At 45.6% G+C, this 69740-nt stretch overlaps 5 protein-coding genes across 15 annotated transcripts in view; 1 reads left to right on the forward strand and 4 right to left on the reverse strand.

The window, feature by feature from the left end:
- The window catches only part of LOC121329826 (protein salvador homolog 1-like), a 15216-nt gene extending 14264 nt beyond the window's left edge, over positions 1-952 (reverse strand). The window contains exons 1-2 of one of the 3 annotated variants that reach the window (XM_041275708.1): positions 739-952; positions 486-583 (exon numbers count right to left, since the gene is read on the reverse strand). In XM_041275708.1, the coding sequence (XP_041131642.1) occupies positions 486-582 (97 nt within the window). In that variant the 5' untranslated portion in view covers position 583; positions 739-952. Of the gene's footprint in view, positions 143-485 lie in introns of those variants that run through there. The other 2 variants (XM_041275707.1, XM_041275706.1) reach the window with 2 other exon arrangements.
- Positions 953-3820: 2868 nt separating this feature from the next.
- Positions 3821-37724, reverse strand: LOC121329818 (ninein-like). Of its 4 annotated transcripts, none has more exons than XM_041275690.1 (30): positions 37157-37723; positions 31732-31936; positions 29951-30044; positions 29311-29477; positions 25533-25578; positions 24819-24994; positions 24405-24551; positions 24102-24269; positions 23644-23780; positions 23104-23244; positions 22754-22928; positions 21024-21134; positions 20760-20849; positions 20457-20598; positions 19786-19907; positions 18731-19308; positions 16131-17915; positions 15357-15482; positions 15178-15247; positions 14488-14709; positions 13896-14012; positions 13537-13650; positions 13225-13338; positions 12971-13117; positions 12553-12732; positions 11794-11943; positions 11498-11590; positions 10937-11077; positions 5207-5314; positions 3821-4999 (listed from the first exon to the last, which is right to left on the reverse strand). In XM_041275690.1, the coding sequence occupies exons 2-30, from the start codon at positions 31915-31917 to the stop codon at positions 4784-4786; spliced, it is 6063 nt and encodes a 2020-aa protein (XP_041131624.1). In that variant the 5' UTR covers positions 31918-31936; positions 37157-37723; the 3' UTR covers positions 3821-4783. The 4 variants fall into 4 exon arrangements, with proteins under 4 accessions (XP_041131624.1, XP_041131623.1, XP_041131626.1 ...); XM_041275689.1 differs by having other exon boundaries at positions 11489-11590; XM_041275692.1 differs by lacking the exon at positions 16131-17915 and having other exon boundaries at positions 11489-11590; positions 37157-37721.
- Positions 37725-38680: 956 nt separating this feature from the next.
- On the forward strand, positions 38681-47303 carry LOC121330017 (lysophosphatidylserine lipase ABHD12-like). Of its 3 annotated transcripts, XM_041276215.1 has the most exons (13): positions 38682-39037; positions 41634-41761; positions 42231-42336; positions 42962-43081; positions 43554-43584; positions 43726-43771; positions 44259-44388; positions 44534-44571; positions 44893-44972; positions 45228-45310; positions 46074-46152; positions 46464-46588; positions 46677-47303. In XM_041276215.1, exons 1-13 carry the CDS (start codon positions 38919-38921, stop codon positions 46705-46707), a joined length of 1116 nt encoding a protein of 371 aa, XP_041132149.1. In that variant the 5' UTR covers positions 38682-38918; the 3' UTR covers positions 46708-47303. The 3 variants fall into 3 exon arrangements, with proteins under 3 accessions (XP_041132150.1, XP_041132149.1, XP_041132151.1); XM_041276216.1 differs by lacking the exon at positions 42962-43081 and having other exon boundaries at positions 38681-39037; XM_041276217.1 differs by lacking the exons at positions 38682-39037; positions 41634-41761 and adding an exon at positions 41768-42002.
- A 43-nt stretch (positions 47304-47346) lies between these two features.
- On the reverse strand, positions 47347-57579 carry LOC121330016 (glycogen phosphorylase, liver form-like). Its single transcript, XM_041276214.1, has 20 exons — positions 57261-57579; positions 56020-56121; positions 55423-55501; positions 55106-55209; positions 54034-54165; positions 53512-53623; positions 53226-53308; positions 52996-53124; positions 52546-52638; positions 52150-52296; positions 51145-51308; positions 50933-51047; positions 50647-50748; positions 50056-50203; positions 49618-49676; positions 49202-49343; positions 48835-49042; positions 48366-48500; positions 48014-48080; positions 47347-47648 (listed from the first exon to the last, which is right to left on the reverse strand). Exons 1-20 carry the CDS (start codon positions 57501-57503, stop codon positions 47442-47444), a joined length of 2571 nt encoding a protein of 856 aa, XP_041132148.1. The 5' UTR covers positions 57504-57579; the 3' UTR covers positions 47347-47441.
- A 4185-nt stretch (positions 57580-61764) lies between these two features.
- LOC121329735 (E3 ubiquitin-protein ligase TRIM9) overlaps positions 61765-69740 on the reverse strand; it is a 26498-nt gene continuing 18522 nt past the window's right edge. The window contains exons 4-11 of one of the 4 annotated variants that reach the window (XM_041275466.1): positions 68675-68785; positions 68259-68412; positions 67447-67592; positions 66367-66505; positions 64451-64489; positions 63259-63562; positions 62883-63045; positions 61765-62300 (exon numbers count right to left, since the gene is read on the reverse strand). In XM_041275466.1, the coding sequence (XP_041131400.1) occupies positions 62223-62300; positions 62883-63045; positions 63259-63562; positions 64451-64489; positions 66367-66505; positions 67447-67592; positions 68259-68412; positions 68675-68785 (1134 nt within the window). In that variant the 3' untranslated portion in view covers positions 61765-62222. Of the gene's footprint in view, positions 62301-62882; positions 63046-63258; positions 63563-64450; positions 64490-66366; positions 66506-67446; positions 67605-68258; positions 68413-68674; positions 68786-69740 lie in introns of all 4 variants that reach the window. The other 3 variants (XM_041275465.1, XM_041275468.1, XM_041275467.1) reach the window with 3 other exon arrangements.

Genomic DNA, 69740 nt, shown 5'->3' on the forward strand with positions numbered 1-69740 from the left:
TCCCCAAAACAGCCTCACAATACCACCAATTCAATCGGATCTCGCAGGAAAGAAAATCAATTCCCAGCAGCAGCTGCTGCGCCAGTGAGCGCAGAGTGGTCTAGCAGGCAGACACTGCACTAAGTCAGTTGGAACGGCGTGTACATTAAAACCACTTAACTTATTTAAGCCTGCTTTCCCTCCATGTAATAGGGTCATACGGCTCGAAATATACTAGTATGTATTTTGTACTGTCGTAAAAATTGAACATACTATACAAATTAATTAAAAGAAAACAGTTTTTCGTAGTTCTGTAAACAGTTCTACATCGGTGTAGACCATTGCACCGCACCCACAACTTCCTAGGAGTAGGAGGACATGGTGTAACAAACACACGTCATGAACAATAATAATAATAGTAATAATAATAATAATAATAGTAATAATAATATAATAATAATAATAATAATAATAATAATAATAATAATGTAAGTCCTGAAACTCACGTCGCAAAAGGGGTGGGTTTTCCTTCTTCCCTGATTTTCCATGCAGCATGGGTGGCACTGAAGCGTGTTCAATTGTACTCTTGTTTCTGGAAAGCATGCTTGAAGATGTAGGGGAGGCAATAATAATAATAATAATAATAATAATAATAATAATAATAATAAATAATAATAATAATAATTTAAACACCACCAGCAGCGTTGCTTCGTTTCAGAAAGAACAAAGCCACACAATATGGCAGGTGTACATCCTTACTGGTGAACCGCATTCCAACATGTTGACCGCCTCTTTATTCAAAGCCAGCCCAGGCTTACAGCAACTCTAACCCTTCAGAGCGCGCACCGCAATGGCATTGACTTAACAAGGCACACATAACAAAGACAGGTCTTTTCTTGAACCAGCAAAACCAGTTACTCAGCTTAGCAACTTGCCCAAAGAACGTCAGCTTTTCACTATGTGTTCAATGAGAAAGACTTCACCTACTCGCAGTGTCCCACCGCAGCTCTTGGTAGAGGCTGGGATGTTATTCAGTGTACTGTGTTTGCTAAGTTGCATAACTAACCTCATATTCAAATGTATGGAAATGCATATGTTTTGAAAAGTTACTCCACCTGACAGATCTCTATTAACATTATGGCTGACGGGTCACTCCTTCTGTACGGTTTTATTGGCATGTGTGACCTTGTGTTCAGCTTGGAACTGTGCGAAAAGAATCTGAATGCAAATGCTGCTGATATACAGTGACGGAGTGAAGAGAATCTGAATGCAGATGTTGCTGGTATACAGTGACAGTGAAGAGAATCTGAATGCAGATGTTGCTGATATACAGTGACCGAGTGAAGAGAATCTGAATGCAGATGTTGCTGATATACAGTGACCGAGTGAAGAGAATCTGAATGCAGATGTTGCTGATATACTGTGACCGAGTGAAGAGAATCTGAATGCAGATGTTGCTGATATACAGTGACCGAGTGAAGAGAATCTGAATGCAGATGTTGCTGGTATACAGTGACAGTGAAGAGAATCTGAATGCAGATGTTGCTGATATACTGTGACCGAGTGAAGAGAATCTGAATGCAGATGTTGCTGATATACAGTGACCGAGTGAAGAGAATCTGAATGCAGATGTTGCTGATATACTGTGACAGAGTGAAGAGAATCTGAATGCAGATGTTGCTGATATACTGTGACCAAGCAAAGAGAGAGCACAAAAACCTTGAATTATTTAGAAATGTTGCCCAGCAAATATGTTATGCATGGTTCTGATTTTTGAGGCACGCTGGCATATTATATTTCACATATGTTTAGTAAGCAGGCACATGGAAATGAGCATCTGGTTAGATTATGTTTCTTTCCCTGGTAAAATAAAACTTGTTTGGTCTTTGTGGTTCTTCTACCTTATAATTAATTTCTTCTTAGAGACATACTTTTTATGTGGTCTTGCATTCAAGACTAGTCTTATTTTCAATATTATAATTTGCCATACAGATAACACAGCTTTGAGTAGGCTGCTGGTTTAGAAGCACGGGGGAACACAAAAAAAGCAAACCAGTACTATATATTCCTGCACTCTTGTCTCTATTCAACCCATTTTGTGTTGAATTTATTATTTTTACAGTGTAATCCACCACTGCCACAAAACAAGATGTTTCCATCTGACTGGCCCTATCCTAGTTGTGATGAACACCATTTTAAATAAAAAAAAAAAAAATCATCTCCATGCAAATACAGTTGCCACATTGCCATTAAGTATGTCCTGGCTTTCATTGATGAGTTAGTAATTTGTGGTAACAAGATGACCCCCCCCCCCCCCAATCTCCTTGCATCTCTCCTTGTGAAATCTGCAAATTGCTTCAGAGATAAACACCTTCTAGTTCTAGCATTATACAGAACAGTGTGGTCCAGAGCGTGACTCGCATGCAGTTCAATTCTGGGTTAGATCTGCAGTCACCTGATCTGCTGTCAGTGTAATGTATCTTTCTGAACGTCACATGCTGAAGGTAGTGAACGAAAGTTTGTTTACTGGACTTCATTTCCAATAGCAGATTTGTGAAGGGCTTGATGTGAATGTGAAATATGCACCATTTATTAGTGAACAGAAGAAAAAAAAAAGACTAGTTTACAAAACAGGCACATTTCTGAGTATTTTTGGAATTTCAAAACTTTCTCATTTGTATTTTCACACGCACGGAGGAGTCTGGGGACACGCAGCAGCAGCATTGTTTTGGGCTGGGAAAGGAGACCCTTCCCTGTGTATTGCTACACCTCTTTCTTCAGCAGACAGATAGATAACAAGGCAAATCCAACATTCTTGCTCGCCCAGACCGTTGAAGCAAGCCCATGGGTGAGAGATGTTTTGGATGTCTATTTTCCCTACAGAGAACACTCTGGCGCTCACCCTAAGCTGCTTCCTGGGGGTGAAGCTACTGCTGCCGTTATAAAATGCAGATTTGAAACCATTATTGCATTCGTGTGAAATCCTGTGTTCTAACACAGACTGCCTCCTGTCAATTCAACCAAAACACTCCAGTCATCCAGAGGAAAAAACAAAGTCAATACCCACGATGTCTGTATGCAAAATACTTTTATTTATTTCCTTTTTTTATGCAAATTGGAAAGTGTTGAACCAGTTTGTCTCATTTACAGTTCCACACAGCTCCAAACTCACAAACAAGATGTAAAACAATGCAGCTTCAAGCATATATGCAGGAGTGTAATATAGAAAATAGCCTTCATTAAAAATCTCTCTCATTACATAGTCAAATATAGAAATCCAGTAAAAACCCTACAATGGGAACCAATAAAAGCAGCTTCATGTCTCCTCAAGGCCAGGTTTTGCTGAAATGCCGAGTTATCTGGATCATTGATACTGCCAGTTTTTTTTTTTTTAACATTTCCCCACCATGCAAATATTGACAATGTAAGTACCTTTTGAAACATCATTATTATTATTATTATTATTATTATTATTATTATTATTATTATTAGTAGTAGTAGTAGTAGTAGTAGTAGTAGTATTTGTGTTGTTGCTGTTGTCATTGTGTCTTTCTTTTCTTTCTTTTTTTTTTACACTGAAAAAATCCTGCAGGAACCAAAACTAAAGCAGGTACTGATAGCAATGGGAACAGACACCACACTGCCATACACGGCCCAAAGGAGTTAAAGCAATGGTTTGATCAAAATCCAGGAATGTTATGGTACTCGAGCAGAGCTGAGCACAGCTTGTCGGTGGCAGTATCTAATGGGACAGCCCTTTCCAGGACCGGCAGCTGAGGCACTTGGCAGAGAGGGGACTGGGAATACAAGCACGTGTAACATTGCTTAAGTTCACCACACATCTTTTCTTAAATTTCAGCCATTCATCATGTAGTCAGTCATTCAGGTCAGAACCATCTGTTGCAGCGAGAAAAAAAAAGAAAAAAACACAACCATTTTGTTTTTGTGTTTTACATAGAGTATGTCCAGATGTATTGTTTACTTCATTATTCACTGGAGCGTATGCTATTGTAGACAGTAGGTAATATACAAGCGTTTGCTAATTCCTTTTCTATTTGAGTAGAACCCTTGAATGTAATGCAGTGATGTATTTCCTTTGGATACAAAATCCACGCTGATGCACCATCTCTTATGCTATAAAGACATGTATATACTACAGTGGATATCAAAGCAGATACACCATGGATTGTATATACTGTACACCGGTAGGAGGAGGAACAAAAGAATTACCAATAAAGGCAGTTCAGTCTTTGTTCTTTTTAAATACTTTAAATTCAGGTCTCCCACAAAAAGAGGCAGCCTCACGTCTCTGGCAGCTTCAGGCAAGGTTATAAACACTGATTTCTTCAAACAGCATAAAGTGCATCTTCAGATCTGAAAATCTATTCTTATACCAGTCTAACAAGCCACATGTAAAAGTGTTTGCTGTGGACCACTCTAGAAAGCTCCACCCAATGACAAAAATGATCAGCATCACAGTCAGATATTCTACAATAAAAGTGTAAGATCATTTTGGTCCTTGCAAGCCATTACAGACATCGGGACAAAAACTAAAGTATTTCATTTTTTTTTGTCTACTGGGCCAGATCCACTAAGAGTTTAGCCGAGAGTTTGAATCAGTTTTTTTTTTTTTGTAAAAGGAACAACTATTACATAACAAAACAACCATTAAGGTGTGTAGGAACTCCAAGGTAGGGGTGTGCTGAGGTTGGGGGGTAGTTATTAATTTGGTATAGGAGGGATGTAGGTTCAGGGTTGTGGTATAGATGCAGGTTTTGGGTAGAACTTTGGTGGTAGGGTCGTGCTAGGACCGAGTGAAGTGGTAGGGTACGGCAGTGAGGGGCGAGGGACTCAGGTCCCTCACAATCTTGTTCAGGCTGGAAATCTTCTCCTCCAGCAGGTAGTTCTTCTTCTCTGTGACTTTCTGCCGATTCTCCGTCATCTCCAGAGCCTTGAGGAGCTGAGCGTTCTCAACGTACAGGTCCTTGATCATCTCGTCAGCCTTGGTGTTCCTGTGGAGCTGAGAGAGAGTGAGAGAGACTAGATAACTATATCATACAAGTGTACATGGGAGATCACAATCTCGCTTGCTAGTACAAAAGCCTTCACTCAGTCTGGGATTATATCCTCCTCATACACACATAGTACCCTGCAGATGAGAGGTAGTGGGTATTGGGGTGCAGGTTTGGGATAACAAAATAGGAGGAAGGTTTTCAATGTAGTTTACCTGATCCTTAAGCTGAGAGACTTTCTCCTGAAGCAGCAGCTTGACGTTACGGAGATTCTGCTCGACATTCCTCATCCGCTCCTCCATCCTGAGCAGCACATCCCCCTCCTGCAACGCACAGAGAGAACGAACACACAAACACACTGGTCAGCACAGAGGGAATGACATGCCATGCATATACACTCACTGCACAACATTTAAAAAAGGTTAGACATTAACTAGGTTTGTATTGCAGTGAAACCTGGTGAGAAGTAATAACACAGATTGGGAGGAAAAAAAAAGTTTGCGCCCTATTCGACTGCCAGAAAGCAGCATTCATTAAAGATATTTATTACAGATATACCCCCCCCCGCCTCCTCCTCCAATGTGCTACCCTCACATTCCACCATGACTCCTCCAGAACCTGCGTGCACCAACAGAAACTAATGAACTGCACTCTTTATGCTGCAGCCCTGCAGTCCGCCAGCTGACAGGAGCATCAAGCCAAGCAAGCATACACAAAAGAATCACAGTTTAATCACCGGCAAGAAACGAGCCGTTATTATGTAGAAATGAACTGCTTGACATGTTGGGCTCATTACTGTTTCTGTGCAGAACTTGCACTAATCTCGCAGCGTCCTGAAAAATAAAACGTTTTGATTGCTAACACGTACAGTTTTTGTATTTTATGGGATTTGTTTTAATGACCCTCATTATATTGCCACCCCTCGCTACATCAGCCGTTTGGTCCCGGTCCTTTGCTGGCAGTATGTAACGGAGGATATCTCTCTGTACATTTTAACGTGGGGTCTTTTGACACTGCAACTAGCCCTCTGTACAAGACACGCCCCCTCAGATCCGATCAGAGCTGGTCTTCAGCTCATTTCAATTGACAACCAACAAATAACAAGAGACAGGTGTAAAGCTCCATTTGTTTAAAATCGACTGTTTATTGCTTATTTCTTACAATAAAAAGTCCTTTTCCATAAAATATCACATTTTCTGATGGTAAATAAAAAATAAAATAAATCAATAAATAATACATCCATGTTATTAAAATAAAAATAAAACAACAATATATAATAAATTACAAAAAAAAAATCAATAACCATTTAAAAATTGATTTTACAAATCTACAAAAAAATACATCATAATACACAATAAATAACATCAAACAAAAAAGCTACAAAAATAGTGATCATTATCAAAACAACATAAAACACACAAACACAAATACACACAATACTGCTGGTAGGAAAGACTAGTCAGGATCTGCCCACTCTCTCACTCCACTCCTCAGGATCTCTAAAATACCAGGTTTTCATTTTAACCAGATCCAAAGGTAGATCCAGCCTTACTGTGGAAACTGACATTGTGCTGTATTGCTTTACAGTTTACACTGTATTCAGGAAATGGCTGAAACAAAAACCCGAACTGTCAAACTGGTTCCAGAGAGGAGCACATTGGTGGGCCTTTCAAACAAGGGTCCTTTACACTCCCATGAAGGGACACTGTTTTTGCGTCTTGGTGAATCCTCTAAATAGTGCAAAATGAATCAATGAGCTATCCACCTGAGCACACGCGTGACTGGCTAAGACAGAAAAAAACACTGCATTAATCTACACCCAGTATATTAATAACCAAGCATCTTTGGTCTTTAACGGGTGTATTTTATTATATATTTTTTTTTTTTTACGAAAAAATAATCATACAAAATCCCATTACATTGTTTTTTTTTTTTTTTTTTTTTAATTTGACTAGATCAATTACATACATTTATTTTTTAAATATAAAAAGTGCTTGTTTTTTCACCCATGTGCTTCCAGATCTGACCCTAGTTATCAGTCTCATTACTGCCAAGATCAACAAGCCCTCCCCTCTGATCATCAGCAAACTGTTCTTGCTGTGAGCACTCCACATGCTGTCATCACTTTCTACGCTATATCAGATTACCCTGCTTTAGTGCCACAGACGAGCACCTCGGTTTTGTAACAAGCATTGTGGTTTCAGTGTAAATGTGCGAAGAGCAAAACAAAAAAGATATACAATTAAATAAAATCTGAAAGCCAAACAAAATCAGACTTCAGTGCTCATTTCACTGCCTGATTTACATGTATTATTATTATTAAACAGTGAATCAGTAAAGACCCTTTATAAAGGAAAATGCAGGACTCCACTGTCGTCAAGGCTCAAGAGTGAAATAATCAAATGAGTGAACAATGGAATATCGAGGGAGCACTGCAGATGCAAAACTGCAAGAGGAGCTTCTTCACAAGCAAGCTTAAAAAAAGGTGGTTGTACTGAATTACCCGTGATAATACTGTCAATAAACTTTACAGTGCGAGGTGAGCAGATCTTTGGACAAGCCTCTACCAATATACACAGTGCTGCTGATGGACGACAACAATTAAAAAAAAAAAAAAAAAAAAAAAAAAAAAAAAAACTTACATTTCGAAAAGGGTGCATTTCCACCCTGACATTAATAACATTGTATAAAAACAAAAACAGGAGTGCACTGAAGAGTACTGCTTCCATTTCCATTCAAGGATACCTTGTTGTCACCAATTATTATTACAGTGGGCAATGCAGCAGTTTCCATCGCAAAGCCCCAGCGACTGCAGAGGCTTGCAGTAAACACTGCCATCTGCTGACCTTTCTGTTACAGTACAGGGGTCAAGAAAACTGAATGTATTCCCTTTAAAATCACTGAAAATGACAGTATCCAGGTCAGTAACAATTTTATCAAAGACAGCAATGGGATGCAAATTGCTAGGAAACAACAATATATATATATATATATATATATATATATATATATATATATATATATATATATATATATATATATATATATCATTATTTGTTAACTGGCAAGTGTAAGCATTCATAATTAGTTTAACAGCAGTTACTGAGGTAGTACTGCTGTGGTGGTCAAACTTTTCTTTTTGTATCCCTACATTTGTAACTAACCAACTAACTGCTAAGCCTCACTGGTTAGAGACTGGGAGTTCCCTACTGCATTGCACACTGTGATGGTTTTGGTTTTTGGTTCCTGAAGTGCAGCCTGGGAAGAATGTCTTGAGTATTGTTAGCTTATTCCAGTTTGAACAGTTCATAAAAAAAGAAGAGGGTGGGAGGGGAGAGGGGGCTGGCGTTTAACTGCCTTCACAAGCCGCCGATCCTCCTGTAGGTGTCTGTATGCACGGTACGCTGCTCCGGTAATGCGCCCTGGAGAGAGAAGGTAGGTACACTTGACCCTGAAGCAATCCGCTAGCAGCCACACAACACAGCACAGCACAACACAGCATAACATAACATAGCACAACACAACACACAGAGCATAACATAACATAGCACAACACAACACAAGACAGCAGGAATATGCTTAGCAGTATGAGCCACCCCTGGCTTTACTAGGAGAATAAAGAAAAAAAAGAAAATCACCTTAACTCTCATTAGCACAACAACTTTTCCTTCTAATCTTTTCACTTTTTCGGGCGGAATCCTAATAAATCGGCTTTGTGGGGGCGGGCGTTCTTGCCATGACGGCAGGACTGCATTCTTGGGATACTTCAAGTGCTCTTACTGATAAGCTGTAAGGAGTGACCTACTCAAAGTTCTCTGAACAATCCCAGGCAGCATTAATTAGCTTGCAGTAAAGCCTGGAATGGTACGTGCTGCCCTACAGTGGGGAGTCTTATTTTCATCCCTGAACACCCTCGTCCACAGCACACAGCACACAGCAACTGCACATAGAAACACAGCACACAGCACACAGAAACACAACACACCAGACTGGGGAACTTGGATCAAACAGAACCCACTCTCAGCTGAAGAACTTAAAATCACAGACAGCTCAATATTTAAACAACGAGACACACAGACACCCAGGATAATTCCAACTAACACAAAAACGTCAGGAGACATACTGTATGCTAATAAAAATACATAAATAAAATAAAAAAATAAAAAACATATTACTGTACAGATGGCACCCCATGAAACACAACAATACAAAACTGACACAATTATCGCATTGTGATGTTTGTCGGTCTGTTGTTTTAATCTGTTGGACCAGGTGAAAAGGGCGGTCTGGCAGCAGTGGAGAGTGAACTGAAAGATGCAGTGACACAAATTCTCCAACAGGTGTCAGCAACACGACAGAGGTGGGCAAGGAGAATGAAAAGGTAATGAGCGTGGAGCCAGTGCAGTGTCAGCAGGTAGGGGCACACACTGATGAAGAGGGACTGGCAGGAAACAGAGGCATTTCTAGTGAAGACTGAGGCACCGGCAGCCCCTTTCTTTAATTAGGAATTTTGAAGAATCTCCAAGGTAGTTGCTAGAACTTGTAACGATACAGGATTATGTGTTGCTGCATACAGTTAGGGTCCTCTGTTTGCTGGGTTTATTTTTGGAGGAACCCGCAGAATACCTCATTACAGTAGGTGCGTCAAAACTATTGCAGAACCTTTCAGGACAATGCGTTTGTTTTGAGCAAACTGGAGTTGTTCCTTGAAACATAGTGGAACTTGTTAACTGTGCGATTCGCCACTTAATGCAATAACAGGTGGAGAAATCAGACTAAACAACAGCACAGCTTAATGAGCTGCATGGGCTGAGATAACCACCCACAGACGAGCTCAATCAAATCTCCTGCACAAATACTGATTCAGAGCTCAATGGCTCTTAAGCGATACGTGGCTCATTTAACTCCACAATGCAGCTCTTTTGAAGTGTCCCATTTAAGAATAACAAAGCAGCATCCTTAAGGAATCACAGAATAAAACAGCACCAGATCTGAAGACTATCTCCAAACATGCAGTTTCCATCTTCTGAAAACCAAACAGCCACACAAAACAGCAAATTGCACGCAAGTACGCTTTTAGCACGAAGCCCGGGCTACCTCAGTTATTAGATCCATATATTAGTTCAAAAAAAGAAAGAAAAGGTTGAGGACAAAGTCCTGACTCTGCTTGCTCAATGCCAGCAATGTTTGCTCAGTCCCTTTGAAAGGATACTAAAAAGGGTTTGACTGTATTTTCTAGAAGGCATGGCGATGTATTTACCAGTGTGCTTATATAGTACTTACCAGAGCAGATGACTAACATAACAGTGTGCATGCATGACTCTGCGTGCAAAGGACAGACAGTCTTGCTTAGGGGTTGCAATATACAGAGTGATTTCTGACTAGGAAGACACAACGACGATCTGTACTATGAGTGTGAAAACAGGCACTGTAAACCCCCTGTATTGTGAGTGACATTTGTTTGAAGAAATTGCTGACTTCAAAAGGCTGCCAACTGCAATGTACAGTATACTGCCCAATAGAATTGCAATGTACAGTATACTGCTCTATAGAATTCTTCACAGACAGATGTCTAATTGAGATTCTTGAAAAATGGCTTCGGACCACACTCCGATATAAAGGGGTTCACAGTAATTAGGTGGAGAGGGTGCCAGATGGAGAAGACAGGATCTCTGGTCGTACCACCACTGCTTTACTGTGAACTCCACACAGTGCGACAATGTAAAGAAGAATAGAGACATTCCTCCTCCTACAATGGCAAGCAAAGACTACTGATCCCGCACACAGTCTCCTGAAGAACGTCACTGGTGATGAATGAATCGTGTGTGTTAGATATCATTCTTCTGGGTGAATGTCTATCAATATCTCAGTGGTGCTCTGCTGCACACAGTGGTGGTGTGAGCCCCTGGTGGTCGGGGGTGGTATTGCTTCGTCAGCACTCGTACCTGCTGCGCATTGATGTCTGGTGCCCGGCCCCCCAGGTCCTCGGGCCGGTGCTGCCCGCGACGCTCCCCGTGCAGCAGTCTGTGTTGGGCCTGGACCAGCTGCTCCCTCGGAACCAGCCCTCCGAGCTGCTCACACAGAGTCTGAGAGAGAGAGGGAGAAGCACGCAGAGGGGTGTAATGAGGGAGTAGACTGGTAGACCTGCACTGCACTCAGATATCATGCTGCTGGTTTAGCAGACCCCCATCAGCACAGACCCTGACTGGCACACAGTATTAGAGCAATCTTAATCATTTTGTGCATCAATAACGTATACGTATTTAACGGTAGATGGGAATGAGATGAAATGAGCCCATCCAATCACTTCATTCATAAAGGAAATAATGCACTAAAACACTGAGAAGGTGGGCAGGGAAGACGTACTGGAACTGATAATGCCAAATTCCTCAACTTCTGGCCATAATACAGACTGCCCTTGTTGTTTGGGCAGCAGTGAGTTCATGTAAGACTCTCTAGTGTGTGTGTGTGTGCGCGCATGTGCATGCGTGCCTCACCTCCAGTACCTGGCTCTCCAGTCTGGCCTGCCGGCTCCGCAGTGTCTCGTTCTCCACCTTCAGGCTCTCCAACTCTCGCTCGCAGTCGCTCAGCTCGCTCACCTGAGGGGAGAGACAGACAGTCAGGGCACAGGCCTGCTTCAGACCCCTCCAAACCAACAACCACCACCTTCTAGAAACTTTTACAAGGGTTAACATGCCACCAAAGACCAGCTTGCAAAACCTTAGAAGAGTTTACCACAGTAATTCTGCATGCTTGTCCCACTAGAGGGTTGCTGGTGTGAAGGCAGTGCCTGTGCTCTCACCCTGCGGTTGGCTGCCAGGAGCTCCCTGTGCAGCTGCTCCAGCTCCCTCTTGAGGCTGCTCTTCTCCTGCTCCACTGCCTTCACCAGGCTGGACTGGCCCTGCTGCTTCTGCTGCTTCAGAGTCAGGATCATCGCCTCCAGCTGCCTGATCTGAGGAGAGCGGAGCAGACACGGCGCTCAGGCTTCGGCATGGTGCACACCCCCGACTGGGGCTAGCCTTCCCCACAGACAAACTGTTTTATATTTTTCCCTATGGGCAAACCCCAGGTAAATTCGCACCTCTATTATAATTGTGTTACATGGGCAATTGCCCACCAGTGTAAGATCCTTTGTCTCTTTAGACTGGCCTATCACAGGGGACCATTCTAGCACAAATATGTGTTACAGTCATGGTCTAGCCTCTCATATCCCTCATTTTCTGTAAAAGCACACACTTTCTACTAATTATCTTGCTTACCCTATCCTATCCCATCCTGAACAGGAAGGGCCACAGTGGCCCAGCTCTGCTCAGGTTTCTGTAGACGCTATCCTGACCTAGCCCCCTCTCAGATGTTTTCAGCCCCATTCTCCTTCCACCAATCCCCAATTCCTGGAGCAGTCTTCATCCCCCTTCTCCTGCAGTGATCAAGCCCCCTCTTTACTGTCTCTCTGTCGAATGGATCAGGTATCTGGTATTGGTCCCCCTCCTGCCTCCACTCCCTTACTCCTGGAGCAGTCTATCCCCTCTCCCCTTCCCCTCCACTCCCCAGCCCTCTTTACCTTCTCTCTCGAGTGGTTCAGGTCCCCCTTGGTGTTCTGCACCTCTTTCTGCAGCCGTTCGTTCTCCTGCCTCAGCAGCTGCTGCTCCTGCTCCACCAGTCTGGCCAGTTCGTCCCAGTAAAGCTTCTTTTGCTGGTTCTGGTAGCCGGTCGAGTGCACTGCCAGGTCCAGAACCTGGTTCTGATCCGACAGAGAGACAGACAGTCAGGGTCTGGGACTCACACGAATCATCTTCGTATTCATTTACACAACACTGGGACAGATGATTCTCTAAAGCATTCAGTGCTGAGTTTAATGAAAAAACAAACAGGTGATCGGCAGTGTGGCCCACTGTGCACTCATGTTTCTAAGGCGATATCTGATATTGAAATGGGAAGTTTGAAAACAAAGCATGAAGGAATGATTCACTGAGCTATACCTTGTCGTTGGCGTTCTGCAGCTGCTTGTGCAGCGACATCACTTCCTGCTTGAGGGCCTCCTTTTCCTGCTGGGTGACCCGCAGGTCTGATTTTAGTCTAGCCATCTGGAGGTTGACACTCTGTACTGCTTCTTCCAGACTGTGGACCTGGGGGCAAGGGATTGCAGAAAACACACATTATTTTATACATATAAGAATGTAAATCAGAAAAGGTTGCTCCTGTAACTTAACCCCCCCATTCTCCCGGTCTCTACCTTGTCCAGGGAAGCGCTGAGCTGGCTCCTCAGTGTCTGTGCGTGCTGCTCCACTGCCTGCCGGTCCTGTCTGAGTTGAGCAAGCTGGTTCTCAAGCACTCCGATCTTCGCAACCTGGGAGGACAGCAGAGGAGAGGCAGAGAGAACGTTTTCAGTGCCAGTTCACAGACCCTGATTAGCAATTACTGTGAATCACTTGCCTAAGGTTGCACAGGTAATCGAGAATCACTGCTATTGGGGGTCAGTCACAGTGTACAATATGTTTTACTGTAACACAAAGAACAGTGTTTTGTGTTGGAAGCGAGCTGGTACCTTGTCCACACAGCGGTTCAGCTCTTCACTCAGCGCCTCCTTCTCTTTCTGGAGCTTCTCGTTCTTGCAAACCACGCTGAGCAGTTCCTTCTTCAGGTCACTGGAGCCCGACAGCTACACCAACACACAGACAAACCAGGTCAGGAACGAGCCATACAGGACAGACACAAACTTCCTTACAAAGACACCCATTCCTCTTAACACAACAGACAACACACAGCCCTGGGATTGTAGCCAGTCCCTTACTTTGGATTGGGACTAATCTGGGCACAGTGCACAACGGCCGCTATCCTGCATCTAAACTGCTCAGATGAGACAGCCAGACACCATCGCCCCCAGTACCAGCCCTCTAAACTCACCTTCTCTTTCACAGCAGACAGCTCCTGGCTCAGCACTGCCTTCTCCTGCTCAAGCACTCTGCTCCTCTCCTCAACCCTACAGAGCTCAGACTCCAGAGTGGACATGCACGCCGCCATCTGACCGGAGAATACAGCGATGAATACAATCATCGTCATTATTGTAAAGCAGTGTATAAAACACATCACCATCATCTTTGTGTTGGAGGAGAGTGTGTACGAGTTCCCCGATAGCTTACCCAGTAGGAGAGTGCTGACACTCACTCATAATTGCCTTTAAGAAGTACAAATCAGCAGGTATTAAATAAATCCATTCATTAATGTGTTGCTGTGGCCTCGGTATGGCAGTAAAACTCACCTGGATGAAAAGGCAAATTCACTACCAATCAGCTTTTAAAACACTCAATGCAGAAGAGGTACGCAATAGTAAAGGTGAGCGTAGGAGAGCTTTTCTTGTTTTGAAATGTATGCATTAAATCCACACAACCATCCACATAGCCATCAATACAACCATCAGCCATCTACAAAGTCATCAACACAGCAATCTACAAAGCCATCAACCTCGTGCCCCATACCCTGTGTCAGTCCTGCTCACCTTGCTCCTCTCCTGGCTGAGCTCGGCGCTCAATGCAGCTCTTTCCCTCTCTAGCTCCCCCCGCTGGTGACGGCGGCCATTCTCACGGTTCTCGTGACGCCGCAGCACCTCACACATTCTCCGGTTCAGCTCCACGAGGTCCTTGGCGTTCTGACCGCTCTTCTGAGCCAGCTCAGCGTTCTCGCTCTCCAGCTGCTGAGCACGGGACCGCAGCTCCAGCACCTGGGCAACACACAGGCATCCAGCTTCATTGAAAAGCCTTCCCCTTTCCTTTCATTTTGTGTTTAAATTATTCATTTCAACTCCAAACTCAGAAGCTAACAGTCTTTCCTTTTAATTACAGTAAGGCCGTTATTAAACCAGACATGCCTGGAGACAGACAGGTTGTCTGAAATAATGAGGTGTTCTGAACTCTAGTGATTTACTTGTATCTTGTCTTCTCCATGTGCCAGACTCTCTTTTTTTCAGCGTGTCTCTTTGGATCAAACAATTTACAATGACCCAGCATTATAGTTGGAGGGTATTTGTTGTGTTCGGCATGTCCGAATGTACAGCATAACAGGGTCTGTATCAGCGAGGGCTACTGTATTCACTTCAGCTCAAACTAAATGAAGGGATAACAATCTTAATCAGATGAGGGGGAAGGAAGCTTGCATCCTCTGCAGCTGTTTTTATACTCAGGAAACGTACCTGCTTCTTAAAATTCTCTGCAGCCTTCACCGCCGCCATCTTCTCCTTCTTAAACTGCTCCACCTTGCGCCTGGAAAGTGAACAAGAGAGAATTTATGAGTGAGTGTTTAGAGTTATGAATGGATACGCTGTCCGCTCCCTCCCAGTGCAACGGCGTTACTGTTTCAAAATCTCCTTACAGCACTTCCTCCTGAGTTTCACCGAGGTCCTTCAGTTTCAGCTGCGAAAAACCTCCGTCCTCCTTCAGTGTAGAGATCTCCCGTTTCAGAGAGAGATTCTCCTCAGCCAGCCTCCTAGCCTCGCTTCTACACAGCGAAACAGAGAGGAGAGAATGAAGTTACAGCACAGTGCACTTCGATGTGATCATATGAGTCAATCAAAACAGATAACTTTCCAGCCACTACTGACTAACAGCACAGGGATTGAAATAAGACTCCCACTGCATAGCGCTTTGATACAATCCACGAGTTAAGACGACACATCTGAGCTTCTTACCTTATAAACCGTGGCTAATGAGACTCATTTTTAAACCTGGAATGGGGGAAACTGCTGTGCAGTAGGAGTCTCAATTCCATCCCTGCAGCACGATGCAGCTTTGGGAGAAGTCTGAAACCAGCCAGTCCTTCGCTGTAGTAGTGCCAAATAGTTTGTGGAAAGTAACATTTCCAATGCATTGCAAACCATTTACCAGAAGTACATCCACCTTTAAAGATACATGCCGTTCTAACAGCATTACTACACCATGCACATGCAAGAGTTAATCAGCTTTGTCTAAACCACTACTAGAGAGGAAGAGTTAGGACAAAAGGAGCTTGACCATTAGCAGAAACACTACCCTACATGACAGGACCAGCTACACTAAACAGGCTACAGAAGCAACGTGTGGTTAGTTGAGCTGGGATGTGCACGAGGGACCAGGACTTCATGTTCCTCCAGATGAGAAGCTACGTTACCTGTGGGCTTGGCTCTTTTCCTGGAATTTGTGGCATTTCTCCTGCAAGTCTGAGACAGTGTTCTTCAGCTCCGCGTTGTCGCGCTCGAACTCCACGCAGCGGTCCTCCAGTTTGGACACGGCCTGGATCTTGGCCTCCAGCTGGATGTTGAGATCTTGCAGCATCTCCTCCTTCCTCGCCTTCACCTCAGCTGCCTCCTTCTTTCTGCTGCTTTCAGTCTCCTGGTGCTGGCTTCTGAGCATCTCCTCTTCCTTCTTTAGCTCTCTGATCTGAGTGTAGAGAAAAGAGTTCTCCTCCACTAGTCTGCTCATTTCTGTTTTAGACCTGGCGCACTCCTCTTCCAGGTCCCCTAACCTTTGCTCCCTCTCCTCCTCCAGACTTAGGACTCTCTCCTCCAGCTTCAGCTTTTCCTCCCTCAGCCTACTTTTATCAAGACAGCACTCCTCGTACATGCTCTGGAGCTCCATCACTTGCATGGTTTTGTCTTCCAGCTCTTTAGTGTGTTCGGTCATCCTGGAGATGTCCAAGTGGAGCTCCTCATTGTTCCTCTCAGCTTGCTCCCCAACAGATGTCTTTCTGGTATCTTCCCCTTCAACTGCTTCATCAAGTTCAGTAATTCTCTCCAGGAGCTTCAGATTCTCTGCTTCAGATGCCTCTAACCTTGTTTGCAACTCAACTCGGAGGTTGCCTTGATCCTGAAGTTTCTCACTCAGCTCCAGTACCTCAGTGCAGCAGTCATCACGCTCCTTCACGGCTTGATCGCGTTCTTCCTGCAGCTGAGGAATGACTTTAGTCTCCTTTTCCAAATCCCTGATCATCTTCTTAAGAGAAGCAACCTCCGGCATTTCACCATCTCCTTCGGTGACCTTGATTTCTCCGGGAACCTGTTCTTCCACTTGGACCACTGTCCCATCAGGAATCCTGAAGGTCGAGCTGATTTCCTCCCGTTCAATTTGCTCGGATTCCCTTTGCAGGCCAGCAAGCGCCTCTGCTTCACCTTCCAGCTCCTTTATCCTTTCAGTCAGGTATGAGACCTTGGCAAACACTTCCACATTTTGCTTCTTGGCCTCTTCGTAGCCCTCTGACAAGGTCAAGGCTTCCAGCTCTAGCTCCTGTATTCTGGTCTCCAGCTTGCGGATCTCTGTTGCCAGCTCCTGCTTCTCCTGCAATCCTTCCTCTACCAGGGCCCACGCCTCCATGGTCTTCTTCTCCAAGCTGCAGAGCTGAGACTGCAGCTCGGACCTTTCCTGCTCAAAGTCTCCCACTGCCTGCTGAAGCAGGCGGTCCAGCTTTTGGGCTTTATCCTCAGCTTGAGCCAGAAGCTCAGCCTTGGCCTCCAGCTGTTCCCGAAGCTCGTTCTGCAGCTCAGACACCTGCTCGCAGAGCTCTGTCTCTTTGCCCCGAGCCACAGCTCCGAGATCCTCCAGGTCCTTCTGCAGCTGGTGGTTTTTAGTGATTAAATTATTTAACTCTTCTTTGTGGCTCTTCTCCAGGAGGTCTCTTTCTAGGATGAGCTCCTGGGATGCCACTTCCTTCTCTCGCTCCAGGGCCTCCCACAGACGTTCCAGCTCTCCCTCGCCTTCATGGATGAGCTCCTCCTTCTCGAATTCCCACTGAGCCTTCTCCTCGGAATGTTGCTCCGAGAGATCCTTGAGCTCCCGCTGATATCGTTCTTCCAGCTGGGCTATGTCCTGCCGGAATCTCTCTGAAACCGCCTCCTGGTCTCCTGAGAACCTGGCCTCCACCTCTCTGATCTTCTGGTTGAAGTGGCCTTCCAGTTTCTTCCTACACATGGCAATCATTAATAAACAGTTAGCACTACGTGCCCTCATGGCGGATCATCTGTTTATATCCATTTGGTGCTGCAACATAACAGGTGTTTGTTTCTTGTTCTAAAAGACTCCCTTACTGTATCAAATCCTAATCCCATTTCTTTGTTCACACTTATGCAAGATAAAATTAATAACATGCAAGCTCACTTATAAATCCAATCATTAATCAGCATTGCCTTATCTATATTTTGAATATATAGTAATGCTAGATGTGCTATAAGAGCAGAATAAGAAGCCAAACTTACAGAGAGCAGCCATAGTGTCCTCTCTGACCCATGATAGCTCACCAATGCACACAGTGTAGAGTTAATGGAAATACTGAGAGATTCTCAGTGCAGCTATGCAAATTATGCTGTTATCTGGCTGTTTTACTGGCTGAGAAAATGTCAATAAAACTGACCTCACCTGGCCTGGTGCAAGCAGGCGTTGTCTGGTCAAAATGTTGCTGACACACAGAGATAAGCCAGCAACTAAGCATTGCAGGCAAAGGGGTGTAGAGATTGTATATACAGAACGGACACGGAGGTGCATTCGAAAAGCATCAAGATCCTCCATGAACACACACCAGCTAAAGTCCTTGTGTATGTGTTCCTTTACAGAGAAATACATAAATAAATAATAATGCAGTTTCCTCACAACAGCACAGCTCAGAGAGGATACTGATCTCTTGTCATCACCCATCTATACACCTTGTGTTACCTCATACTGAGCTACTGCAGACCAGGACTATACCACTGAAAGGGAGACCCGTTCTCAGGGTCCTCTCACCTCTCCTCCAGGATCTCCTGCTCAAGGCTCTGCAGCCGGCAGGTCAGCCTCTGTCTCTCCTCGCTGTGTTTCAGAGTCAGTTCCTCCAGGGTCTCCAGGTGCCTCTTCTCCAGCGAGCCTCGCTCCTGCTTGAACTCCTCCGCAAGCTCCTCCTCTCGTTCCTCCAGCTCCGCCCGCTTCCTCTTGCGCTCCTCCTGCACTCGTTCCTGCAGGGTCTTCTCACCGCGCTCCTCCAGCCAGACTCGCTCCTCCGCGTGCCGTCTCTCCAGCTGCCGTCTCTCCTCCTCTCCTCGCTCAAGCTCGCTCTCCAGAGCTTCCACTCTGACCTGCAGCTCGGAGGCCCTGGCCTGGGCCTGGCTCTTCTCCTCCCCTTGCCGCCGCTCCAGTTCCGTCCTCTCCTCGATGTGAAGCTGCTCCGCTCTCTCGCGCTCTTTCTCCAGGGTTTCCAGCTGGCTCTGCAGCTCGTGCATGTGGTTCTGGACCCGGTCCACCTCCTCCCGACACCGCTGCTCCAGCTCCCTCTGCTCCTGAGCATGGCCGGCTTTCAGCTCCTCCACCTGCTGCTCATACTCACTAACCTGCAACACAGCAAACCACACGAAACACTTTCACCATACTTTAATACTACAGCAGCTAGGCAACGGCGATCAAAAACAGCAAAGACTGCTAAATACATTTGTGCCTTTTAATTCTCCATTGCTATATCTTCTTTGATCGTTGTTTGACAGAGTTATTCACGGATATACAGGGTGGAAATAAGACTCCTACTGCATAGCAGCTTCAACCATTTCTGGGTTTTACTACCAGCTTGATTAGCCACTGTGTATATGTAATAAGCTCAGATACGGAGTCTCATTTCCATACATGATGTACATTTTCAACCGAGCTTGCTTCTGATAAGAGTTCTTAACAAGATGGTTTGAAAAGGTACCACTAAGGGTATATTTTTTTGCTTAATTTATTTGACCCCCATTTTTCACCCCGATTGACAATGTCCAATTATGCTCCAGCTGCCTCTGTACCCCCGGAGCTCGCTGCCACCCCTGATCGCTCACCTTGCTCTGCAGCCCGGCTCTCACGCTCGCCAAGTCCTGCTGGTGCTGATCTTTCAGCTGCTCCACCAGCATCTCCGCCTCCAGGCTCATGTTGAAGGGATGACCCTCCTCCAAACCCAGACCTGGGGAAAACAGACAGCGACTGTGAGCAACACACAGAGAACACTCTCTGCAGAATATACAGATATGCTTCTCTCCTGCACTAGGTGATCAACATGGACAGGCATGTTCTAGGACTTCATCTCCATGCAAAATTTGATTCAATTCAGGTGAAATAGAATAAATAAGTAAATCAACATGATACAGATTTTAAAACTCACGCATGTATGTACGTATGTATGTATGGTGATGGAAATAAGACTCCTATTGCATAGCAGTTTTACCCATTCCAGGTTTAACTATCAGATTGTATAGGTAACAAGCTCTGGTGCGTGTTATTAAAGTCCTCGTAAAACCAGGAATGGATCGAACTGCTCTGCATTCTTATTTCCACCCTTATGCATGCATGTATGTATGTAATATTTATTGATACAAAGGCTAGATGAAACACTAATGAATTGGATTTGAGTTCTGCACATGAAGGCTGAGTGATCTGGTGCCGAGTGGTGTCTCGGATGCTCCCGGCAGGGACAGCGTGATTTCAGTACCGAGCGGGGCGAGCCGGTGCTTACCTGGGTCTGACTCCACACCAACGCCGCTCTTGCTGTCAAACTCCTCGGTCAGGGACAGTCCGAGGGAGGGGCGGGATGTCCTGCCCAGCGCGGAGTACTCCTCCAACTCAGCCTGCAGCTCGTCAATACGGTCCTGCAGCTCCTGGAGAGACAGAGAGACAGAGAGAGAGAGATAGAGGGAGACACACACACAGACAGAGACAGAGACATAGAGACAGAGGGAGGTCAGGAGGGTGTGCTGCAATTCAATTCACTGTGAATCGATGCTCATGTCGCAGGACGCTGACGAGATGCAATGCTTACCCTGCACTGCTGCTCACACTCGCTCCGCATGCGTTTGAATCGCTCCTCCTGCAAGAAGAACTCTGCGCTGCCTGGGTCCAGATCACCAAACTGAGGAGCAACAAACACACACACCATGTGAGAATGCACTGGGGCAAACACAGCAATGTGCAGAGACACAGACTGCAAAGAATAGCTTTCTGATTATATGCTTATTCACGGAGAGACAGGTACAGCAGAATGGTAGCTATAGAGACTCTCCTTGTGCGTCACACTGTGCTATACCTTCTCTTTGAGGATGTTATCCAGGTTGCTCTGCAGCTTGTTGGCCAGGTTCTCACTTTCCACCAGCTTCTCTGTGATCTCCAGCAGCTCTGCCTCCAGACGCATGTTCTCCTGAGAGAAAGCGAGAGTTTAGTTTAGAGATCAGTTTGGAGGCAGTAAGCAATGCCATCATACTCGTGGAGAGCTCTCAATCCAGGTCTTCTACGAGCACAGGTTAACACCAAGGTAGAGCACAATCCATGCAAACCCTTCTAAGACTGGAGTGCTGTGTAATGTTTGGGAGTCTGAAAGGCTGGTCTCACAGATTTGTATACTATATATGCATACTATACCTTCTATCACTTGAGTTTATAAAAAGATTGCAGATGGTATACCCTAGGCGGTGTGTATTTGTGTGCAGAGCGGTGGCGCCAGGTCTCCGCGGTGTGTATTTGTGTACAGAGCGGTGGCTCCAGGTCTCCGCGGTGTGTATTTGTGTACAGAGCGGTGGCTCCAGGTCTCCGCGGTGTGTATTTGGGTACAGAGCGGTGGCTCCAGGTCCCCGCAGTGTGTATTTGTGTGCAGAGCGGTGGCTCCAGGTCTCCGCGGTGTGTATTTGTGTACAGAGCGGTGGCTCCAGGTCTCCGCGGTGTGTATTTGTGTACAGAGCGGTGGCTCCACGTCCCCGCGGTGTGTATTTGTGTGCAGAGCGGTGGCTCCAGGTCTCCGCGGTGTGTATTTGTGTGCAGAGCGGTGGCTCCAGGTCTCCGCGGTGTGTATTTGTGTGCAGAGCGCTGGCTCCAGGTCTCCGCGGTGTGTATTTGTGTGCAGAGCGCTGGCTCCAGGTCTCCGCGGTGTGTATTTGCAGTGCAGAGCGCTGGCTCCAGGTCTCCGCGGTGTGTATTTGTGTGCAGAGCGGTGGCTCCAGGTCTCCGCGGTGTGTATTTGCAGTGCAGAGCGGTGGCTCCAGGTCTCCGCGGTGTGTATTTGTGTGCAGAGCGCTGGCTCCAGGTCTCCGCGGTGTGTATTTGTGTGCAGAGCGGTGGCTCCAGGTCTCCGCGGTGTGTATTTGTGTGCAGAGCGCTGGCTCCAGGTCTCCGCGGTGTGTATTTGTGTGCAGAGCGGTGGCTCCAGGTCTCCGCGGTGTGTATTTGTGTGCAGAGCGGTGGCTCCAGGTCTCCGCGGTGTGTATTTGTGTGCAGAGCGCTGGCTCCAGGTCTCCGCGGTGTGTATTTGCAGTGCAAAGCGCTGGCTCCAGGTCTCCGCGGTGTGTATTTGTGTGCAGAGCAGTGGCTCCAGGTCTCCGCGGTGTGTATTTTCAGTGCAGAGCGGAGGCTCCAGGTCTCCGCGGTGTGTATTTGCAGTGCAGAGCGGAGGCTCCAGGTCTCCGCGGTGTGTATTTGTGTGCAGAGCGGTGGCTCCAGGTCTCCGCGGTGTGTATTTGGGTGCAGAGCGGTGGCTCCAGGTCTCCGCGGTGTGTATTTGTGTGCAGAGCGCTGGCTCCAGGTCTCCGCGGTGTGTATTTGCGTACAGAGCGGAGGCTCCAGGTCTCCGCGGTGTGTATTTGTGTGCAGAGCGGTGGCTCCAGGTCTCCGCGGTGTGTATTTGTGTGCAGAGCGGTGGCTCCAGGTCTCCGCGGTGTGTATTTGTGTGCAGAGCGGTGGCTCCAGGTCTCCGCGGTGTGTATTTGTGTGCAGAGCGGTGGCTCCAGGTCTCCGCGGTGTGTATTTGTGGTGGCAGGACTGTGTTACCTTGTGTGCGAGTGAGAGGCGATCTCGCAGATACAGCTCCTCCTCCTTCACCTTCTCCACCTCCCTCTCCAGCTCAGACCTCTGCTTGCTGGCTTGCTGCTGGATCTGGTCCCTCTCTCTCGTCAGCTCGGCTTTCACTGCGGCCAGCCTGTCCCGATACTCCTGCTCCAGCTTCCTGCAGCAGGGACAGTTTCATTACATCAGGAAGGCAGGACAGAGCATAGGAGGAGAGGGAGAGGAAAGGGAAGAATGAATAGGAGACCGCGATAGAGAAGGGGAAGAGAAGGAGGCAGTATGATCGAGTAGAGGACAGAACAAGAGGAAAGGGTGGAGCTGGTGCTCCTGGATACCTGAGGTTGCTGTTGCCGAGACGCTCGATGGCGGAGTGGTGTTCGTCCATCTCAGCGGCCATCTGTGTCTTGAGCCGGTCAGCCTTGTCCAGGTCGGAGCGCAGCTTCCCCTTTTCCCTCATCTCGTGGTCCACTCGCTCCCTGGCAGATGGACGGACGGATGGATTAGAGACAAATGTGAGACACTGTTTATATCAGGGTGTGCTGCACCTCTGTTTGGCTCAGTGGCCCCCTATAGCACCACATGTAAAAACATCACCACTTAAAACTCAATGCAAAGTATTCATTCACAAATAAATCTCTTCTGTCGCATGCACTGCCATGCCCTGTATTTCTAATGGTTTCGTTGTTCGCTTTAACCGGTGCATAATTGTTTCTGCAAACTGTTAGCTTGTCTGGTATTTGTGTATGTGGGTGTAACACAGTGCAATGTGCACGCAAGGGAGTGTAGTGTGCAGAGCGTGTGTGTGCAGAGTGTGTGTGTGTAAGAGTGCAGCGTGCAGAGTGTGTGTAACAGGCAGCGTCAGCCCTGGCACTCACAGCAGGTGGCGGATCTCACTCTTGAAGCTGGCCAGCACTGCCTGGTGAATCCCATTCTTGGTGATTTGGAGCTCGTTCTCCAGTGCGATCGTCAGCTCACTGAGATTCACCTTCCTGTCCAGACTGAAATCCAGAGCCTGCAGCACAGAGAGAGACAGCGCGGCTCAAGCACAAAACAACAACTTCACAGCCACGCAAACAGGCCTGAAACACAGAGAGAGGGGAATGCCCAAAGACAGGGGAAGATAGAGCCTGGGACAGATTGCTTACCTATTCACACACACACACACACACACACATATTGCCATCTTTCTAATCACACGCCAATCAGAAAATAATACTATTGCAGAGAGGTCTGAATGACTCTACACGCTGGCTAACAGAGCTCCAAATGAAAGCTGGAGCGGATCAAGCTGCTCCACAGTGGGAGCCCCGTTCCCCTACTCCCAGCCCTGTACCTGCAGTATCTCATGGCAGTTGTCGATACCCTCTTCCTGCCAGGCGTCCAGCAGCCGCTCAGCGTTGGTGTAGCCCGTGCCGTCGTCCAGCCCCGAGAAGAGCCGCAGAGCTATGGTGCTGGTCATCGCCGAGGGCGTGGCCGTGCGCCTGCCACTCTCGTCAAACGGCTGAGAAAACACAACGAGGGGGGGGTAAGAGGGCTAGGCTGGGGTTTGGAGGGTTTAGGGTTGCGGTTAGAGCTGTGGTCAGGAGGAGATTGTGCCTCCTGAGCTGCCTAGTGCAGAAGGGGGCTAGGGGTGTACCTGTGTGGAGAGGTGTCTCTTGAGCTGCCGGTAGGGGGTGGAGGCGGACGGGGTGGGGTGCTTTCCGTTCCTCAGAACCCCAGAAATGAAGTCCTGGACACTCATCATCCCGTCAGGGTCCAGATTCATAAAAACATCGTCCAGCCCCTGCAACTCAAACCAAGAGGAATGCACAGCACTTGGAGAATGAGACACTGCGTTTGCCCACTAGATAGCAGTACTGAGCTAATGCAAACCATTAAGAACTAAATTCTTGAATTAGAAGTTGGTAATGGTTCAGGATCCTAATACGTCCAACATTAATAAGCAAAATTAAGGAATTATCTGTAAATAAATAAATATATACAAACAGTTACAATATATACAATAATGCAACATGTTTGTCTGGGTATTATCAGAGGGAGCGCGCCTCACCTCCAGTCCCAGCTGCTCGCACATTGAGACCAGCTGCCTGCAGCTTGCATAGCCCTGACGAGACACCCCCAGCTCTTCACAGACAGCCCCCAGCCGCTCCTCCAGCCAGTCCAGGGAGGGGGGCTGCACACTGCGGGGCGTGCCAGGGTCATCGGGGTTCCAGAACCGCAGCTGACCTAGAGAGAGACAGAGAGAAAGAAAGAAAGAAAGAAAGAAAGAAAGAAAGAAAGAAAGAAAGAAAGAAAGAAAGAAAGAGATCACTGTATGGAAACACACAGGTTCCTCTACCACAGCCAGGGCATGCTGTATCTCCCATCACTGGCCATGATGCACAACACAACTGTAGGGCAGCTTACTATGCAGTTTACTGAAGCAATTTTAAATTTGTTGAACATGAATTGATGAGATGCTGTTACTTGAACTTGTCCCAATGGGAAAGTTGCCTGCAGTTTCACGAGAGTGAAGCACTTGGTAAGACTCTGAATCACAAGACTACACCACACCAATCCAATTTCATTGACACAGCATCCTTCATTGGCAAGCAGCCCACAAATGAACAGCAAGCAAAAGAGTTCTGGGAGTTATCTAGAGACCATCACTTGCCGAGCCAGTCTATAGGGAATAAGTGATGCCAGCGCAGATAGTCCGAACCATGAATCCCTTGGAAGCGAGGAGCTGTGCTCTGAAACCAATGCGCTAGGACAGCATTCTTACCTTCAGCCTCATACTCCTCACTGTGCTGCGTGGATGTCTTCCACTGCTGTGGAGAGAAACAGCAGACGGATTTATAGCTGGTATCAATGCAAGTTTTTTGCGGTTCAATAAGCAAATGAAATTGACACACAGTCCGCAGCTGCACAAGAGAGATCCTTTCAACAAAGCCCTTTCAAAAATCATCCTACAGGACAGCAGGGATGGAAATAAGACTCCCCTTCCATAACAGTTTGATCCAGTCCTGGTTTCACTACAAATTTAATAAGACACACCTGTGCTTGTTACCCCTACACTGTGGCTAATCAAGCTCGTAGTAAAACCTGGAATGGGTGACACTGCTCTGCAACAGGAGCCTTGCTGCCACCCCTGCACTCTCAAAAGGACTGTATAGTATTGTGGTCCCTGGTACACTGGTTAGTAAAACTGTGAATTATATAGTTATGGTAACAGGGAATGAAATCAGAAGCCAGTGCACAGCAATACATTTCCTTTGTAATCTTCTATTGCGCTGAACTATTTCTTAAAAGGAGTGTTTTGTGCGGTCCAGCGCCCTATATTTAAAATGCAAGCCAAGTTGAAAAGAATGCATGGCCCTCTCTCTCTAAAGAGGTGTATAGAGAGCTTGGATTGTATTAATCAATGCACTGCACTGTACTGTATAGCCAGGGACAACAGGGCTCCTTTCAATATATTTCTGATTCCAGATTAGAAATGTAAACTGACTGTTAATCTGCCCTGTTTCCATGGATACGAGGATTAACCCTAGAATCTTGTTTACCAGGAGTTCCGGAACACACCCTGGGTATTCCGGAGAGACAGAGCTGAACAGAGTGTGTGCCAGGACCTCAGTACTGGCAACGAGGATCTTTAACAATGCTAACCCAGTGTTTTGTGAGTAGTGGGATGGATTCCCTGTCTGTAGTTCCTTTTTAATACAAGATGCCGAGTTCAAGGTATTAAACCTTATTGTTTTTTTTTTTTTTGTTTTTTTTTTAAATAGCATTTTGTTGTCCACAAAATATATTTTTACAGATTACACTGCTTTCTAAACCAGCTGATTCAGTGCCCAGCTTGGTGGATGCCAGGCACAAAAGGGTTAACTAAGAAAATCACAAGGCCCGCCCACATTCTGATTGTCACAAGCTGGCCACGCCCCCAGCAGCTTCCTTCACAGCTTTACTCTTTATAAATCAGCTGACCAAGAGGGGGGGGTATTAGAATACTCAGAACAGAGGGGTCATTGTTGCGGCACAAGGCCCACACACAGGTCAAAGGTCCAGCAGCAGCAGCAAAGTGGCATTCGGTGGGGGGGACAGGGGGACGGGACTCAATAGAATCCCCTGTGAAGTGCATCATAATGCCATTGTGTGACATCCCCAGCCCCCAAACACATGAATACAGGACAGGCGCGGTGTTAAATTGACGGAATTCTAAATCGAGGGCAGCCGAGCAAGAACTTCAATATAGGCAGCCGTCTGGAGGCGACCCCCCCCCCCCCCCACCCGTGTCGTTTCAGCCGCACAGCTGAGCAGATGGCATGCAGGTCCCTGCGACCCCCAGATTGTGCTCTTTGTTGAGCTGTCAGCCCCCCCCTCCCTCACACCCTCGCGCTGCCGAGCCCCCCACTCTCCACATCTGCTGCACGCCGCTCCCCCCCCATTGTTCCGCAGAATGCTACTAAGAATTATTTCAAGACGCGTTCCACTGCCTGTCAAGGAATGTTTGTCTTGGACATCACCTGGGCCGCGCGTTAACCCCTCACTCTCCTAAAAGCCCCCCACCCACCCCCAGCCGTCACGGACGCCTCGGAGCACAAGGAGCTGGTCGACTGCAATAGCCTGCTTGCATGGAAGCTCCTCTGTCCTGAAACAGTGGCCAGTGTAATGCAGCCTCTCCACAGGCAACCTGTTGATGACCCTTTAAGCAGCCCATGTCTCACCTGTGTTGCATGATGTTTTTATAAAATACAAAATAAAGAACATTCCTGGACTGCGATTCTGTGGACCACGTGAGGCGGTGAACTTTCTATTTTTGTTTGTAAAAGCAGTTTAAAAACATTTTGCACTCGTCTTAACCAAACCCAGGACAGACCAGTTGCAGGCCTGTGTTCTGAAATTCTAAATGGGTAGACAAAGGAATGGTCAATCCTGCTCCCTCTTCAGTGCAGCGTAATCCCCAAACAAAGGCTGGTCACACCACAGTGTTAACAAAAGGCACCGTGTCTTCTGAGGAAGCCTTTGGGTTCTGATCTCTGTAAGGCAGCCAGCCAGCCAGCCGCCTGGCTGAGAGAAGCTTCTAAAACAGTTTGATTCTGCAGCAGTCAGACAGGATGCGAGTCAACACTGGGGTCCTACACACCAGACAGTGTGCTTACACACTGCGACGATGCAATAGCGGGGAGCATGACGAGTTTAACAAAAAACACGCCTGGCTCCCAGCCAAGGCTGTGATCAAAGGCAGAGGATTTTAAGAATGGGGCAATGGTCGTTTGCTTACGATGAATAACTGTACAGCTACTGGTATCCGGTCCTGCTCCAGCAGCAAACATCTCTTAACAGGAGTTTAAAATCCCGTCTCCTGATTTACTACTATTTCTAATTTTCTGGTTTTCTATCACAATGTATTTATTGTGTAAATGCTTATTAGCAGGATGCAGTGTTTGCTGTGGGGAGGTAAACACCAGCTGGTTTCGTGATGGCAGGAAGCCACCATGGCAACTAAAATCACCAACGACTCACTGACTCCGAGGTCAAGCCCAGAGAGCACGCTTTCATTCACACCTTCAGCACCTCCCGAGGAGGACTCAAAGGAATCTTCAAAACAGAGTAACTCGAAATCAGCTGACTCAAATTACACACTGCGTGTCAGAACTGTGCGATCGACTGGGTCACTTCCAATATTTCATCTTCAACACACAGATAATTATTTTTGTAGTAACTGTTGTTTATTTGGTGCCAATATTGGACTCGGGTTTGACCAAGATAAAATGCTTTCCTTCAGCTGATGAACCCAATCAGCACTTTTCATGATTGTCGTTGTGTGGCTCTCCCAAGTGGTCAGGCTACTCCTAATCCATCTCAAAAAAGTTTGCAGGGATGCATTGCAACAGCCTCCCCCATTCAAGCTCATTATGATGTTTTCATCCCTGGAACATTCTTTCAGATTCAGCCTACAGTGCAACCAGCCCATTCCATGATAACCAGAGACCCAACAGCATTGCACAGTTTCAGTGCAAGCTGATTAGCTAATAATATCAACCTCTCTCAGCATTACTGTGATAGATAAGAGGAACTGGAGTTACTAAGTCAGTGCTGGACTGGAATGCACTGGAATGCACACGTGGTGGGAAACTTTAAACACAGAAGATAGCCAGAGAAGCATAGCTGTGCAGATCAGTTTACCATGGCCTGGCTGAAATAAAAGAAACTCAAATTCAATGACACACGTTTGGACTTTTTCAACGTCTTCGAGGCTTGCTCAATGCAGGAGTGAGCAGGTCACATGGGCACCCACTATCCCACCCCTTGTGATGTCACAGAGAGCCTTCTGCTTTCCCATGCTGTATAACTGCACAGGGAGCTTCACAGGGCCAGTGGATCACATGACACATCACATATAAACCATGTCCATTTGAGAAGGAGTCCCTCGTTTCAATGGCACCCCCAGATTGTTCGCCCAGCCGTTGTTTTTTATTGTCGACCTAAGCAATGTGTCGCAGATGCAATGGCAAGAGCCAGCGGTAGATTTAAAACAAGACAAGAGACTAAAAAGGTGTTACCTTGCACCCGTCCCGAGGGGGGGTGTTCTGGGGATTCTCTTCTGGGGCGGCCGGCTCTGTCTCGCTGACCTCAGCAAACCCTTCTATAGACTCTCCGAACTCAGGGAGCGAGCGACGCCCGTATCGTTTCCCGTCCTTCACGAACTTGGGGTTAGCTTGGGACGAGTCTGCAGCAGAGAACACGCCCATCAGCACAGGACAACAGGAGTCAAGCAGAGAAACGTTTCGGAAGCTGCTGTCTTCAAGTGCATATCAAAATGCTGAAGACGGCACCACCCAAAAGCTTGTCTATTTGATACAGGGCAATATTTTCAAAGCGTTTCTAGACCAACAGAACATAATGATCATTTGAATGTTTTTTACATTCATTCTTGTCTATAATTTGCATTGCTTTCCAGTACTTTCCAGTGTGATACAGCACATCAGAATACCCAGAAACATAATATTTTAATGGCCATGCCAGAGACATTAAAAGCGAGGATCTAATAAATGTAGGGGGGTGTGTGTGTGTGTGTGTGTGTGTGTGTGTGTGTGTGATTGGTTTGCTAAGCTCCCTGTATGTGTATCCTGGCATTCTTGCTGTTTCACTGTTTCATTCGCAGGTGTGTCTGTGCCTCCTGTCTGTCTCTCTCGCTCTCACCTGGCTCCTGGCTGTTCTCTTCACTCGACGGCTGCCCTCCTAGCGTTGTTGACAAGACATTGATCAGGGCGTCCTTAAACTGTTCAAAATGAACCTGGAACGGAAGACAAGGAGGAGGGCCAGGGTTCAAATTAAGAAACTTGTTTTTATTGAATTATTGTTAATTGTAAAGAAATAAACAGAATGATTTTGACCTTGAGTAAAACTATCATATAGTTTTGATATTATTATATAGGTTTTATATAGTTGCTTTAAAGTGTACAGTGAGTAACTCTTACTGCTCGTGCAGAGAACAGAAAGAGTTAAGCCTCTCTAAGGAGGTTTCATTGTTTGCCAGGCTGTTGCTCAGTCACCGACAGCCCTTCACACTCTCCTTCAATGACATCAGCAGCAGCTGTGGAGTTTAGACTCTGAGACACAGAGCAGCCTGCTGCACTGAACCACAGCACCTGTGAGGGAGCCTTGGCAACAGCAGAACTGCGAGATGATCTTTACCCTGTAATCCCACAATGCATCTGCCCAGGAGTCAAGTCCGTCTCGTCGAGTGGGCGTGTCCTAGGCTGCTCTGCTGAAAGCAGGGTTTTTTTTTTTTTAATTTAATGAAAAGCAGAGAGCTGCGCTATAAAGCAACAGCTGCCAGTGTCTGACATCATATATATGTATATTTACTTTGAAAGTAAACATGCATATGTATGAAACGTGACATTGTGACTCCTTGGGTTGGAATGCGAGCCCCCCCCCCCCCTTTTTTGACATATCAGAACTCTGCTATTGTCACGAAGTCTGCACAATCACCTCTTTTCCAGGGCCAGAAAACAGATGTTTCCCCAGATCTCCTCTCCATGCGATTATTAACTGACAGACAAGGCTGTACTGCAAGCACAGAGAGGCACCAAATTACAAGGCAGCATTGAGCAGCTACAGCCTGCAGTTCAGGGCTGCAGTGTGGAAGGGACTGGAGTGGATCTGGGTTGTTCAGTGGATAAGAGAAACTGCTGGGCTGCAGTGTGGAAGGTAGTGGGCTTGAGTAACACATGCACTCCTTCCTAAAGCAGATTACCTCGAGCTGCAGCGAGCGACGGCATTATTAAACCCATCCCCACGTCATCAAATAACAAGGTTGGTCGTCACAGACAGGCCTGCTGATCAGGTCTCAATGCCTGGGGTGACGATCACAGGTACACAGTGACATCTCCACCCCTTCCTCCTTGAACTTCTCTTCACTGCGCAACTGTACTGCTGTAAGGGAAACACAGCAATCGCAATGCAAACCTCTTTGCACACTGCTACTGCACGCTCTCTCTGACTATACACAGCACTCGTCTGCCAGTCTTGTTGGTTTCAGTGACCAGTGCAATTTGATATTGTGTGCCAGCGGCCCGCAGCTTGTGAAAGATCACACCGCACGTATCCTGCTTCCTCCCCTGGCCTGTGCTGAGTATCAGAGTGGGTCCTGTTAGAGAGGCTTGCTCCCTTGTTCAGTGTCGCCTCTCCGCTACAACGCCTTGCCACAGTGCAAGGCACACAGGCAAGCTGGCTGGAGTGTGTCGCACTGCCACTCTGCTGCAGTGATTTACAACCCTCCTCCTCTACGGGAACTGGAGCTATTTGTTTGGGCCAAGAGAGTCTCCAGAGAGACCTCCATAGGAACCAGAGGGTGTGTCTGTATATGTGTGTGTGTGTGTGTGGAGACCCAACCTCCCCTGCCCTGCCCTGCCTTGCCCAACTTGTGGTTCAGTAGCTGGTCCTCCTCGCCCTCCCTGTGTGTCTGCCCCCCTCACCCTGTCCGATGGACTGCCCTCCTGCACCAGTTCCCTCAGCAGTGCCGGTGCCACCTCCTCCAGATGCAGAGCCTGGCACAGGTCCGAGAGCTCCTCCTGGCACAGGGATCCCAAGCCACTGCAGTCGAAACCGTCGAAGAGTTCTTTCAGTCGAACCTCGTACTCATCCAGCTGGGCTCCGTCCATCCCATAGCACAGCACCACCCTGAGAGAGAGAGAGAGAGAGAGATTACTGAACCCACCACCCCAGGCTGCACCCATTCATCGAATGCCTTCACCAGTGTACACTTAGAAGTTTCATACAAGTTACAATATATATTTAGATCTTAAAAGCTGAATTACTAAAGTGAGGTGGTTTTTTTAATTGACCAGTAAGGGTTGTGCAGCTGTCATTTCCACCCCTCTCTGCACCTGTGTGTTGGAAAGTTATTTTCCATTTACTAACTCTGTTACAGGGGAGAATAGAGGCGTTCGCTCAGAAAGTAGGCACCCGGCAGGTGATCAGTCTGTGAATAGATTATTGATCACCATGGATTTTATTTTGCAAGCTTCAATAAAACATGAATTGATCTGAATCTATTTGGAGCCTAAATATTCTATATTATTAGATGTGAAAACTGATCCCCAATTGAAAGTACTCCTGTTCTGCAGTGTTTTGCCCAGAGGGGACAGGAATGCCTTCATGCTGTAATAGCATCAACGCCCAATCCTCCCACGTCTCTGGGAACGATTTGTTAAAAGTCAGTTTGTGACATAATCCACAATCCTTTCCTGTACCCCAAGTGTGATCCAGAGCCTGCCAGTGATCTACAGAACACTGGCAAAGTGGGGCTAGCCTCCCTTCCCTCGCACTGACCAAACGAAGGAAGCTGAAACACAGCGACACACAGGACAGGCTGCTGAGTGGAGAGCTCTGTGCTGAACCAAGGACTGGCAAGCTGAGGCGCTACCGGACAGGACCTCCTGCTCAGTGGCTTCTTGGATGGCTGGACAAGCAATTAAAACACACAGTTTGACTGGCTTGTAAAATGGGGTTTCCGTGCGTTGTGAAAGAAGCAGTACAGTGATGGAAGCAGTCAGAGACAGCAAGAAGAACAGTCTGTAGTTAGAAGTAGTCTTTTACATGACAAATTAAAACAGGCAACAAAATCAGACCACTTTCCTTATTCGATCCGCACTTCACTTGATTAACCGTCACCCCCCCCGGGGGGGGGGCACTCTGAATATCTGTCACTAGTGATCAATATACAGTGTCCAATCACATAAGGGGGGGGGGGGGGGGGGGGGGGTTCTGTTATTCTTCCTTCAGTTTTTCAATTAAAATACAGAAAAAAAAAAAAAAAAAAAAAAAAAAAAAAAAAAGTTTCTTCCTGCTATCTAATGACTTCATGTGTTCAGGTCACATGGTCTGACTGGAGCAAAACCAAGCTACAGCACAGGAAGTGGCTTTGTACCAGGAAGTAGCAGCAATTTTGTCTTCGAAATATCATCATATTCCAAATTCCAGGAGAAGGGGAGCCACTGAATCTTGCTACAGCTGGTAAGAAAATGGATCAATTAGCACTCCTTTCAGGACATGCAACTACAGAAATTGGAAGGTATCGCATTCACTTCTACAGTCGTTACTGCTTGAAAGGTAATACACCACAGAACAGTACTGGTAAAAGCTATTCAAGTGAAGAGGTTTTGTTTATTAGCACAGAAGCAATACAGAAAAAAATTCCAGTTCAAACCATTTCTATATAGTGTATATACACACACACACACACACACACACACAGTACATATTGCAGTACTGCAAAGCCACTAGACAGCATGCAAACGGAAAGGATAAGAAGGTCATAATGCTTTAGTGGTCTATTAATAGAAAATAAGGAAGATGCATCACCAACCTTAGCCATAACATGACAGACGATCACACTCACATACTGGGCACAACTACGCCACGCTTCATTACTAAGCAGCCTTTAACATACTGTGTGCCACTCCAGCATTGTATTGATGTGCAAAGAGGGTTTAATTTCCTCCTCAGATGCTGCAGCAGGTAACAGACAAGTACAGTGCAGAGCACGGCTCAGCTAGGAAATGGAGGAGGTCAGGGCAGGCCGCACAATGCTTCTCACTTGCAAAGCCAGGACAGAGTCCAGACTTCCAGGCAATTACATAACCTGCACTGAAACAGCTACGGCTGTACCTGGAGGACCCTTTAAATCCAGGAGTATATAGGGATACAGAACCAGGGGCGCAGGGTTAAGAAAGAGATTGCAGCTCTTCATGATCTAGGACAAAGCAGCAACGTGTTAGATTGCTGCAAGCACAGCTCAGCTCATCCCTCCTTTATCTTTCACTGGCTTCTACGGTAAGTGGATCTCTCTCGCTGTGAACAGACGTGGTGATGCAGGCGCACCTCATCAGTACATTACAGGACACAATAGATACGCTTGCCTGTCTGGCACTCAAAGCCAGGCCAACTGAAGAATACACATGCAGTCCAGCCGCACGCAGCTGCAGTCTAATGATGCAGTTAATGGACCTTCAAAGGGGACTCCAGGTGCTACTCTGGGTTTGCTCACACAGACAATGGGCACGCTGATGCAATCAGTGCAGCTCTTCAGAGGGGACCCTTCAATGAGAGGAGAAGCAGCAGGGTTGGATGACTGCAGGGCTGCCAGTCAAACATGAGCTCACACTGTGCTTCTCTCTGCTGAACTACTGCACACACACCACATGAAAGAAACCTTGTATTCGCTATTTCATGCATTTCTGATTATTCCGGTGATGATGACGAGATATTATAATTCTTGATATTGATTTTAGGCAAAACACTGCGCTGAAGCCACGTGGTTGTCATTATATCGGAGTTCAACACGTGGCAGTCCCGCATTATTTAGGACTGATAGCGTGAGAGGGGATTAATTGTGCAAGGGCCTTTTACAGTACATGCCTGAATGACAATACTTAATCTTGTAAACTCTTCATGAAACACAAACACACACACACACAAGACACAAACACAAACCAAGACACACACACACACACAGATCACAGTGAAGTTGTGAATGGTTATTTGCACACTGTCATTAAGAATGAATGTGTCCCCAACACTGGCGGCTCGGAGGCGCAATCCACAGCATGTTAAAACAAAATCCCCAACGTGTAAATGAAGTGCTAATGGGAGTTTCCCCTCTAATTAGTCTGCACGCTGTTTCACAGACACAAAGATAAGAGGGTTAAATACAGTGAAGGCTTTGTTCAACGTGCTCAGTGAAATTGCTAATCGGGCTGACACAAGGCGACACGCGGTTTCATTCAGTCTGCTGCAGAGGTAACAGCTAAACAAATCGCTGCCATACTTGAAGGCACAAACCGGAAGCCCCTGATCACTGCAGACCTCGGGGGCATCCATCTGACTGGGAGACACCGCACTAGTAGTATAGTGTCCAACCCAATGTATTGATTTAACAGCTGTTTTTACACCTATGTTTAGCAACACTTCCAGTCTCCCTGTGTGAGTGTGCTGTGCGAGTGACTGTATGCGACCCCCCGCCCCCCAAGATCATGCGTGCATTACTAGTCTGACTTAAACATGTTTTAGTCACCTCGTATTTGTAGGGCGGATATTAATGGCTTGGGTCCTTTATGCTGCATAAAGCGACCAACAACAACAACAATTTCACGAGCGATTCTAAAGCAAGTCCCAGCTGATACCGTCAACACAGTGAAGCCGAATCACTGAGCATCTGGGGTGCAATCTGTTTGGGTTGAAGCGCGTTCACAATCACACCGTAAGATCTACGGATATGAATGGCAGTACTGCAGCCCAATGGGCCGTGCAGAATTGAAAAACAAAACAAAGTGATTTTTTAACTTTCAACGCAGAGAATAAGGTACAACAGGAGTTTCACTTACATGCGTGCGTTCAAATTCACAGGCACGACGGTTCACCCATTCCACGCAGCCCAGTCTATTCTGCTTCCGGGCGTATAATATTAATAACCGTCATCATAATAACGCGTTACAAATTCAACCGTTGTGCTGTGGTGCTCTTTACCGTGACCGGGACCTGCACCGGACCGCGCTGCTTCAGAGACGCCGTGCAAAGCTGTCCACGCGTACCGTCGCGCTGCTTCTTTGCATCAACAGGCTCTTCCACGCACCAGCCTGCTTAGCAACGACGCCAGCTCCCACACCAGCCAACCTCCTCACAAACAATGCAAACACGGTGCTTACCAGATCAACACTGGGCACTAGGGCTGTACTGAGACATGCCCAAAGCAAACAGTGCATCATTTACACTCACTGTGGAGAGTGCTTTTACTGTAAGGGACCTGTTGAATTCATATTTATACAGCTATAACTTGAGTCCAAATAAATTATTCAGATGACTAGATCGAGAAGAAAAAGTCAAGGCTTGGCAATAATATTATAACTGGAAATTGAGAGAATTCTGCTAAAAAGTAGATAAGCCTTCGGCTACCGTGAGCTGCGATTGGTGTGCCAAAACAATCTAATGCATATTACATAACACGTGAAATAATAAGCAAACGCGGCAATTAAAGCGCTTGCTGGTTTCAGCGGGGTCTCATTAGAATGCTAGAATTCTGATTCTATTAAAGATGCATTGTATGCTTGGACACACTCGCTGTTCTTTCACTTAACCAAACCCCCTCCGACAGCAGCAGGCAGGATTTCCATTTGAAAAGCCTCGAGAGCATCTGTGACAAAACAACTGAAGAGTTCAAAGAAACAAATACACAAGCACGCTTACATGCTGCAAAACAACAACAACAACGTGTGCATTTGTGTTTCTCGGGCGCAAGACTTCAGTTTGAAATGAAATATTAGTCTCTAATAAGCGAGTTATAGCAGTACTGTTGCATTCACGCCTCGATTATCACAGCAGTCTGCCAGGATCGCGGTCACAGCAATCCAATGCGAGCACACAGCTGTCTACAAAACAAGTCAAAATGTCTGCTTCCAAAAGAAAACATTTCACGCATCGACTTTCTGTAAAGAACGACACACGTGAAAGTAGCGGCGTGCATTCTAGCACTTCGACACGCCGAGGAGGTAAATAGTATCCACACCAACTGCACTGCAAAATGTGTCAACAGTAAACAAATCACTTTTTTAAATGCACGGTAGTTTGATTGACGCCTTCCTCTGGGAATACGGGCGCCAAACAGTGGAAATAAGCAAGCATCTCTCATTTTACTTCCACGTCCTTTCAACGATATTTCCAGTGCATCAAATACAAAGACCGTGCAGATAACACGACACTGCATTGGTAATTGTAATCGGATGGTCTTGTGGTGAAGCCAGCTAACTTCACAGACTCTGAAACTGATCAACACTCCTAGCCCATCCTTACATGTGTTTTCAAAATCAAACAGTTACAAAAACACAGCGCGTTTCACAAACTTACCACTGCGCTTACACGAGCAACTTGAAAGATCCTTACTTCCTCCGATGTCTTGTGCAAAAATATAAGTATTCCCAAGAAAAAGTGAGCCGACCCGTGTTAGATTTCCTCCCAGAAAGAAGACCCGCTGTTTTGAATCTGAGAAAGCGCTTCTGGGAGCCCAAACCCGTCACGGCTGCTTTGCCTTGCTTCCCCCGGTTTCCCTCTCTCTCAGACGGGTCTGTTGTTACTGCTTTACCCAGCCGGCTTGACTGGAGGATTTTGAAAAGCTCTGAAAGGAGGGGGTATAGCCCAAATCCTGACGCCTTCACACGTAACTGCCGGCTCTTAAAGAGACCGCTGCCTGTGGCACTCTTAGAACAAGGATAGAAGACACTCGTCTTTCAATTTTTTTTTTTTTTTTTTTTAAAGTGAGTTAATTGCATTAATTACATCTTGATTTTGCGAGCGCCGCTCCTGTATCGCTGTACCAAGTCTACCATATATGTTCATATATATATGAGATACAATGTTGATATTTAATTGGAATTTAAAACGATAAAATTAATTTTCATATAATGCATTATTTCATTTTTACAATCCTCATTCAAAATGTGGACCCTTGTGCACTGATTCTGACTGGCTGGCTGGCTGGCTGGCTGGGTCTGTCTTTCTGTCTGTGTCTGTCTGTCTATTTGTCTGTGCCTGCTGGCTGGCTGGCTGTGCCTGGCTGTCTGTCTGTCTGTCTGTGTCTGGTTGGCTTTGTCTATCTGTTTGTGCCTGTCTGTCTGTGTCTAGCTGTCTGTTTGTGTCTGCGTCTGGCTGGCTGTGTCTGTCTGTGTGTGTGTGTGTGTGTGTGTCTGCCTGGCTGGCCTGCACTGTCTCCATGGTGACCTTCCTAGCCTCCCGGAGATCGTCCTGATTGAATTTGAATCCATGATGATTGCATACCTGTGTGCACCAGTTTTTGTTTGTAGGGATCCTGAGCCCACACTTATTAGTGGGAGTCTACACTAGCACTGTGAGTTATAATGAGCTTGAACACACACAGAGCTGACTTCAGTCGGGATCCACGTAGTGAAGACACCAAGCTCACTGGCAGAAGGGCAGCGTGCTCCTGAAGCCATGTCGTGTTGTATTAGCTGTGAGACACAAACAGTCTAATTGCAGTGGAAAGCATTAGGCAGATTCAGAGGCCAGTACACGAGGGATTACACACAGTGATGTACCATTGAACGAGTGACACACATGGGCTTTTAAAGCCCCTTCAGCACATCTTATTAGGAAGAGCAACCCTGTTCATTAACAAAATGAAGGAATGATGTGTGTTACAGACTGATTTAGACTATATATGGTTCATTAAATACAATGAGCTTTTATCGGTAATTTTAAAGTGTTGTATTGCATGACGGCGCCAAACCTTTTCAAGCTAGCTCGAATGCGCCACCAAGTGTTCAACTGAAAGTATTGCATTAGATTTAAAGTATTTCCCTTTTGTTGCTGTACATTTGTAATTTAATATTAAAATATAATATGCCGACGTACGCATGTCCTGCTCGCCTGATATCATTTGCATTTCTCACACGCATGACAGCGGAATCTCAGAACCGCTTCCTTATTTTAAGATGTCGCTGTCGTTCCCTTTTTCTGAGACAGAGAGACAGGGCAAAGCTTCGGTTTGACCTCTCACCGCATTTTCTGCGTGGCGTCGCTATCTGCAACGGGTCTCTCGATTGTGTCCTGTACAGTGCGCTTCTGAGGGGTCATTATCGCAAGAAAGTCAAACATGAGGAAGAGAAACGGCAAGCAGGACAAACAACAACCGGAGCAAAAGACAAACCAGAAGAGATTCACAGGCAGCGGGAAACCAGCCAAAATGAAAACATCTGCGGTCGGCCAGTCTAAGTGAGTTGGCAGGAATAGCGCTGCAGAGTCCTTTCAGACCGCCGTGCTAGTGCAGGACGCTGATACAATGCGTGCCTGTGTGTGTGTGTGTGACGCTGATACAAGTGTGTGTGTGTGTGCAGAACGCTGATACAATGTGTGTGTGTGTGTGCAGGACGCTGATGTGTGTGCAGAACGCTGATACAATGTGTGTGTGTGTGTGTGCAGAACGCTGATACAATGCGTGTGTGTGTGTGTGCAGAACGCTGATACAATGTGTGTGTGTGTGTGTGCAGAACGCTGATACAATGCGTGTGTGTGTGTGTGCAGAAGCTTGATACAATGATACCAATGTGTGTGTGTGTGTGTGCAGAACGCTGACAATGTGTGTGTGTGTGTGTGCAGAACGCTGAACACACCACACACACACCTGAGACCACGTCCATGCGTGTGTGTCCACAGGCTGACACACGTCTTGTGTGTGTGTGTTGCACAACGCTGTGTGCGTGTGTGTGTGTGCAGAACGCTGATACATGCGTGTGTGCGTGTGTTGTGCAGACACGCACACACACTTTGCACTAAACGCTGATACAATGTGTGTGTGTGTGTGTGTGCAGTGTGTGATGTGTGTGTGTGTGTGTGTGTGTGCAGGACGCTGATACAATGCGTGTGTGTGTGTGTGCAGGACGCTGATACAATGCGTGTGCGTGTGTGTGTGTGTGTGTGTGTGTGTGTGCAGAACGCTGATACAATGCGTGTGTGTGTGTGTGTGCAGAACGCTGATACAATGGTGTGTGTGTGTGCAGAACGCTGATACAATGTGTGTGTGTGTGTGTGCAGAACGCTGATACAATGTGTGTGTGTGTGTGTGCAGGACGCTGATACAATGCGTGTGTGTGTGTGTGTACGCAGTCTGACTGCCTGATACAATGCGTGCGTGGGTGTGTGTGAACGCTGTGTACGTGCAGCACACCCACACACACACGTCTTGTTGACTATGTGTGTGCAGAACACTGATACAATGCGTGCGTGTGTGTGTGTGTTACACACACACACATACGTCTTGCGACTGTTGTGTTACACACGCACATACACACACGTCTTTTGTCTTGTGACACACAACACACACACGTCTTGCGACTATGTTACACACACACACACGTCTTGCGACTACGCTGATACAAATGTGTGTGTGTGTGTGCAGAACGCTGATACAATGTGTGTGTGTGTGTGTGTGCAGAACGCTGATACAATGCGTGTGTGTGTGTGTGCAGCAGGACGCTGATACAATGCGTGCCTGTGTGTGTGTGTGTGTGCAGAACGCTGATACAATGCGTGTGTGTGTGTGTGTGTGTGTGTGTGTGTGCTGCGCTGTACGTGTGCGTGTGTGTGTGTGTGTGTGCAGAACGCTGATACAATGCGTGTGTGTGTGTGTGTGTGTGTGTGCAGGACGCTGTACAATGCGACGCGTGTACTAATGCGTGCACACGCACACGTGTGTGTGTGCGAACTTGCGTGTTGTCGTTGTGTTGTGGCACACACCACACACACACGTGCGTTGCGACTGTGTGTACAGAACGCTGATACAATGTGTCTTGCGACTATGTGTGCAGTAACGCTGATACAATGTGGTCTATGTGGTGTGTTCACAACGCTGATACAATGTGTGTTGTGTGTGTTACAGACACGCTGACACACACGTCTTGTGTGTGTGTGTGTGTGTGCAGAACGCTGATACAATGCGTGTGTGTGTGTGTGCAGAACGCTGATACAATGTGTGTGTGCAGAACGCTGATACAATGCGTGTTTGTTGACGTCAGGTCTGTGAAATGCACTAAATATTTCATTATGACGTCATTCCGAGAGGTTAGTTTACTTCCACGTTATTTCAGGTCTCTGCCACTCGCTTTGAATTATTAATGTTTGAAATGTCAAAATAGAAATGCTTAGAAAATAAAATACCGTACCGCGGAATAATTCTGTGAGCTGTGTGTGTGTGTGTGTGTGTGTGTATATATATCCACACACACGGTACCGGTGTTAGTCGTCGAACTGACTATACTCACAAAACAGTAAGTTACCAATTCTGCATTGGAAATCATGGAATTTACGTTTTCTGTTTTGCATCGACATATGGAAAAAAATGCTGATACATATTTTACACAGATACTTGACATACTAACTGCTGCTTATAGATCACTCCAGTATAGGTCACTCTATTATTGTCATGGATACAGATGTGTGTGTGTGTGTGTGTGTGTGTGTGTCAGTCAGTGCAACCCTATTGTGAAACCTCTTGCATCACAGACACTGTGCTACATAGTTCATATGAAAGGCTCACTGTAGCAGTTTCTTGTTAGCGTTTATCAGTGATAAAGGGCGTTCTCACTGCACTGCACTTATCTCTGTACCGGTGCTGTAGGCGCGCTTTGTACAAAGTGACTGTGCACTTCACAAACCGCACTCAGAATAACAAAAAAAAAAAACGGCATTTAAATCAAATGAGAAACATGGAATTAAAAAGGGAATTCTGCTATAATTCTTCTCTTCTAATGTAAGCTGCATGTTTGCTCCCATCTCATCACAGTGTTGTTTGTGTTTGTTTTGATTTTTCCAGGTCAGGCAGAGGCTGGCTGGGGTGGATTAAACGGCTGTTCCTGGCGCTCCTTGTTGTCTATGTCAGCGTGCCTTTCATTATCCGCCTCTTCCCAGCGCTGTTGGCCGAGGTGGTCTATCTCAGTGCACGTGAGTACAAGGCACCTCACTGGGGCTGAGATGCAACCAGCTTCCACTTACATTTTCTTTTCCACTTCTTTTCCTTCTTGCTGTCTCTCCTTCGAATGTGTTTGAAGTTTGCTGGCTGATCTAGTCTACATTACGCAGTCCATGGCGGGCAACTGGAGCTGAAGAGCAGCTCCTGAACTCCGAGTCACAGCAGCTGACACAACAAAACCTCTCAGAATGATTGAAAACAAGGCAAAACAAGGCAAGAAACAGTGCAAATAAATCAATTACATGGAAAGCTACTTCCTCAGTTTGTAATAGCTTTGATATCCTTAGTTACAAACACACGAAGGAGCCCAGAAGCAGTGGGATGCAGGGGTGAGGAGGGGAAGGCGGTGGGGATGAGGTCAGCTGCACAGGTGCTCATGAGATTTTCCCTGCTGTTTTTCCCTGCTGTGTTTCTGAACCGGGCTGCATATGACTGCTGCAGTGAAAGCCCCGTTCTTCGTGGATCTCCAGCGCCCCGAGGATCTGCAGCTGAACCACACGGCAAACTTCTACCTCTCCCCCGAAGAGGGGATCCGCCTCGGGGTCTGGTGAGCACTGACGCCCTAATACTGTGATCAAGCCTCAAACTCATCTCTGCGCACTTTCGAAAAACCAGAGTGCCACAGGAAACTTGGAACCAGGAATGGGGTCAATTCCCTTTTTCCAATTCCAATTCCAATTCCAGATTTTGAATGAGGACCCTGAAAAAAAACCAATTAGGTACACATCCATTGCGTGGGATTAGATCCGTGTGTAACAGGCTATGCTGTGCTGATAGGACAGACAGACCACTGCTGGTGAGACAGTATAAATTAAATACAAGCGCTGCTAGTGCTGTGTAGGGAGAGATGGAAATAAGATAAGCTCCAGGTTTTACTATGCGCTTGACTGGCCACAGTGTATAGGTAACAAGCTCAGGCGTGTCTTGTTAAACTCGCAGTAAAACCAGGAGTGGATCTAACAGCTATGCAATGGGAGTCTTATTTCCATCCATGTGCTGGTGTCTCAACCTTTAGACAAGTAACCAAACTTTTATTCGAATGATTTTCAGGCTACAGTACTGAATGTGGCCAGTGAGTGCAGATCTGGCCTTGCGCAGAGCGGTTGAGTGTGAGTGTGTGTGTGTGTGAGTAAGTGTGTGCGTGAGCAAGTGTGTGCGTGATCTCCCCGCAGGCACACGGTGCCCGACAGCAGGTGGCAGGAAGCCCAGGGGGAGGGGCTTAGCTGGTACGAGTCGGCCCTCCGAGACCAAGCGCCCATCATCATCTATCTCCATGGAAATGGCGGCACCAGGTGACAATGTTATCATAGATGCACAAATAACGGAAACCTTTAGGGAAAAGCATTTTGACAGCATGCAGCAGAAGCAGTGAAAAATAAAAATCTTAAAATGTGAATGTTAAACAGTTGCAAATGTATAAGTCAAGTGGTGTTGTATGTTTGCTGAGGTTTGTGTAAGGGTAATGTACAGTGTTACTGAGTTTTCATTGTTTTTCTGATATAAAGTGGTTATTTTTAAGTTGTTTATATAAATATGTAAATGAAAAAAACACATCAGCACATAGTAAGATCGTAATAATAATAATAATATAATAATAATAGTAAAATGATAATAAAACAATAAATACTTACATTGATGCTTCTTACTGTCTTTTTAAACCGTGTTGATTCTTGGGTTCTCCTCCCTCACTTCACTTCGCATGGCTTGTTTCAGTTCTTCAGTTTCAATTGTAATGTTAACCTGCCCTCTGATTCTCTTTCACAGGGCTATCGGTCACAGAGTGGAACTCATAAAGGTGGGCAAGACGTCTTTTGTAGTTGTGTGGTTACACTTCGCTGTGCTTTTACTCGGGGAAGCTTCTATAAAGACAATGGCTTGTCTTGGTGAGTGGTTTGTCCCTCCACAGTTTCGCTGACTGTCTGCCTGTATCTTGCAGGTGTTGAGCGCTGCTGGGTTCCACGTGTTAGCCCTGGATTACAGAGGTAAGCTCTGCACTGCCTCATCTGTGTATGTACAGTATCATCCCACTTCAGAGAATGAGAACAGACAGGCCACTCGCTGCCATCCTGCTGCTGCAGTGGGCACATGAAACACCCACTGCAGCAGCAATCTCCCTGCTGCAAAGACGTGTGCCAGGTTAGAACAATACATCAAGCTCACAGCGCATTACGGATCAAGGGACATGCCACGGTCCTGCTGGGCTGCATAAACCACCTCTGTTCATCACTGAAGAACCGTTCAGTCCAGTGCTTCTCTATTGCAGAGCGGTTTCACCCATTCCAGGTTTTACTACAAGCTTGATTAGTCACAGCGTATAGGTAACAAGCTAACTCAGGTGTGTCTTATTAAATTTCTTGTAAAACCAGGAATGGATCAAACTGCTATGCAGTGGGAGTCTTATTTACATCCCTGCTGTAACATTGCAGCTCATTTGAATGCTGCTGCCTGCTTTGCTCTCCTGTCCTGCAGGGTTTGGAGACTCGACGGGGGACCCCAGTGAGGAGGGCATGACAACCGACGGTGTGTACCTGTACCGCTGGGCGAAGGAGCACAGCTCGGGCAGCCCGGTCTGTTTCTGGGGGCACTCTCTGGGCACAGGGTGAGACCTGTGTAATAAACTTCGCTTTGTATTGAAAAGAACATCAGGACAGCTATAAACTGCTGCCTGCAAGTGTTGAAGCAATGTGAGTTTGCTGCAACACAGTGATGCTTTGTTGTTCTTATACTTCTGTGTGTTCTTTCAGAGTGGCCACCAACGCAGCTCGCAGGCTACAGGACCAAGGTAAATGCAGCAGCAGCAGTTTCTGAAGCCTAGCGGAAAGGGTCACCGCATATGAAAATGCGTGTCTGCTGTATAGCTCCACAGACAATGACATTTATTCTTAACCTATACTAAACAGACTATAGCACATTTTAATAATAATAATAATAATAATAATAATAATAATGGTAATTATATTGGTAGTACTACAAAAAAAAAAACATTTGTACATTTAGATACAAGTTTTATTTTAATAGGTGCATTGTAATAGATTTCTGAATTATTGAAAAATGAAATATAAAGATTGACTTCCCTTTTTAACTGCTTGCTCTGTGTGTACAGGAAGCCCCCCAGATGCGGTGATCCTTGAAGCTCCCTATACCAACATCCGGGAGGAGGGGGCCCACCACCCCTTCGCACAGGTGAGCAACGTCCTTCAAAAGCTATTGAAACATGGGAATAAATACAGATTTGTTTTTTTATGATTCATATTTTAAAATGGGATTTTTTTTTGTAAGAATCTAATCCCCTAACACTCCTCTCCAGTCTCCCTCCCTGTTCCTCTTTGCAACTGTAAACCCAGTCTCAGCTGGTCCGACCTGGTAACTGCTGGATGCTGTTGGATTTGTCTTCTATCTTGGATCACTTTGCATTGAATTACCCATTTTTGTTTCAAGATCTATAGGATTTTTCCAGCGTTTGACTACTTCTTTCTGGACTCCATGGCCCTCAGCAATATATTCTTCCCTAACGATGAGAAGTAAGTGTGTGAATGATATTTTGTGCCTTTAATTCACACAGTGTAAATCCTATGTGTGATGCAGAAAAAAAGATGGCAAGCAGTTGATACAAAGTCACATCGCTACTTTGCAGTGCTGCTGTGGATAAAAATAAGTTTGCTGCAGAGCAATGAAACCTGGAGCCCCCATACGATAGGGGCCAGGATGCTTGTTGTTGCATTAATGTTTGCGTCCCATCATTTGGAATACTAAGAACAGCAGATTGCCTCCTAGTTGCATTTTCCCAGTAGCATCTTAAGGTGGCCTACTGGTTTCATAACACAACAGTGGATAAAACAATATGGGTCTGAAATATAAAGCAAACATACTGGAATTAAATTTCAATTCACTGCTGTGCATGACCAGCATTGGCAAAAACAACAAGCCAAGTTTCCTGCCCATTGCACAGATCAAAGGGATATTTGAATGGCTGAACATGCACAGTGGATTGTTGCGCCCCAGGCTGTGTTCAGTTTTCCTCAAGTGCCTATAAAATCCTAAACATATTTGGGATTATAGACATTGGAGGATCTCTTAGCAAATCTGAGCACACCTGTTATCTGCTGTATCCCATGAGAAGTCCCAAACAAAACCCATTCTTTCATCAGCTGTACCACAAACTTTGTAGTGCTGTAAAGGCATAGTTGACACACAGTCATCATTTCACTACTGTTCAGTATTTCTGAAGCACGCTTGTCAGTGTCTGATGTTGGGTACAGAGGGTGACTGTGTTTCGCTGTTTAGCTTGAAGTCCATGTCCAGTCCCCTGATGATTCTGCATGCAAAGGATGACCACGTGGTGCCCTTTGAAATGAGCAGAAAGGTATGCCTCCCAAAATACACCAAGAAACACTTAAAACAACTGTTTGTGACATTAAAAGATTTTGACAGTCATTAATAAGGAAAAAAACAGTTTAACCCAGTTGTATTTAATTTACACATTACTATTGTTAAGACCAAAGGAAGCATCCCCATAGATGCATCTGAAATGAAGTGCACATGCTGCATCTTCAGTAACATATAATGACAATAATGTCCTTCTAAATGTATTGGGAATTACAAGCCGGTTTGACCAGTCAGCCTGTGGGTATTATTGCTGTACTGAGTTTTCCTTCTCCTCCACTTACAATGAAGCTGTATGAGATTGCACTAAAGTCCCAGCACGCCCAGGAGAACGTCAAGCTGGTTTCGTTCGACAGCTCTCTTGGATATCGACACAACAACATTTACAAGGACCCCAAGCTGCCAGCGCTGCTGTGGTGAGATTTGTGCTTGTTTATAAATCAGTTTTTATTTGTAGTAAGCAAATGATATATAGTATAAAACTTTGTTTCATTTTTATTTCAGGGAGTTTCTACATCTTGTGGCAGAATTCTGATCACATATACCTTTTTAGAAAAAATAAATAAGACAATTCCATTAATATTGCACTGAATGTAGACTGTTGTAAACTGGTTTTAAACAGATTTATAACATAATGAAAAGCTAAAGAAAAAATAGAAAAAAAATGGCAGTAATAAAAGGAGACTCATGCAACACAAACATGCCCAACAGGCAATCTCCCATTGTTAAATATTGTACACATCCATTTTTCATTAAAGAAATTCCAACAGGACAGCATATGAAATTCACTAAAGCTAGTGCTGTAAACCATGCTACCAAAACTCCAGAATACAATCTACAGTGTTTTGGTTACCCAAATAAACCACAGCTGTCATAGCATGCCATTAAAACATCTACATTTTGAAGAGTGATTAACCCAACTGTTGTCATTGGACTTCAATAAAATCTTTCTTTGACCAGCTGTGAACCCTAAATAATAAAGGGGTGTGTGCACAAAATAGAAACCTGCATTGCAAAGAACAGGTTCTGGAAAATGTGCTTTTATTGTTCGAACAGTACAGAAATCTTATTCTATCAAATGACAAGTCTGAAAACCACATTTTCAAAAATTAAACATTTTTGTACCCTCTACTGCAACTTTAAGACAGAACTGCATTTAGTATGGGGGGGGGGGGGGGGGGGGGGGGGGGGGATACATATGCTCAATCTCTCTAAAATTCAACATTTTTAGTAAGAAAATTAAGCTTGTGAATGCAAGTGCTCTTAAGTTTACAAAAGGCTTCCCTTGGACTTTGGTTTCACAGCAGCCTCTCGAGTTTCCACAGGCTCACGGGGCTCGTTCGGGGGCTTGATCTTTATATCCGAAGGCTCCACCCCCCAGATATCCTTGGCATACTCCTTGATGGTCCGGTCGCTGGAGAACTTACCCGACGCTGAAATGTTTATGATCACCATCTTGGTCCACTGCTTCGGGTCCTGCCACAAAAAAAAAAAAAAGCCTTAGGTTTAAAGGATTCCTGTACCAACTGATAGGTCACAAAAGGCCCTATGCAAAAAAATTAAGACAGACACAGCTCTAGCATTGATGCTTCAGATTACTCAGGTACCTCCTTGGCAAGAGCATCTGGCAGAGCTGCTGTCCCAAGAGCCAAAACAGGACCGTACAGAACGAACAGGCAATTCACACCAAATGAGAGCGCAGTTTAAAATGTCCCACTTTCATCTAGCAGGGGATACAATCTGTAGATACAAAGTGTAGCTTGAAGTTTGCATCTTTTGGCAGGGTGGAGGAAGAGGTTAGCAACATGTCTTATTCAGTTTACAGACAGAAGCGTCCTTACCTGGTAAAGATTGCTAGCTTTTTCCTGGCTCTTAACATAGTCTTCATAGTCAGCAAAAACTTTAAACCTGTGTAAAAATCATAGTGATTGATAGTACTTTGTTGGGGTATACATGTAATCTTTGACCCTGGATAAACCTGCTCATTTTAGTTGGAATTTAAAAAACAGACTAGTTTGTACTCGAGATAAACATTGGCAACTATAGCTGTGTGTGTGATATATATATATATATATATATATATAACAAAGGGTTCCGCTAGTTTAACTTAGGAAAGTGGTCTTCTGGCAGCAACATGGCATATTTAAACTGCAGTTAACAGGTGTGTGTGCACTGCATCACCCTGGTACACACCTATCATGTTTGAAGAGCATGTCAGTGATGTCCTTGAAGAGATCAGGCTGTTTTGGGGAGAAGTAGCCACTTTTGATTTGATCCATCACCTGTTTTAGTTCTGGTAACTTGTCATAGTAGTCCATGGCATTATACCTGTGTATGGGAGGAGAAGTGAGAAAGACAAAGCTATTGTTTTAATGGAAATTCCAGCAGTTTGCCATTACCCTCAGAGTGAAAGGCCACTGGAATCTGTTCCCAATTTACCCTCCTTTCCTCCTGGAGCACTCTGAGCAAACGATCCGCTGCTAGGAGTGGATAAGATCTTTGAAGTTCAGTGTAAAAAAGACTCAATTATTACCGGGGCAGGTCCAATTACAGAGATTAGTCTAGTCCAATACAAATTAAAAAGAACTGACTGTAACAAGTGTCTTAGTCCAACACAACTTCCATTCCAAAGACAGATGAAACTTTGTACACCCCCCCTCACCCCTTCTTGTCAAGAGCCTCCACGTCTGCCACCCTCATGCCGAAGATGAAGAGGTTCCCCTCTCCCGCCTCCTCTGCCATCTCCACATTGGCTCCATCCATGGTGCCGATGGTCAGCGCTCCGTTCAGCATGAATTTCATGTTGCCTGTGCCCGAGGCCTCGGTGCCGGCTGTGGAGATCTGCTCGGACAGGTCAGTCGCTGGGATCACTGAAGGATAGGAACGTGTGAGCCACAGTCCATTGAAAGAAACATTACTTTTAAAATTTTATTAGGCTTTATAAAAGGAAGGATGTTCATCTTGAATCCAAGTTTATAGCTCTATATAAGCCCATGTGTGGTCTTGGGGAGCAGTCAGTGAGGCTGTACCTTTCTCAGCCAGGGACACACGGTAGTTTTCCAGAAAAATGACCTTCAGCCTGTTGCCCACCACAGGGTCATTATTCACCACATCTCCCACAGACGTGATGAGCTTGATGATCATCTTGGCCATGTGGTAACCGGGGGCTGCCTATAGGAGCAAGAGAAGGGCTTAAGTTTAATAAATCATACAAGACATTTAGATTACATGGCCACCACTTACCAAAGATTGAAAATGGAAATCAAGTGGTTTCAACGTGGACGAGGCACCGCTCACCTATACAATATTAGGCACGAGGGCAAAGGTGTGTTCATTTAGAAAAATGAAAATCTCAGCTGCTATTCAAAACAAGGTCTTTTCATCCCAGCTTTCTCATTTGAGGAATGTATATTTATAAAAAAGCAAGGTCACCAGATCAGCTTACTTTGCCACCAATAATGACAGTTCTTGGGACAAAATGCTTTGCAGGGTCCTTCTTTATGCCTAATGGGAGACACAAGTTGGGTAAAGAGATCCATATCATTGATGTGCAAACATATGACCAACTAAGCTGGTCTTCAAACTAATGATTTAAGAGTCTAAGGTCATGGAAAAAACTTAAGAAATCATGTTGCCTAGTGCTTATCACCAATTTATGATTAACAACTTAAATTCAATCTTGTGTAATTAATTGCATTATCCAATCCACTGCTTAAAACAATGAAGTGAATGACAAGCGCATTGTTCCAATGAACGTTGATTATGCATTATTTAGGTAGTGTCAATATGGTGAATGTTACCTCAGGCAGGTATCCAAAGATCAGTGCTATTCAGGGTCTGTAAAACTAGCTACAGTTATAAATGCATGCAGCACTGTACTCACGGTTGTACATCGTGATTATGTGCAGACAGTTGAGCAGCTGCCTCTTGTACTCATGGATTCGCTTCACGTGGACGTCGAACATTGAGGATGGGTTGATCTTCACCTTGTATTCCTTCTCCAGGTACTGTGCAAACTTCATCTTGTTCTCCTGTTGGGGGGAAGTGGGGTAACAGAACAGAGCTGAAGCGCCATCACTAGGAGATGCATTTTATTGTTTGGCTACTTTGAATTTAAAAGAATTAAACATTTAATTTTGCACAAAAGGAGTATGGAGTTGGGGTGGAGAACTAAAAAGGGGTACAATCAACTCCCATTTTAAAAAGGAGCTTTATGTAGTATTTTAACCCAAAATCCAACCTTTTTAAAGTCACAGCGAGCCATGTATATTACTTTAGTCAGCGATTCATTTTAGTATAGAATGTTATAGCACTATACAGGGAAGGCATTGCTACAAGTTGAATCAGCAGTAAGGTAACACTGAACAGCAGTTGCACTGGATTAGTGTAGTGTGCAGCTTGTAGCTGCCTCTTTGGAAATGGAACATTTGGTGTGCATTTAAACTAAACTAAGCAAAATGTGCCAGTGCCTCACCTGTTTTACTTGTGAAACATCTCGAATGAAAGACTCATCATTGACAAACGCAGCAATCTTCCTCAGCTGGCTCAGATCCTTCACATATCCGTCTCCAATTTTCTAGAAAACAAAAAGTACTTGAGCAGTGGGAAATGACAGATCAAATGTAAACAAGTAAAATGGAGGTGAAAAAAAATGCTTCATGGATATCTAGAGGATGACCACACATGGCAGTGCATAGTTCATTTCTATATTGCAGATGCAGTTGCACATTTGCTCTGTTCAGTTAAACAATACAGATTACTTCAGCAATGAGTTCAGCCAGCCCTGCATTGCACATCAGCAGCCAGCGTCTGGGGGTGATGCCATTAGTCTTGTTCTGGAACTTTTCGGGCTCCAGCTCACTGAAGTCACGGAATCTGCATTGGGGCAAAAAGGAATAAAATATTGTTAGAAGCCATTACAATTCCGCAAGCCTGCAACGTGGATAAACAGGGGCCTTTTGTATATCCTTACACTTGGTCCTTGACGATCTGGGAGTGGATCTGTGCCACTCCATTGACTGCGTGCGAGCCAACAATACACAGGTGTGCCATATTGATCCTCTTCACACCCTCCTCCTCGATGATAGACATCCTGCGCAATCGGTCCATGTCTTCTGGGAACAGAGCAGAGATTTTCTGCAAGAAAATACAAACAAACCAATGTTTTGTTTTTCTTAAAGGTGTTCCAAAATGTTTTACTGTTCATTTTGTAGAATCGAATGGTTTTAATTTCATGTGTTTTTAAAAAAAAAAAAAAAAGAACTGGTCCCTTTGCAATAGGCAATGAATTAATCAAAATTACACAAGTGCATTCACACTTCAACATGAAGTGTCACTAGTGCCACCTAGTGGAAAAATGCATTTTTATAAAAAAAAAAAAAAGTCCTAGGCAGGGATTTTAGGCAACAGTAATCTGCAGTGCCTGCACACAAGGACACTTGGAATAAACAGTCAGATATAGAAATGTTTGGTCTGTACAAATCAATGTTTTTGTTTAACAAATGCCATTTGAAGGACAGGTCAGAGCTAAAGGTGCTGTCTGACAAAAGTAGAAGCCTGTTCACAATAGTTGTATTATGCCATGCTCTACTTCGTGCAGAAGTGTGTAGGAAACAAAAGCTAATTACAAGTTAGAAAATACGTATTTTCTAACATTAACACTTTGTTGGCAGGAACATGTAGATCTACAAAAGGCTATTTTGTTCAAAATCTTATTAGCACAAACCTCTTAAATTGTCATCTTTTGGTTATTTGAATTTGAAATATACAGATTTTAAATAAAACGTTAGAGGAAGTTGCCACAGCTTCCTGGTACTTAAAACATTTGTTGCGGTTTAAATTCACTACCAGGGTCTTGCAGCAATCAGACTGTGCAAGCCTACAGAAGTGTAGGGCACAATAAAAGGGGAGGAGGGTTTAATAGCAACCCTAACCCTACAGCATACACAATAAAACATGCTTTAAGGGAGATACTTGCATCCAAGTGCTTTTGGTTGATCTCGTAGATTATGTGCAGGTGTCTGGGCAGCAGCGTCTCCATCAGTTGAACAGGCCAGCGCTCTAGAGCCTCAGGCAGGACAGTGTGGTTGGTGTAAGCAAATGTCTTCTGGGTTATCTCCCAGGCCTGGGCACAGATGAACACATTAAAGACTGTCCTGTACAGTGTTCCCTCATCCAACTTGTATCTAAATAACTCTGGGACTACTGGAGGGCAGCAAATTAGCGAAGGCTCCCTATACAGTAAAGTATAGCACACGTACACTACCAAACTTACTACATATAACAATTTACAAGTTAAGGGTTTGAAATTCAGTTAGCTAGACATTTTAAAAGCTTAATCCATCTTGGACATTTATCTGCATGCACCCCTGACCTTATCAAAGGGTAGTTTCTCGATGTCCATGAAAATTCTCATCAGCTCAGGAATAGCCATGGCTGGGTGGGTGTCATTCAGCTGAATAGCCACCTATGAAACAAAGGATTCTTATAAAACAGGTACAGGTCACAAGTGTTTTTCAGTTGGCATGGAAGAAGCCATAGACTGCGTTTCCCAAATGTACGATCACATGGATTTGTAGTTTATTCTCCACACAGACTTATGAACAGGCATTTCAACTTCTTTCTGGATAGATGGATGTGCTTTTTATTACGTTAAACATACCAACAATTTAACTAACAAACTTGGATTGTACATAACCATGAAACAGATCCCTAAGTCACAATAGGGAAAAATCTTGTAACGAAGTCTGGCATGCTTATTACTGTTCAACATTAAATGGAGCCGAGAGCGAGCTTCGCTCAGCAGTACAGAAAGGACCAGTACCTTGTCAGGAAAGGTCTCAAAGGTAACGCGGCCCTTTTTGGAGGCCTTGAATCTCCTGATGATGTCCTGGAGCGTAGCAGCAACCACGAAATATTCCTGCTTCAGACGCAGCTCCTTCCCCTCAAAGAACTGAAAACAAGCAGGCAGCGCCCCAACAAGAGGGGGGTTCAGAAGTCTCAATTACACCGGAATGGGCACCTTGTTTAAAAAGGTAGGTTGTGCACACTTACATTGTCATTGGGGTAGAGCACTCGGGAGATATTCTCAGCCACACTCCTGTCCAATACAGCCTGAATGTAGTCACCCACGTTAACTGGACACGAGAATTGAGAGTCATATTCATAAAGCATGGCCAAAAGTGCATCCAGTTAAAATGGCTCAACACGTAATTGCAACTGGCATTCATAAATCACTAAATTGTCTTCACATGTTTAGTTGTTTGTAAAGAAACATGATTTATGAATGTGCCATCATACACTGCGTGACGAGCCTGGGACTAGAGGCTACTGCACTTACAGTCTCGCAGATTAAAGTCGTTGGGAGCCCGGGCAGACCAGAGCCTCATGGTGTTGACAGTGTTGTTCATGTACCCCGGGATGGGAGTGTCATAGGGCATCGCAAGGACCACCTGCCAATGCAATGCAAGTCACCAGTAAACAACGAGAAGGCTGCAGGTGAGAATCCGCATGGGCACCATGTCCATGAAGCAGATGGGGTGATGGACTAATTGACTGCTACCCAGCATTACACTAGAGAATGTATTAATACCAGCTATAAATGTTATCTTCATTAAAAAGAACCATTGGTGGACAAGTAGCTGCGAGTGCTTTTGCTATACAAATCATGTAAGAGCACCACAATAAGACAAGACACATTAAAGTATCTAATGTTACATTAAGGTAATGCAGTCCAACATTCAGGCCAGTTGGTCTTAGTAACAAGCTGCAAGAGTTATTCTGCATTTCAGACCCACTGGGGGTTGGGGGTCCTAGGATAAAGGGTCAGGGTGTACAGAACAGCCCCCTGGTTGGAGCTTACCTGTGTGTCCACCCACTTGGGGCCCTCCCTGGTTTTTTCCACATGGCCATAGAAGTGAACAGGCAGCATAAACTCTGGACGAGCCTTCTCCCAGGGATTGCCGTGCCTCAGCCAGTCATCAGCCTCCTCCACCTATGCACAACATCCAGCAGTCTTATATTTTCAACACTGCAGACCTGTATACAGGTCTAGGAATGATGCATCCACTCATAGCTGCAGAGCACTTCAGTGTTATAGTAATGATAACTACTTAAAGACAGACCAGTAAACTAACACAACATGAATCTGTTCTTTTATTTCAATTTGACTACACCTAAATCAAATTAGGGTCATGGCATGTTACAGTATTTATAACTGCACTATAGTTAATGCCGACATTTAGATGGAACAGTTACCTGTATAAAACACATTGCAGAATTTTGCTTTTTGAGCATGTATCACTTGGATCGCAGTTAATGGAAAACAAAGATACAAGGTTCGATTTTTGTTGATTAAAAAGAGAGCACACTGTTGAAACTTGCAGTGGTGAAACTTCATAGTGTAGACCTAACCTATAGGTTTGTGCTTGTTTACCCAGGACAGATCAGTGCTTATCAAAAGTTAAACTTGGATTTTGCATTGCAAACATGCAGAAGAGCTTCAAACAGAGCTGGTTCTTATCTGGGCAGGTGGCTGTTGGAGCAAATTTGACTTCTCTAGTCATTGCAAACTGATCAGCAGTTTGCAATGCCATGCTTCCTGTTAATGATTGCCTAAATCCAACATACTGACCCACATCCTGCAATCAACCAACTTTAACCCCTACCAAATGTCAAGTAAAACTTACTTTGAGCTAGAAAGACATGTACAGTCTAAAATGCATTACTTAACCCTTTGAACTTTAAATCAGTCATAGTTGAATGAAGGCATTTAGAAGATGTGCAGGAATCAGAAGCATCTCAGTGCTTGGATCAACATGCTTGACTAGACTAATACACAATAAAGCAAGTTAAAACCACACACACTATACAATCCTTCAGTGAAATACCAGAGATACTGTTACCATGTAACACTACAGATTGTGCAAGCATACCTGCCATCCATCGCTGATCCTCTGGTTAAAGATTCCATATTCATATCGGATTCCATATCCGTAGGCTGCAAGGCCCAGGGTAGCCATGGAGTCCAGGAAGCACGCTGATGTAATAGAGAGCAAGGTTAAAATAGATCACCCTCATGTTCATTCTCTCAAAGTCAAATTGTAATTTAATTGCGCTCACTGCAGCTGATTTTAAAATCAAGCATCTTAGCCAGTGTTACTGAATACAATCTGCATGAAGGGTTTTCAGGCAATGAAGACAGCAGTGTTGCACATCTTGTAAAAGCCTCTACATCCAAGAGAGAGATTACCTGCAAGTCTGCCCAGGCCACCATTTCCCAGACCAGCATCTTCCTCCATCTCCTCCAAATCTTCCATATCCAAACCCAGCTAGTCACCGAGAAAAACACATGAGATGCACTACAGGAAAGCCAACGTATTGAATACAGAGGCCAGTTTTTATGGATTAAAGGGATTGGAATTCCCAAATTGGTAGACCCAGGTTTAGTTGCACAACATGCTTGGCGCAAATTAGGTCTGTTAGAAACTATGGTTTGTGATGTTCACTGCCCAAAGACTATAGAACACAATTTAAATCTTTTTTGGCTAGTCATGTGACTAAAATGTAAAACTGAATTATAATAATAATAATTCTGCATCTCATGGATTAGACATACAAAATGCATGGTTATCCCTGGGAGAAACATTACTTCTGCCAGTCATATCAAGCCTTTACATAATTAAATGACAGCAAAACACGCACTCTGAACAGATGTTCAGCCACATTTTCATAATGCAGACAGTTCCCACAAAGGTTCTCCTAAAGCACTGTGTAACATGCTAGCCAGGTAAACCAGCAATGTTCACAGCCCCCATCCCCTCTGATGGAAGCATGGTACCCCCTTTACCTGATAGATGGCCTCATCGCAGGCATTCTGCAGACCCAGATTGATCATAGTGTTCTCCAGGGTGCGGCCCATGTAGAACTCAAGTGAAAGGTAATACACACGCTGGGGAGAGACACGGCAACAATTATTTTCATACAGCAACTGATAAGCATTTACCTCCATGGGTCAGATTACATAGAGGGCCAATTCTTGCGGTTTGTTGTGTGGTGACCCCCCCTGCCCCCGCCTTACGAGTTTCCACACAAACCTCCTTTTGCAGCTACAAAAAAAAATACCATACTTGGCTATGGGTCACGCTACTCTAGCAGGGGAAAGCCAGAGCAGACATGCACTGTAAACAAACAGCTTGCTGTTAATCCACTACTGGGAAATTAAAAAGGTTCAAATCAGTTCTTGTAGAACCATTAAAGCCTTCTTAGAGCTCTGCTTTCAGGAAACCTAATCAGAACTAAAAAACTGCACTTTTTCTGGGTTTACATTACTGGAAACAAGTGACGTTTCTAAACTGTTTGCAAGAGATTTGAAATAGTCTGACTTCCAAGTTGCCAACGGTGAACGCTTAAGCACCATTTAAAGACAAATACTTGCAAGGGAGTGTTAGTTAATGAAAAGGCACATTAATTCAAGTAAACAGCCAATTAGCAGTAGCTGTGCACATTTATTTTGGCAGCAGGACACGAAAAATGAGTTTCTTGTTTTATTTAAAACACAGATCCCAATCTCGACACACCACTTTCTGATTGAGGGCTACGTGACAAAACACATATACTGTACATTTCAGTGCGTTGAAGTGGGAAGTAGCTAAACATTCGTCTTCGACGAGTTCAAATTCTAGTTCAACGTTACCCTGAATTGAACAGTTTCAAGTTCACCTACTACGACAACACACTACAGAAACTAAAGTTCGCCTAGGCTAGTATGGCAATATACTAGTTTAAGTGCAGCCACTCAATACTTGGGTTTAAATTACACACAGTGAAGAGAAATATGAAATTATCCCCCTCAGTCACTTTGAGTCCATAAAGTTCACACAAACTGCTCTACAAAATGTAAATATAAACTCGTGACCGAAGGGGATATGCAATATACCTTACCTTCCCAGTTAAGTTAAACCAAATCAGTGTGGCGGTCGAGGATGCGCAGTAAAAAACAAAAAACAAAATTCTCCAGACAGCGAAGGAAAAACAAACAAAAAACAAGCGCCTGTCTGCCTGAAATGTTTCTTTCTTTCTTTAGCTCACCTTGGGGTCGGTTTCGTAGTAGTGCTGCTGAGTCCTGAGCCACCTCCCGACCAGGTGATCCCGAACGGTGTGAGCCAGCGCGAAAAAGTAGTCTCTCCGAGTCGAGACATTTCTATCCTTCGCCAAGGTGAAATGCAGGTGCCTGTTAAAGCCTTTCTTTATCTCCGCGACATTCTCCACCCCAACTATCCCTCTAATACTGATTTGCTTCCTCTTCTCCTGGTCTGACAAAGGTGTTGCCATGGTGTCGTGTGACGGTGTTTATTTTTTTTTCCCTCTCACTCACTTCGCCTGAACAGTCGAAGGAAAGACAGACGCGCTCGAGTCCTCCTCCTGCGCTATTTATACCACAGGCGGGCGCCGGTCATTGTAGGCGGAGCAACGGGCTAAGCATCTCGAGCGACAGAGAACAACAACCGCTGTTTTGTTTTTTTATGTTTTCAAACGGAATTCGGTTGCGGGATTCGTCCCAAAATGTTCATCTTAACAAAAAAGACTGTCATTCCTTGATGTTTGTTCCGTAGTTTTTAGCCATGAGTAAATGGTACAGTACAGTACAGCAGGCACCGACCTGCATAGCCTACAATAAAACAATGATATGAACAGAATACGCGCTGCAGTCGGTTATATTTGAAATACTGTAATTAAGTATCGTATCTGGTTCAGCATGACATGCAGGGTAAATTTAATAATTAATCCTTAAGGTACAAGGGACATATTCAATGAAAATGTTATTGTAACAAACCATTACTTTATTTATAGATGTTTTATAAATACCTACTTCAACTAAAGTTACATTCAACTGTGACTAATAACTATTTATTGTTGGTAATACTAAACTAATTGTTAATGGGTTATAATACATTTCCTGTATATTTTCTGTGCCCCCACCCCCCCACAGCAAATAGGTACAACAAGAATAATTTCCTTCCTTTATTAAATATTTATTGGAACAGCAAGGCATCAGGTCATCAATAATAATAATAATAATAATAATAATAATAATAATAATAATAATAATAGCCACAATAATAAGCAATAATACAAACAGGTCTGTGGCACAGCAATGTGGCCTGGAGTCACAAGGCACCACACACGTCAAAGCCAGGACCAAACACCCAGAAAGAACACACAATTACAGTCACTAAGAAAAATACAGCATGGTCTGAGAGGCTGGGGCACGGCCCTGCATCTCAGAGTTTACATCTTAACTGATTCTTGTTGCCCAGCAACAGCATTTTCATAAGACTTGGCCGAGGGAAGGGGGGGGCCTGTGGCCAGCAAATCGGTAGAGCCCCTCACCGTCTTCAGGATTCACTTCAGCAAGCGTCAGTACTGGTCAAACACACACCATTATGTGAACTTGTCAGCATTTAGTGGCTAGAGAGCCAATGCTCTGTATTCAGGAGGTACCAGGTCTCTGAATATTGCTTAGCCATGCGTGTCTGGGTGTGGGCTTGCCCTATATATATATATATATATATATAGATAGATAGATAGATAGATAGATAGATAGATAGACACACACACACACACACTGCACACTGTTGCACACAGGAACCTGGCCCCGTGTAGAAGGATTGTAAAAAAAAAAAAAAGTTAGGATCCAAAATGAATCAGTTCAGAGTAGGTTAGAAGGCAAAAGTTAAATCTCACTGATCTGGCATTAACAAATTACACAATATTAATAATATAATAATAATAATAATAATAATAATACACACACCCCCCCCCCCCCCCCCCCCCCATTGTCTTTTATTTGCACCCTGACAAAAAATATATATTTACACAATAAGAGTTCAGACAAAATACAAATGTTTTAGTTCTTTAGGAAAAAGTTTGCGTATGCAAGTGTGTTTTAAAAAATGCCACCATTCCATTCTGCTATAAATCTCATGGACTGAAGCAACTAAGCAACCCACTGCAGTGTCTAATACAAGGTGAATCAGACACCCACACAGCATGCCTGAACACACTGGAATATCTGCAGTGTCTAATACACTGTGAATCAGACACCCACACAGCATGCCTGAACACACTGGAATATCTGCAGTGTCTAATACACTGTGAATCAGACACCCACACAGCATGCCTGAACACACTGGAATATCAGCAGTGTCTAATACACTGTGAATCAGACACCCACACAGCATGCCTGAACACACTGGAATATCTGCAGTGTCTAATACACTGTGAATCAGACACCCACACAGCATGCCTGAACACACTGGAATATCTGCAGTGTCTAATACACTGTGAATCAGACACCCACACAGCATGCCTGAACACACTGGAATATCTGCAGTGTCTAATACACTGTGAATCAGACACCCACACAGCATGCCTGAACACACTGGAATATCAGCAGTGTCTAATACACTGTGAATCAGACACCCACACAGCATGCCTGAACACACTGGAATATCTGCAGTGTCTAATACACTGTGAATCAGACACCCACACAGCATGCCTGAACACACTGGAATATCAGCAGTGTCTAATACACTGTGAATCAGACACCCACACAGCATGCCTGAACACACTGGAATATCTGCAGTGTCTAATACACTGTGAATCAGACACCCACACAGCATGCCTGAACACACTGGAATATCTGCAGTGTCTAATACACTGTGAATCAGACACCCACACAGCATGCCTGAACACACTGGAATATCAGCAGTGTCTAATACACTGTGAATCAGACACCCACACAGCATGCCTGAACACACTGGAATATCTGCAGTGTCTAATACACTGTGAATCAGACACCCACACAGCTTGCCTGAACACACTGGAATATCTGCAGTGTCTAATACACTGTGAATCAGACACCCACACAGCATGCCTGAACAACACTGGAATATCTGCAGTGTCTAATACACTGTGAATCAGACACCCACACAGCTGATGACCTCTCATCTGATTCTGCTCGCAGCTTGTTTGGCACGTTGGCAAATGTTATGGCAGTTAGGAATACTAAGAGAACCCGCATCTCTACACCCCTCCCATGAAATCTAAAAGCCCACAGAGTCTCTGACACAAGCAAAATCAATCGGAATGGCATGCAGCATGCGTTCGGTAAGCAAGTCCCAGGCCACACAGAGCTGCAGCCCTGAAGTTAATGACAGAGTGAGACCAAACACACTCCCTCAGGGGCGTGAAGGTGGGTTGGTACGAGGTATGTGGACTTCCCCTTTAAGATGCTCCAGTTCACCTTAAGTTTTCTGTTGGGATTTTGCCAAGCACTGCCGGGCAAACAATCAGGCTACTGATACAAATGAAAAAATTGATTGTTTCTCTTAAAGAGAAATTCAGATTTGTATTTTCTGCACGCCTGGACAGCGGTGATTGGTTGGATAACCAGCTGGTTTGATTTTGCATTGTGACATAAGCACCCTTGTACCTCTGTGAATGGATACAATTCCTGAGGTGAAGAATTTGGCAACTGTAAATAATAATGACCCCCACATCTCTCCCTACACAGTTTTACAGACTGGTTTTACACTGGCCACAACAGCACCATGTGAATTGTACAGCAACGGCACAGTGGATTTAAAGGCTTACAAAAGCCATAGGCAGATCCAATTGTAATCCATATAGGGATCACAGAGCTTGGAGCTCATAGTAACACCTGGAATAGCTCGGACTGCAATTCAAGGGAATGGATAACAACTGAGCAGTAATACAGTTATAATGCAAACAGTATTTTGGATGCAGCAACTTTGTGTTGCAAGACACTCATAATGCTTGCAGCACAAGTGGTTATCATGATGAAAACACTGCATTGCTCTCCATTGTACTGCACTGAAACTGCAGACTGTATAGTGTCCAGTGTATAGTGTCCAGTGTCCAGTGTATAATGACCAGTGTATAGTGTCCAGTGTACAGTGTCCAGTGTCCAGTGTATAGTGTCCAGTGTATAGTGTCCAGTGTCCAGTGTCCAGTGTCCAGTGTATAGTGTCCAGTGTCCAGTGTATAGTGTCCAGTGTATAGTGTCCAGTGTCCAGTGTCCAGTGTATAGTGTCTAGTGTCCAGTGTATAGTGTCCAGTGTATAGTGTCCAGTGTACAGTGTCCAGTGTCCAGTGTATAGTGTCCAGTGTCCAGTGTATAGTGTCCAGTGTCCAGTGTCCAGTGTCCAGTGTATAGTGTCCAGTGTAGTGTCCAGTGTCCAGTGTATAGTGTCCAGTGTCCAGTGTACAGTGTCCAGTGTATAGTGTCCAGTGTATAGTGTCCAGTGTCCAGTGTCCAGTGTCCAGTGTACAGTGTCCAGTGTCCAGTGTATAGTGTCCAGTGTACAGTGTGTCCAGTGTCCAGTGTCCAGTGTCCAGTGTATAGTGTCCAGTGTATAGTGTCCAGTGTCCAGTGTCCAGTGTATAATGTCCAGTGTATAGTGTCCAGTGTACAATGTCCAGTGTCCAGTGTATAGTGTCCAGTGTACAGTGTATAATGTCCAGTGTATAGTGTCCAGTGTACAATGTCCAGTGTCCAGTGTATAGTGTCCAGTGTATAGTGTCCAGTGTCCAGTGTATAGTGTCCAGTGTACAGTGTACAGTGTCCAGTGTCCAGTGTCCAGTGCATTCCTCCTGGCTATGAGCAGACTAGCGGGTCTTACAAGGGAAATCTCCAGAGACCGATGGGCGGATCAACAAAATAATAAATAATATAAAATTAAGTAAAATTAAGGTTATATAAAATAAACAAAAAGAAAGCAGAAAAATCGTCAGCAGTAGTAAATGCGATGCAGAGCTTGAAGCTTTACAACGGAAATATCTGGGGGTTTTGGATGAAGGTAAAAAAGCACATTTTGATCCGGCTCTAAAAAGTATAACTGCCTCCCAGTACTTATTTTCAAACTCCAATTCTTCATTCCAGTGATGCAGTTTCCTTGGCTGTTTGCGCAGGCTGATTACAGGCATGGTGATGTCAGAAGCACCCAGCCCACATGGCCGGCGGTGTCATTAACACACTGAACTGGGGGGCTCAGGGTTCCTTGCAGTGTGGAACTCGGGGATGGGCAGCCCAGTGTGAAGAGTGACCTGAGAAGAATAACAACATTCAGGACAAAATTAAAGTGGAGAAAATCAGCGTTTATCTGTTCCTTTTTAACAACAGAGAAACAGCAGTTCTTTGACTTATTGCTTACTATTCAAATGATAAAGAATGACATGCCTTGTTTAGTGGAACAGGTTCATCTAACTACAAACACAACTGCTGCACACAGTTCTGCACAATGCCTCTGCACACAGCCGTACACAATGCCTCTGCACAATGCCTCTGTACACAGCTCTGCACAATGCCTCTGCACACAGCCGTACACAATGCCTCTGCACACAGCTCTGCACAATGCCTCTGCACACAGCCGTACACAATGCCTCTGCACACAGCCCTCTATAAAACGTCTGCACACAACCCTGCACAATGCCTCTACACACAGCTATGGAAAAGGCCTCTGCACACAGCCCCGCCCCATCACAGCCCCTCCCTTGCAGCCCCACCCTCACAGCTGGGCCCGCCCCATCACGGGCCCCGCCCTCATGCCCGCCCCTTCAGCGCCATGGGCGGGGGGGGGGGCCCGGCCCCCCCCCCGAGCCCCGCTACCCTCAGCCCCAGTACTATACCTGCACGTTTCTGTTGAGACTGATGGCAGGGAAGAAGAGGCCCTCCATGCTGTCGAAGGCGATGGGACCCTGCTGCTCGTCGTTCACTGAAAACGTCAGGGTCCCGTGAGCCAGGTCCAGAAGCACCCCCACCGTGGTGCCCTTACTGATCCCCCCATCCGTCCTGCCAAGAGAAACAGCACGTGATCACAGGGATCACAAGCCAGTGACACACACACACACACGCACACACACACACACACACATACACACACACACACTTCCTCCACCCCCCTGTCAGAGGAGTCCCATTGCATTGCAGTTTGAGCCTTTCCGCTCGTCCGCAGTTCTGCAGTCGATGAAGCTCGGGACCCACGAGTACACATTCAGGGCTCACCTGTTGGTGTGGGAGTTGCTGTGCATGAACCAGGAGCGGTTGTTGTCCACATACATGGCCCAGGCCTTGTCGTCCTTGCCCAGCATCACGTCCTTCAGCACGTCCGCGCGCGCCACTCCGAAGGCGGGGTCGGGGTGGTTGTCGTAGCGATCCACGCTCAGCTCCCAGTAGTGTACCCCGCGCGAGAAGCCCGTTTTCCCCAGCACCACGCGGTCGTCGTAGCTGTTGCACGTCACTGTCAGGTTGTCATTTGAGAAGATGATGTCAGGGTGGGCGGAGCTGGGGTCGAAGGTGAACCAGGCGACTGCAACACAAACGGAAAAACATTTTTGATTCACTTTCAAAAGAGCTGGTTCTATTTGAATAAACAATGTATAGGATTTTCAAATAATTAATAATGTCAGCTGTTTTCTGTAACCAGCTGACATACAAATTAAATGAGCTGACGTGATGGATAGACGAATCCCAATGCATAGCAGTTTTAGCCACTTCAGGTTTTGCTATGAGCCTTTAATGGATTAATTTTTTTTAAAATCCCTGTTACCCTTGCTCTCTGGCTTTGGGAATGATATACTATACTGTATCACTATTCAATTGAGAGGCTTCACATTTGAAAAATGCAAACCTATCTACGGCCAGAATGTCTCAAAGTGGTTTCTTTTGGGTTTATTTTCAATCCTAATTTTTTTTTTTCTACATGATTGTTGGAAGAGGAGAATTGAAACACATGGATGACAGAAGGTGCATAGCAATGAAATGAAGACGTGTACAATCCAGGGCGAAATAACACAAGGGAAACTGGTGCTGTACAGGAATAGCAGGGTTAGCTGAATTCCACTGCTCATACACTGCAATCTGAGATCAGTGGAGCAACGTTTTTTGGTTTGTAAATGTTGCTTTAAGACACGTTAAAAGATGATTCATCATAAAAAAAGATGCGCTCTTTCGCTTAACACACACAGGCACACACACACAAGCACACACACACACAAGCACACACACACACACTCACACGCACACACACACACACAAGCACACACACACACTCGCACGCACACGCACACACATTCACATGCACACACACTCACAAATGCAGAGTGACTGTGCCTGTGTGCTTGCGATGCACGAGAGGCACTGAGCTCTTTGCAGCTGGACTGATGTGTTTCGTGCAGGGAATGTAATGAACCCATACCTGCTCCCATAGTGTTTAAAACACATGAAGTGTATCCAGCTGAAACGCATGAAGAGGGGAAGAGAGAAAAGCAAAGTGACGCTTACAACGGTAAGAGAGGAGAAAGGGCAAAACCTGCAAGAGAATCAATAAGAATCCTAACCAGAGACCCCCGACTGCTGAAACACCAAAATACAGTGTGCAGTACCTTTACTCCCTGCAGCGACTGACTGCAAACATTATTTCAAACTGATCCGTGAGCAAATCCAAAGTCCCAGAAATGCTGACAGGATAATGAGGCACCTCTTAAAGGCAGCCTGAGACTGTAAACGACAGTGTCGCTACCTAGCACAGGGAGCTCTCCAGAGAACAGAGAACTAATCACAGTGATGCCTCATCCCAGTCCTGCAACAAGGCTCAGGAAAACCCTTCCCCTCCAGCTCTTCCCCGGTTTAATTAACCATAAGCTTAATTACTCAATACGATCAGTCCCTTTGCACACATTACATGCACATGTCCCTTCATTATAAAGACATGGCAGGGGAATTACCAGCGTACAAGCACAGTAAGATGTGGCACACATACAGCCAAGCATGGTTAATGCATGGCAAAGCATGGTAAAAGCATGGTAAACTTGTTTATATTGCTATCTTTGTATAGCACACCAATTTACTCCCTTCTTATTTCCCAATCTGACTCAACAGACCGCACAGCATCCAGCATAGTACATTTTCAATCCTGATCGTGGGATTAACTGAATTTGTGAATTATCGAATCGTGAAATACCAAGGGAGCCCTTCACTGTGTTTGATCTGCCAGTATCTCCCTGTGAAGACTGAGCTGCATTGCTGTCAAGTTGCCATGTGGTGTGTGTTCTTTCAGTACAGATGGTAGCTTGTCAGCGTCTTAATTAAAGGAGATGCTGCAGCAAACAGCAATAGATACCTAGCCGGGAGATCCAGGGCTCGCACTCAATGTCACAGCATTCGAAATGTTTAACCCATAGCATGCTCTATACACATTGCTAACATTACTATCAGGGGTTCAGCTGCTTTTTAATTTAAATTGAATGGCTTACAGTGTGTTTCTCAGTGTCAGTGGCTCCCTCTAATCACGCTGAGAGCGAGCTTTCTCCTGCGCTGTTTGTATGACAGACAGAGCAAAGAGAAATGCACTGGATTAGAGGGAGCCAGGAACACTGAGGAACACACATGAGAAGAGCTGCAGCCTCTAGTGAGTGAAAGATTAGAGGGAGCCAGGAACACTGAGGAACACACATGAGAAGAGCTGCAGCCTCTAGTGAGTGAAAGATTAGAGGGAGCCAGGAACACTGAGGAACACACATGAGAAGAGCTGCAGCCTCTAGTGAGTGAAAGATTAGAGGGAGCCAGGAACACTGAGGAACACACATGAGAAGAGCTGCAGCCTCTAGTGAGTGAAAGATTAGAGGGAGCCAGGAACACTGAGGAACACACATGAGAAGAGCTGCAGCCTCTAGTGAGTGAAAGATTAGAGGGAGCCAGGAACACTGAGGAACACACATGAGAAGAGCTGCAGCCTCTAGTGAGTGAAAGATTAGAGGGAGCCAGGAACACTGAGGAACACACATGAGAAGAGCTGCAGCCTCTAGTGAGTGAAAGATTAGAGGGAGCCAGGAACACTGAGGAACACACATGAGAAGAGCTGCAGCCTCTAGTGAGTGAAAGATTAGAGGGAGCCAGGAACACTGAGGAACACACATGAGAAGAGCTGCAGCCTCTAGTGAGTGAAAGATTAGAGGGAGCCAGGAACACTGAGGAACACACATGAGAAGAGCTGCAGCCTCTAGTGAGTGAAAGATCACGATGAACCCCCTAATTAATAATAATAATAATAATAATAATAATAATAATAATAATAATAATAATGTAACAGCACCGAGCAGGGCGGGTTCTTACTCTCTGCGGTCTGCATCACCAGGGTCTTGCTGTACTGCCCCACTCCGGACTTGTTGAAGGCTTTGACCCGCGAGCTGTAGGTGCTGTTGAAGTGCAGCCCGTCCACCGTGCACATGGTCTCCTTCCCCACGTACACCTCCTGCAGGCAGAGCAGAGCAGAGCACAGGGGCTCTCAGTACAGGGCTGCAGCGCCAACACTTCACAGCACAGCACACTGCTCCCCCATTCCTCCGCTAGCTGACTTACACACTTCACACCCTGTTTGACTAAAAACAGTCAAGTCTGACTCGTGGTGCTGAAGCCCGACAATCCTGCTGTTTGTTATTTTCCGTTTTGTTTTTCTCTTTCATTTGATTTTTATTGTAAAATGTTTTGGTGGGTTCCCATCACCACGCTGTTTCAGTCCTTTTTTATGTTTTTATTGGGAAGTGCCTTGGCATCATTCATGATGAGAAAAAAACATTAATTCTATTACAGTCTATTATGTAATGAAAAAGCATTGCTTTTGAAAAATGTTGCGAAAAAGACACACTTACTGTAATTCAACAGAAAAAATGGCACAAAGTGGCCTCTAGTTCCCTCCCTAACTCCCTGAACTGAACGGTCATGGCTTTGAACAATAACTCCTCAGACAGCAGCAAGCTTTTCCTTTCAAGCAAGCCAAAAGCAAATCACTCCATGCAGCACAGCAAACTGGCAGAGCAGAGCATTAATTAGAACTTAATTAGTCCTTTCTTGCATCTGTCGTTGATTGTAAATAAATGAGCTGTTCTGCAGCCTGGGTGGTGATTGTGCCTCATTGACGAGCGCTGTGCTTCTCTGAGCTCTCATTAATCTGCAGAGGTGCAGCTCCAGGGGGACTGGAACAGAGGACGAACCAGGGCAGGAAAAACAAACCAACACTGAGGCACGCATGCTGGAGTGGGCCTGTGCAGTGCAACCCATTTCAACCTGAATCAGATCATCTTTCAATCGCATTTCAAACGTGTCAGGATCGTTATACTCAGCAGTGAGGTTCAGCCATAGTTAGCAACGAAAGCCATGTGAATAAACCAGGAGCTGCGAGTCGCAGCCACTCACCCTGAACTGCCCTCCGTTACCGTCGTCGAGTTCCAGGATATAGCCGTCCACCTGCACGGTGGAGAGGGGGGGCTGTTTCCATGACAACGTGGCGCTGTTGTTGTGCGTGCAGCACTCTTCCAGCTGGAGGATAGGGGTGGCCGGCACTGGGGAGGGAACTGAGTGACCATTAGTGACGCTCTCACTCTCCCAGACACTCCCACACTCCCACAGCATTAGTGACGCTCTCACTCTCCCAGACACTCCCACACTCCCACAGCATTAGTGATGCTCTCACTCTCCCAGACACTCCCACACTCCCACAGCATTAGTGATGCTCTCACTCTCCCAGACACTCCCACACTCCCACAGCATTAGTGATGCTCTCACTCTCCCAGACACTCACACACTCCCACAGCATTAGTGATGCTCTCACTCTCCCAGACACTCACACACTCCCACAGCATTAGTGACGCTCTCACTCTCCCAGACACTCCCACACTCCTACAGCATTAGTGATGCTCTCACTCTCCCAGACACTCCCACACTCCCACAGCATTAGTGATGCTCTCACTCTCCCAGACACTCACACACTCCCACAGCATTAGTGATGCTCTCACTCTCCCAGACACTCACACACTCCCACAGCATTAGTGATGCTCTCACTCTCCCAGACACTCACACACTCCCACAGCATTAGTGCCACTTGTGAATCTCTCACACGCTGGAGGGAGCGGATTATTAATGAAGGCGGAGCTTGGCGCCGTGATGATTGTGGCGGGCAGGGCACTCAGACAGCAGGCAGGGCAGACCCTGGGATTCTCCCTTTTTACCTTTTATCTGCACGAAGTCCAGCTGGTGGATAGTCTGCAGCAGGGGCCCGCTGTCCAGAGTCAGGTCAAAGTCGGTGGTCATTCTGGGGGTCAGGGTGGCCTTCCCCCACTGATTCTCTGTCATGTGGACCCTCCGGATCAAAGCGTCCGAGATCTGAGGGCAGGAAACGCCGGAGTGACGCTGGAGACCTCTTTTAAGCAGTTCTGAGCTTTCGTTTATTGCTTATTATTTTTTCAAACAGAACAACAAATAAAACAATGATTGAAGTTGCAAAGCGTTTTGAGGTGCTGTATGGTCACAGAGATCACAAAGCGCTGGGTGTGTCTTTACGCCACTTTGCCTTGCAGTAAGCATTAGAGCTTTGCATGGTTTAATCTCTGTGAAGCAGAAGCGTTTCACAGTGCCCCTCACTGACCTGCAGGAAGCCGCTGGGGTCGTTCTCCTTGATGACCTCCAGGCAGTACTCCATCAGGCCGGTGGTCTGGCGCAGCTTGACTGTGCAGTGCGAGATCTGATCACGGACCACCTGCAGGGGGAGAGAGAGAGAGAGAGAGAGAGAGAGATAGAGAGAGAGAGAGAGAGAGACACGCAGCCATTAATGCAGCACCACCACAGCCGAGGATACACAACTTAATACAGGCTTGGCTTTACAGTAGCGATGCATCTGCATGGTCTCTGCTGGAAGACACACACTGAACTAAGGCAGCAACAGTTTTCTGACCCAGCAGAAGGTGTTAAAATTCAGTGCCCCTGCCCCTGTAACATGCAGGCAGTGCATGCAAAATGAATGCGGAAAAAAATACATTTTAAAACCTGTAAAGATGGGAATTTTTGCCAACCAAAAATAAACTATTTACCATCAAAGTAGTTTAATCTTCATGGGGTATATCTGCGAAAAAGATTTCCACATTCGTATTTCTCCTGTTAGTTCCATCAAAGGTAAAACAACTTCCATGGTGAATGTTTCAGTGTAGACCCTTCCCTCAGCTTGTAAGAGACAGCTGAAGACTGGGATGAAAGATTATAACCCAGAGTGTGCTGCAGGGGGTTGATCTTCATCCCTCCAGCTGTAATAATGAGCTGCGAGTCGCTAACACACAGAGACGCTGCCATGTCCCTGAATCCTTCCTCACCCACAGCGCCGCCGTGTCCCTGAATCCTTCCTCACCCACAGCGCTGCCGTGTCCCTGAATCCTTCCTCACCCACAGCGCTGCCGTGTCCCTGAATCCTTCCTCACCCACAGCGCTGCCGTGTCCCTGAATCCTTCCTCACCCACAGCGCTGCCGTGTCCCTGAATCCTTCCTCACCCACAGCGCTGCCTATGGGTGAGCTGCACAGTCTCCCCTAAAATCACTGCGCTGGGTATTCCCCCAGTCTTGGTTCTGTCCTGGTCCCAGAGACGAGGGCAGTTTGCGGTCCTTGTCCCAAAAGGGGACATTTGGACAGTGCTCTGCAGCATGAGAGCCGCAGGGAGGGGGCT

This window comes from Polyodon spathula, chromosome 17 (genome assembly GCF_017654505.1).
Source record: "Polyodon spathula isolate WHYD16114869_AA chromosome 17, ASM1765450v1, whole genome shotgun sequence".
Taxonomy (NCBI): Eukaryota; Metazoa; Chordata; class Actinopteri; order Acipenseriformes; family Polyodontidae; genus Polyodon; species Polyodon spathula.

What these genes read in the sequence shown, in the direction of transcription:
- LOC121329818 (XM_041275689.1), bottom strand. Translation starts at nt 31,917, where the DNA reads ATGGACGGAGCCCAGCTGGATGAGTACGAGGTTCGACTGAAAGAACTC. An exon ending in CTCGGCAACAGCAACCTCAG is followed by an intron (nt 22,929 to 23,103) that starts GTATCCAGGAGC and finishes TCCCTGCTGCAG; the next exon opens with GAAGCTGGAGCAGGAGTATC. An exon ending in TCCTGGCAGCCAACCGCAGG is followed by an intron (nt 11,591 to 11,793) that starts GTGAGAGCACAG and finishes CTCTCCCCTCAG; the next exon opens with GTGAGCGAGCTGAGCGACTG.
- LOC121330017 (XM_041276215.1), top strand. Translation starts at nt 38,919, where the DNA reads ATGAGGAAGAGAAACGGCAAGCAGGACAAACAACAACCGGAGCAAAAG. An exon ending in TTCTTCCCTAACGATGAGAA is followed by an intron (nt 45,311 to 46,073) that starts GTAAGTGTGTGA and finishes TTCGCTGTTTAG; the next exon opens with CTTGAAGTCCATGTCCAGTC. An exon ending in CCTTTGAAATGAGCAGAAAG is followed by an intron (nt 46,153 to 46,463) that starts GTATGCCTCCCA and finishes CTTACAATGAAG; the next exon opens with CTGTATGAGATTGCACTAAA.
- LOC121330016 (XM_041276214.1), bottom strand. Translation starts at nt 57,503, where the DNA reads ATGGCAACACCTTTGTCAGACCAGGAGAAGAGGAAGCAAATCAGTATT. An exon ending in TGGCCTGGGCAGACTTGCAG is followed by an intron (nt 55,210 to 55,422) that starts GTAATCTCTCTC and finishes CTATTACATCAG; the next exon opens with CGTGCTTCCTGGACTCCATG. An exon ending in ATGTTTCACAAGTAAAACAG is followed by an intron (nt 50,204 to 50,646) that starts GTGAGGCACTGG and finishes TCCCCCCAACAG; the next exon opens with GAGAACAAGATGAAGTTTGC.